At 40.9% G+C, this 61,129-nt stretch overlaps 2 protein-coding genes across 2 annotated transcripts in view; one reads left to right on the top strand and one right to left on the bottom strand.

The window, feature by feature from the left end:
- Window positions 1-9,961, bottom strand: part of LOC311151883 (protein LEG1 homolog) — a gene marked incomplete at both ends in the record, with an annotated part of 12,362 nt that extends 2,401 nt beyond the window's left edge. Inside the window, 5 exons of the mRNA XM_084202590.1 lie at window positions 367-605; window positions 1,053-1,186; window positions 2,278-2,462; window positions 5,632-5,718; window positions 9,640-9,961. Of these exons, the coding sequence (XP_084058716.1) occupies window positions 367-605; window positions 1,053-1,186; window positions 2,278-2,462; window positions 5,632-5,718; window positions 9,640-9,961 (967 nt within the window). The remainder of the gene's footprint in view (window positions 1-366; window positions 606-1,052; window positions 1,187-2,277; window positions 2,463-5,631; window positions 5,719-9,639) is intronic.
- Window positions 9,962-31,584: 21,623 nt separating this feature from the next.
- MTCL3 (MTCL family member 3) lies at window positions 31,585-60,107 on the top strand (the record flags this gene model as incomplete). Its single annotated transcript, XM_084202582.1, has 6 exons — window positions 31,585-32,445; window positions 32,770-32,994; window positions 36,364-36,522; window positions 57,532-57,603; window positions 58,204-59,379; window positions 60,003-60,107. 6 exons carry the CDS (start codon window positions 31,585-31,587, stop codon window positions 60,105-60,107), a joined length of 2,598 nt encoding a protein of 865 aa, XP_084058708.1.
- Between the last annotated feature and the right edge of the window lie 1,022 nt (window positions 60,108-61,129).

Genomic DNA, 61,129 nt, shown 5'->3' with positions numbered 1-61,129 from the left:
TCAACTGGCATAATAATTTCATTTACAGTTATAACGGTGTCAGATTCAACCAGTGAAACACAAAAAAAAGTCTCTGTTTTTAAATTTCCTGTGAAAACCAGGAATAGAAAGATCATCTGCTCCCATAATGTTTTGGGTTTTTTTCTCACTGAAATCCCTCATATTGTCAGTGCTACCCCACTAGCATTTGCTCTCTGGTGTGTTGTTTGCTTATGGTTGTATTTTAATTGTTTTACTGTTAATCTCTAAGATGTGTTTATACTACTTTATATCAAACATTCACTGTATTCATATGGAGAAAGGTATGTAGAGAGAACAAGATATTAATATTTATGGACAACAGACATCTGTAGGTCAGGCTCATACCTGTTATTTTATTTACTTTGTGAAGAGCTCTCAGTGACACCAGGACCTCATTTTGCCCTGGACTGAAGTCACTAATGGATGGGAGGACATCCCCTTCAACAAGCATCCTCTGGGGCAGGAAAGCCTGGAAGGTGTTTGTGGTCAGTAAGTCTGTACTGAAGTGTGTGGCAGCAATGAAATCTACGGCATTAGCCCAGTCTGCACCAAAATTTGCTTCTGGATCAGAGAGATATTTTAAGCTGAAAGAGAAGAAAAAAAAATGCAGCAGATAACTGAATTCTCCTGTAGAACACACCAGTTGATAATTTATCCCAAAGTTTTTTGTTCAGTATGAAATTATGAGTGGCCTCAGTGCCACAGTGACTTGAAGCCTCCTTAAGTACTCTATACCCAATTTCTTCTGGCAACCCTGCCTCTTCCCAGATTAAACACAGCTCCTGAACCAGGCCCTGGTTCCCAGAGGGGAACCAGCATCTCATTTTAAGCCCAGAGCCTGACTGGTCATGGCAGTTTGGGCATCCATCTCTCGCTGGCCATCCCACACTGAGAGAGAGGAAGGAAGAGCAGAGCCTATGGAGTAGATGCCTAAGGTACCCAGGCTCATGCAGACTTTGTTAGGATGCCATCCTTCCAAAGAGGCCTGCAGGTGGAAAGATGCTCCATGGACACCACTTTATTGCCCTTACCTGTCGTGGAATTTGGGGAGTGCATAGGCAATGGAGGAGGTGTGTGCCTTCCACATGAGGCCAAGGGCATCGTCCAGTTTGAAGGAGGAGAGGCTGGCAGAGCTCACAGCTTTGTGTTCTGTGGATAACAGATACTGCAGCAACAGGGAGCAAAAAGGGCAGAGAAGGTGAGAGGAGGTTTAAACCCAATTCTTATTTTTTTATATTAGCACATACCTCACAAAATAATAAGCTAAAGGAAATTGCATTTGAATAGTTAGTAATAGTTGCTGTTCTTTGACTTCAACATTGCAAGGGTTTTATTCACATAATTTTGGTATTTGGTTACAAAAATTCCATGGACTTTTGTATCTGAGTGCCATGGAATATTCAGTATTAAAATAGGCAACTCCTAATTATCTTTAAAAATTATCTATCTTCTTTTAACCACAACTTTCTGAAGATTTTCAGAAAAAGAAGAAAATTATCCTTGTTAACATTATAGTTATCTGAGGAGTAGATATTTTACAATAACTTCTGAAACATGATGCATGGGAAAAATGATCTTATGAAGACAAATCCAGTCTTACTCCTAAACATCTACTTTCACTCAAGGGGGACTTACAGTTTAACATTCCTGCTCATTATCAGTTATTTGACTACCAATAAAAAATATTGACTGCAGTAGTCTAGCTATAAAAAATAGCTATTAAATCTATGAAGTAAGAAATATTGTTGTTTTTGGGACTAGAGAACAGCTGAATGAGGAGGAAAGAGAATATCTCCTTGCATAAATAGGTGTAGTTCTGAATGATGTTTCAGCATTTTCAAGTTTTAGATGTTTAAAGAAATAAACAGACCTTATAAAACCAACCAAAGGCCACTTTTTAAGGGCTGTGTTCCATCTCACAGACTTATTTTGCATTGCTAACATAAGCAGTATTGGAAGAATACAAATATAATTGGAAGAATACAAATATAATACAAAACAGTGTCTTGGAACAGAGGACAAAATACAGAACTGTCTCAAAGGAAGAGAAAAATTCCATAATGTTTAAAAATCCTGTCCTACTTATTTCTGACTCACTGTATGTTATGCTTTCCATTTTTCCTGCTTGTTAGTTTTACATGAAGCTGCTATTGAAAACAAACTGAGCTCCCTGAATTGTAAAAATGACAGTAATAATAGTTTTTAAAGCTAATATTTTGTTATAATTTCTAAACATATTAAAAAAAAAACATTTACTTCAAAAAAGGCCTTCCAGTCATCCATGAGCTTGGGCATGCGAGACCAGCAGTCTTTAACGCTGTAACAGAAATCATCTTTTTGCTCCTCTGGTGGCAATATTTCTATCTCATATGGCAGCTGCCCAAAGAGACCAGCCTCCACTGCCCCCAGAAAGGGTATAATAGACAGATAGTAATTCATACCTGTAACAATAATTAAAAGGCAGCAGCTGTTAATCACAAGCAAATAAGAAATTCCAACACAGGAAAATAAACTCTATCCCACACCAAATACAACTGTTTCAAATTGCCACAAATACAGGTCTGTTCAGCAGTGGAATATATGTACTGAAATGTAATAAAGATGACACTTGTATTGATTTAGATATGATTTGTAGTGTTCATTTATGCATTGTCCTTTAAGAGCCTTGTATGAGCTTCCACTGTGTTTTACTTTGCAGGAAAGGAAAAAAGCTAGTGTTAAAAACTTAGACTTTTGTAGGCTGTCATGGACAGGACAAGAAAAGTCTCTCAAATATTAATTGCAAACTAAGTGTAGAAAGACTAAGAGGTATTCCACGAGTATTGCTATTAAAAATCCCTCTTCTATGTACTCTATACCTATGAGAAAGGAAACTGTGATATTTTACTGAAAAATAATAATTTTGCTTTTAAAAAATATTTCACTCACCGAAAATTACTTGGATATTATCTCAGTTAATCTGTTTAGATTTATTTTATGATGATGGCTTTCTTTGGTCTGATGTGTAAGTTGGAGCAGTCAGACCCAGAATGTAGGAAACTCAGGCTCAGCTCTCACTGGTGCCAAATCTTGTCCCCAGTGAGAGTGCCCACAGGGCTATTTGATATTCCTCTCTTGAAAGGAGAATCTGAAGTTCTCCTCTTTATTGTGTCCCCTCTGTAGAAATGAAGTTTAATAGTTTTGAGTGAAGAAAACCCTGGGGATCTGTTGTTCTCCCTCTTGGGTGGGCACCTCTGGGTTGCTATGCTGAGAAGTCATTTGCCCATGCATGGTTTCAGGGACACAAACTGCACTGATGTTTTGTACAAAATCCCAGCAGTGAGGACCAAAATCATCAAAACCTGAACACGTACCATGTACCCATGTCCTCCTAATGGGAAGCCATTGTTCCACCTTATGGGAAAAGATCACAAAACAAAGTTCAGCAGGGACTGGGTCTGCACACCTTAGGAGCAGGGATACTGGGGGAACTCAGTGTATTGCTCTAAGCATGAGATGATAAAAGAGGACGGAGCAGCACGGAGGTGCTGCGGTCATGGTCTGTCGAAATTGATGCAGATAGGAAACAAAGGATGGAGCAACACAGTGGTGTTGTGGTTATGCTCCACTGAAAACATGCAGCTAGCAGGAACTAAGCCATAGGAATAATCCAGATGGTAACCAGAAGCTGGCCTTTGCTTCATTAGCTCGACAATATGTCTTGCTTTTCACACTGTACATATACTAATGACTCAAGCACCACATCAGCGTGAAATGTCACCAACTGGAACTTAACCTTTTCTCAATAAAATATAAATCTAGCTAAAGTGGGGAGGGAGATCAGAGAAGACTCCATCATAACTTCTGGGATCAGTCAACAGGCTGAACTTGTCTTCTTCCCCCAAAGGGATGCCTATTGGGTAAGAACCTCATTCTGTGCAAGCTGAATTATACTCTCTAGCTAGCTTTAATTGGTGATTAGAATTGGTCAATATATTGCTTCAAATTAATTTTTGCAATCAGTTACTGTCAACAGCAATCTCTGAACCTTAACCTGTCACAGTGTTTGATATCAGTGTGTTTGTTAATAAAGTGTGTTATTCAGTACACTGTTTAGTGTCAGTCCTTCAAAGGCACTAAGGGAGGAGTGGCCAGAAGCAGGTAACATAATTGACAAAAGTGGAAATATCTACCAGCTCCAAGTAGGAACATTGTTGGTGTGTGACCCTAAATGGGTTGGTCAAACCATGCTCCAGTAGAGCAGACTGTTTGGTGGGGTCCCATAATGGGACACTGACAGGCTGGTCAGGCACAAGGGTTTCAACTTCCCTGGGGGTGCTGATGGAACAAATATAAAGGGTTATATATAAAGAGAAACCCCTTGTCTCGTGTGATACAGCTCCTAAATGTAGACCTGGTTGGGAATTCAGGAGAAAATGTCTGGCCAGTAAGAAGAGCAAAGGAAAACTCTCAAGTGATGAGAAAACAGTGATTCACTGAGACTTATTGCTGAACTAGCTCTTGCTTCTTGTTCATTATTTTCATGAGAAGTATTGAAACCTTGATCTCACATCACAAAGTGCTTATGTTCTTTTAAGTGTTCTTGCCTATATTTGCACCTGCTTGGGTGACTTAGAGGGCATAAATCAATGCAGGACAGGACTATACTAAATATTATTCTGGGCAAAGAGACTGATGTTCTTAAGTAGGTAGTATCCCATACAGCTGAGGTATATTAAATGTGAGTTTCTGGTTTAAACTCATTCCTGGTTTCATGTGACTGCTTGTGCCAGAGAGGGCTGCTCTGAAGGTCAGCTGAAAGCTTTCATATCCTCAGAACACTGAGAGACATTTCCAAGCAGTCTCAAAGACTCTTTGCATGTTCTTGCTTCAATAGGGTAAATCAAAGCTGAGTTTATACATTTTCAAGAAGCAACAAAATGGATATCAGGCAACATGCAATACTTAGAGGTAAATGAAGAGCAGGAATTCAAACACTGAGAAAGTAAAAGTGGTAGATTCTATTCCAGGAAGGTCCCCTTCTTGCAAAGGGCTATGCAGTGACTCTTTTTACTTGGCACTCGCAGAGCACTAGTGCTATCCAAACACAGAGAGGGAAAACCAAAGCTGAAGTGAGTACCACAGTCAGTTTTACCCTAGATTTACATTTAAATTTTACCTATGCTTATGTCTTTGCTCACTGAAGATATATGTATTTGAACTGCTGATTCACAGGCAGAAGATTAATCCAAATGTCTGGCAGGAAAGGGACAGAGCTGCTTGCTCAAACCTACTGACAGGTCTGGGGAAAAGGGGAACTTACAACAGGACATCAAGGAGGCTGAGGGAGCAAGGGATAGAAGTGATGGAGGGAAAACATGCTAAGGGAAAAAGAACCAAGGATAGTATAAGAGCCACAAAGATTTCTGCTTGACATTTTCTCACAAAGTTTTAGTTTGAAGTGCAAGCATCTAAACTGAAGAAATCTGCTCTGGACTAATCATAGACTGCAGATATCTACAAATATCTACAAATATATATACCTGTCATAATGCTTCCCACATATTTTCAGATGGCCTTCAAGGGCACTAATTTAGTTTGGAGAAGAACAGTGTGACAGCATATACTTACAGGACCACCAGCTTCTTACAGATTGGCACAGAAGCTCTCCATTTTCATAGCCACAGGAAGTCGCACCAGAAGGATCTGCTAATCTACCTGAATGAATCAAATGAAATAATACAACAAATACTTCTCAAACTTGTCACACAAGAAATCCCACTGAGATGAAAAAAAATATTAAGGAATAAAGCATGCAGAGTTTTGGTTAGAGAAACCAAACAATCACTGTTGCTTTGCTTCATAAACTAATGTCCTAGAGTACTTGAGTTTCCCATTGCATAGCAATTTGATTGTGTTTTACATTTTGAGCTATCCCTCACTGTAAATGTATTCTGTGAATTTATTGAACTGTTTGAAATCAGGAGATCACAGTATTTTTAGTGAGAATTAAATATACATTCACACGCAGACATGAGCTCATGCATAGCTGAAGTATCATTTCTAATAGATGTAGAGCTGCTAGTTCAGGAGAGCTGCTTAACGAGCAAAATAGCACAAACTAAATGTACCAGTAATTGCCTCACCTAATTGGGTTGTGTGATACAGAATCACTTCCAGCTTAATCATGCAGACAAACGTAGCCTTACTGTGAAGCTAAGCATGCAAACATTGCTGTAACTAATTAGCAAAGTTTGCAAGCATCTGTTCTGTAGAAAACATGCAAGACATTTTGCAATTATTCATGAGAGAATATTTTCCTTTGAGTACATGGCATGAAGAAATAGCCTAAGTCCTAAAAGAATTCCCTACCTGTACATTAAGTGTTGTCATGCAGAGTGTCAGGAGGTCTGCTTTAAGTGCATGACATGCAATTACCATGGCCTTGTGCAACAACTTGAGCTATTCCAGAAGCTCCCAAACTGCCCTGCAGAGCACCTGCACTTTGACGAGTCAGCTGAATAATGGCAGTGTCATTTCTGTCAGATTAGAACTAAACCTCATTACCAAACCAAATTTTCTGATACTTACACTCAAGAAGAGGAGATGATCATGAACAATGTGCATACAAATTATCCCAATTATTCTCCCTAGATGACTGGGCAGAGCTTGTGCTTTGGGGCATGCTAGCTACTCAAACCTGCATCTTTCAGTAGCCAAGCACTGAGAACATGAACTTGCAATAATGAGGGTTGCAGTTCAACCCATTTTTTTTAAATTAAGATTATATTTTTTCATATTTACAGAAATATTCAATTTTTCAAGATTTTAGTTCAACAGACTGTCAACAAACAGGCAGCAATAGATCACTGGTGTGAAAAGGGGGTGAATGGGAAGGATAAAAGGCTAAGAAGAAAAAGACAAAACATTGCCTTGGTTAGATTTCCCAGGCAGTATCAGTGATAATTATAAGATATGTAAAAATTGGAGCTGGAAGCATTAACTGCTCTTACAGGTGTCCATACCATTTTTGTTGTCTCTGCTTCCTCCTATTCCTTGTGCTTAACACAATTGTCATTTCAGTCTTCATGTCTATCCAAGCTAATCTGTATTGACAGTGCCTCCCAGCTGGGTTATTGATGACTATGTGAAACCTCATCAGCAAGACTTCTCCACTTGTTTTTGTGGAAGTGTTGTTACTGAAAGTGCTAAATGTAGTTATTCTCATCTTGCTGATGAAGAACTCCTAGCACATCCTCCACTTAGCCATAGACTTCTGTTAGCAGCAGTTATCACTAAATTCTCCTTCAGGTGTTCCTTTACCAGATTTGCAGTTCCCTTGTTCTGTAAAAGGGAGTTAATGCATTTCTGAACTTTGAAAAAAACCCCAACATTTGTATGACGAAAGAAGATTTCAAATTAGCCTGACAGAATTTACCTTTGATTCACATAAACTGTGCTTTATCCCTTTTTCTATCTGGTTCCATGTCATTAACTATTCTTTCCTCTTTACTTATTCTAATGTCTTGTTTACTGCTGATATAAGACAAATAAATATATTTGTTCTTATCTCGTTTTTTCTTCTTAAGTACAGGCACAACCTTTCCTGCTCTTCAGACATACAATACCATGTGATTCTTAAACTTCTTGATCCTGTGTTTATACTTCTGTATGTGAAGTGGGGATAAAGTCTATCCTGTTTCCTCAGTTTCTGTAGGTAGGACTCTCAGTTTAGCTTTGCCTCCCAAGTGACAATTTCTGCTTCCCCAATCTCATTAGCTATGCTGTCTCAAGGTCCCTGTCTCTGCTGTAAATTTAGGCAAAATACTGATTTCATTTTATGTCCCTGAGTGGATTACCACAAATCTTTGTACCACTGTTATTAAGTAACAGCTTCACTTGTTCTTCATGGTTTATACAGAACCGTAACCATAAAAATATTCTCTCAGCAACATAACTTTCAGGACCGGACAGAACTGTTAATTCAACAAATTTTGTAACATTTTCAAAGTTCTGTTGTCTTGCACCATGAACTCAAATCTTGCTTTTGTTTGACCAAGCTTATTATGTTGATATACAAATGCTTCAGTCATTCATCACTAATCTATCCCACTGCCTATCTGGATTAGGTTTAGTCCTTGCTAACCCCACTGCTGTATGCACTAGAATTATGTTATTCTTTGTCCCTTATCCATCTATCCTTCAAATGCTCACAGTTTTTTTACTGCAAAACTACTTCCAGCTATGCAACACTTCTCCTTTTAGTATTTTTTTAACCTTCTGGTGATGTAAATTAAAAAATTTGTCTAAGTGTCAGTCCTATGACTCTTTAGCAGGTGACAGGACATCTTCACCTGTCTATGCAACCAGGGGCAAATCTTCCCCTCACAAACTATGTCCCTTGTCTCTACTTGGAAGTTGTCACTGCAACAAGGCGCATCCTCACTTTGTGGATGAGGCCATATTCCACAACTCCTCCTTTCCAGCAGGTCACCACTCAGCTGTAGCTGCTGCATCCAGTAGTCTTTGCCTCTGACACACATTGGGTCAATTCTCCTGCTGTACCAGCCATTCATTTCATTTGCTCTTCTTTTTGTCAACATAAAGAAGGGAAAGAGGAAAAAGCTTGCTAATCTCCAACCAAACTCTTTTTGTTGCTAGCTGTTTGCCAGCTAGTTGCCTGCTTGGATTTTGCTTACTGTCTTGCTTTCCTCATTTTGACTTAGGAGTAAATTTTGCATTAGGTGTGACTAAATGCTGGCAGCTCCCTTCACCACCAGGTGCAGGACCTCCATCTTCTCTCAAACCTACAGAGTGACCCAAACAACCATGTAACTACAGGCTACATCCAATAAAAAAAACAACAGGCACCCAGATGCATTTGTTTACCCCTGATAAGATATTTCAGGCTTAGCCTTAAAGAACCTTTCACGTGTGTTTCTGTGTCTGCTCCCCTGGCAGGGACAAGAAAACCAGAATGACTGCCCCTAGAAAACAGTGAGCTTTTAGGGGACAAACCCTTAGAATCTGGGCATAATTTAAAACAAAACAAAACAAAATAACAACAACAAAAAAACCCCACAGACAAGCAAACAAATCCCCCCCCAACAAAGAGAAAAAACTTCAATTTTTGTAAAAAACATATTTAGAAAATAAGGAAGCTACTTCTAAGGTAATCATGAAGAATAAATGTAAATAATTTTCTTTATGTAAATAACTTTCAAATATGTCTTAGAACTAAAACTCAAACCACCTCTAGAAGCTTGTAACATTAACAAAAATAAAAGCCTATTAGTTAACAATTTAAGAACATCACTGTAGAATGCACGCCCTGCAATCTGTCTACATAAATTTAAGCAACTGGAAATGCCTTTAGAAAGATTTTTAGTTAGCTGAAATATTGCCCATCTATACCACAAATCTGGATTCTGACCTCTTCCTATAAGGAATTTTAATAGCTATTTCTCAGCAGGGTAAGGGCGTTCACTCAGCATTTCTTTTCCAAATTGGCAGCTGTGTCAAAGTTTACACTGCCTGAGGCCATACTGGGCTTGTGAGGCAGAAACTTTGGAAAGGAAGCCTCTAAGCAGGTCTGGTAAACACTTTGCTAAGCCAGCATCTTAAGGAAATAATTCATACCTGTATGAAATTGCCAGCCATGCTGCAATGGCAATCCCCAGAGAATATTGCCACTGTTTTGGGGTCCAAAGGCATCAAAATATTTGGCTGAAGCACTTAGCAAGCTCTTATACACTCCCAGTCGGTCTTGATAGTTCCAAGCACTGATGACAATTTTGTTGTCTTTTACTGGGAAATCCAGCAGATTTTCAGGGGCCAGGTCCCACAGAGGGGGATAGAGATCTTCCCCAGTGACATCGTTTTCACTCTGTGCCGCGGCAGGCACAGGACTCAGGGTGACAGCCACTACAAGAAGAGCGTGTATGCCAAAGCAGGGCCACATTGTGAAGGCTTGTGACCCAGGGGATTGTGGCTGCAGGGCTTTTATTGGTAAAGGCAGGGCTGGACAAAAAGGCTGACTCAGACACACAAGCCTTTGTCACCTTTCCCTTTCCCAGCCGTGACCCTGAGTTGCCACTAGCAGCAGTGAGCCATGCTCTGTCCTCTCTGTGGGATATAGGGAGCACCAGCAGATGTTTAAGAGGAATCAATCTAATGAGAAAATGTCCAAATCCATGCTGTCCATGACATATGCATACACTTCCAAATGGTTGAGGTGCTGCAATACTGATTGCACAGTTGCAGTGTAAAACTTTCTGTGTCCATGTTTCTTACTGCTTCCCTTTCCCAGCCCAATTCCTTTGGGTAAGGAAGGGACAGCAGGGGCAGAGATCTCACTCAACACACACACAGGCTGTGGGTGAGGTACTCTGAGGAGGACTCCAGGCACTGACAAAAGAGTAGCAGTGACATCCCGCTGCTGCTGCCATTGTCAGCTTTGTCTTTTGGCCTTGGGACAACTGCCTGCAGCCTTCAGGTCATGAGTGTTGGGAGTAGCCAGACCAGCCTGTCTTCAGGCCACATAGCAGCTGGCGAGCTGTACTTTTAGCACTGGTTTGTCTTGTGTGGAAATGGTCATCATTATAAACTTCTAAGGTCTCCTATTAACACTCCACGATGCTGTAGACTCCAAAGGGAACACAAGGGCCATGCCTCCAGTGATAAAATTGGTGTTTAAGTCATATTCCAGCAAAAGTGAAACTGTCCAGCTGCCTTCATCTCACCTACTGTCAGGAATTCTAGGACTTTATCGTCCTCAGCTGCTTTTTCTCAGATAAGCAATGGTTGCAAAAGAACCCTCAGCAAACAGACACGTGGTTTGTTATCTCTGTAGTCTTTTATTTGCATGAGAAAAATTGCAAATGCTGCTTTTCTTTGAAGTAATTCTGTGAGTTTCGGTTGGGCTTTGTGTGCCTGAAGAACCTTCAACCCGTGGGTGGGAGCAAGTCAAAACTGGCTGCAAAAGTCTGATAGTAAATTCAAAAGAAATTTATCTCTTCAAAATTTTTCCATTTACTCTATTTATTAAGGAGACTTCTAATAAATAGCGGAATTTTTCAATGGTCACTTACTTTCAATGATTACTTACATTTTCAATGATCATTAAGTTTCAATAATAACTTTTTTGTCTGCTTGTCCTCAGGTGACTGAGAGAGAAACCCAAGTGATTTTGAAATACAGGGTTCAGCAGAGATTAACACAGATCTGATCATGCTGCCTTGCAGAAATTTTGAAAAATCAAGTTGTTCTTTCATTAACTTCTATGGATGGCATTTATCTAATCCAAATGTGGGCATTTTAACATTAACCTAGCTGTGTAGATTCCCCTGATAACAAAACAGAGAATCAGGCATATGCAGAATGTAACTCATTTAAAGCACGCCACTGAGAGATGTATTGTTCCTGACGGGCTGCAGAGGGAGTAGAAATTACAAGTTTACCTTTAAACATAGAAAAAATATTTTTAGATTAAATAAAATCAATATTCTTTCTACTACTTTTCTGAAATAACTTCTGATCTATATTCTGAAATAATAATTTCAGAAATGTTTTGAAATGTACATTTTTTTTCTTGAAATAAAGTATTCTATTAAATAATTCTGAGGACAAATGACAAAAACTGTGCTGATTTCATATATATACATATATACATATATACATATATACATATATACATATATACATATATACATATATACATATTAGTCTCTAATTGAGGCAATGGGCTGTAAGGCTCATCTAAAAAGGAGGGATGATAAAAGGCATCAGCTAAGGCACAAGATATATGGAGAAAACCTATGAAATAAAAAGCATAAGGCTTGTAATTGCACTAAGGCAATAATTTTATTCAGGAACACGAAGGAGTGAGTAAGAAAGGTTGGCTTTTTTTTTTACCATCACTGAAAGAAGGGTCCCAATTGGGAAGCTAAACTCCTGTTTTTCTTTAGTCAAAGGGGAGAGTTTGAGTTCTTCTAATGAAAGATACCAGACATTTGTATTACATGAGTGATTTTGCTTAAGGTACATAAGAAAAATAGTGGTGAATAAACACCTTCACTTTTTTTTATTTTGTAGAGATATCATATATTTATATCCTCATGGCAGATTACCTGGTGGGGAACTACTGGTTCCATGTTTGTGTGGAACTTTACTGTGCATGAAAAACTGTTCTCCTGCTCTGCCATCTAGAAAGGCAAACCCTACCAACACTAACCTAGACAGGCATGAAAATATTAATCTTTAGTGTAAATGCAAAACAACACTTTCTCAAAAGACTTATAATACAGAATTGGGATAAATTAATGCCATAATGCTTGCCTCTATCAAATAGCTCAATTTTTGAGCTATTTGATAGAAAAAAAATTGTGTTATATACTAAACAGGAAATGAACAAGAATACATCTACTTAGACAGACTGCTGAGTCCCTTCACTTTTTGAAATTTCAGCCTCTCACCTTATTATGGTAATAGAAGGACTTCAATAACCCAGTTAATCTTTAAAGAGCCAACAATAATTATTTATTGATATAATAAAAAATTCTTCCTGAAAAATATTATAATTCAGTTTATAGACCTTACTTCATTTTTTGCACCTATCTGTGTGTGCAAACAAGTTGCTGAAGATTCTGTAAGACCTTTAGGACAGCAGTTTTCCTTTGAGAAATACCTGAGCTGGTGTTTCCAGTTTGGAATCCAGTCCAGTTGGTTTGGCTGTCCTGAGGGGGAAGAGGGGAGGGTACATGTGATGTCAACTTGGCTTGAGTGGTGTTGGTGTTGGGTGTTGAGCCATAGCACCCCTCCAGGGATGCCAGCATTTTAATCAAGGGGGAGATTAAGGAAGATTATTAGTGATGTCAACACCTTTATTCACCACTCTGTTAGCAAGTACCCTACCAGTTACTCAGTAAGGATGTGTTCCCAGAGACATTGCAGCAGAGTCACATGCTGGAAAAGACTGCAGGATATGATGGGTGGTAATTTTAGGCCTGATACATAATTATCAAGTTTCAAGAGAGAATGCTGCAGTTTTCAAGTGGGCTACAGATTTTGCTTCAAGATAACTGCAGAAAAGCTAATAAGCATCAGTTAGATTAGTTGAGGTGACCACAAGAAGAAATGGCAGCCCTAAGCCCCCAAACTATCAAAACATAAGGTTCCTTAGTCCTTTTGGATACACTGAGGAAGGAACTGGAATGCCAGTAAGGAAAGGACATCAGTACTCCCAGGGGAATTAATTAATTCAAAATTGACACAGAGCTTTGCAGGTGAGAAACCTTTAGGTAAACTGGGGATATCATTATCCTTCAGCCACATAAAATAGCACTGAAAGGAAGGGCTTGCCCACTTCATTTTAGGGTTACAGTCCTAAGGGGAAGAATAATGAGATTTCATTTGTATGGGATATTGCTATGAGCCTCCCTATCCCATGGCACCTTGTTTCATGCCCTGACACTTGCACCAGAAATTGTGGGTGCCCCTTGTCTATGATCTGTTTCAGGGAAAAATTACTACACTGTAGCTAAAAGTATTCTTCATGTAATTAACTGAATAAGCTAAAAGCAGTGGATATATTTAAGTTTCTTACTACTCTCTGTTGTTATTGTTCACAGCTATTGCCCTGAACAGGCTTTCTATTTCTTTTGTCACAGGCCTTTAGTATTTGGCAGGGAGGATCTCTCTGACAGCAGTATCCACCAGCAAAACCCCTTAACAGGGCTGTAAAAGGGTTTATAAATTGCTGCTGGTGTTGCTGTGAGTAAAGGTCATCAGCCAAACCCTGTGGTCATGAGTGCAACCACTAATGCAGTAAGACACACTGTGGTAGGAGCATCAGGTGTCTGAGGGGAAATTACACTGTGTGTGTAGTGGATCTAGCAGAAGATGCTGCATCATCATATCCTGGCATCCTTGAAGCTAACATTTCTCACTCTATGGAAAACATCATTCTTGTGTCGTCTATTAATCCCATTCTCCCCTCTGCAAAAGCCTTCCTGTGTTCCTGGCTGATTTTTCCTCACCAAAAAGAGTAACCTGCATTAAAGATCCTGACAGATTCAGACTATAAATTGTAATTAATCAGCACACAGAGAAATGCCAGATTCATATCTGTGGTGGGATTTTACCATATGCAGTTTCTCTTTCCCAGAAAAAGCAGCATCCTTTCCATGAGGCTGGCTGGGTGGAAGTCTGGCTGGACAAATGGCTACAAAGGCAAATGCAAATCCAACATTTCCAGAGCTCCAGCTCATAATAGTAAAAGGAGATTAATTACCACCAAGGTAAAAATATGGATTGAGGAGCAAGCTACACTCAAGATGTGTAATGAGTACCTAGTGGTGTCCTAGGTGTACTTCCCAGATCACAGTGTTCCAGAGGAATCAAGACCATATTCAAATTCCCTGAACAGGCTTGCTTGCAGGACCAATGTTAAGATGTGTGTTTATATATATATATATATATATATATATATATATATATATATAAAAGAAAGAAACCAGACATTAAAAATATATTTATCAGACCCAAACCATAAAAATCTTAATTAACCCATGATCTTAATTTTCATAATGGTATTATGGAGGTATATTTATCTTAGAGGTTAGTTCAGATTATACCATAATCTTCACTGCTTTTTTTTTATCTTCAGCTTGAAGGTGAAGCTGATCATGGAGTCAGCTATCTGTAGAATTTAACACCTACAGCGTGGTCTTCAGCATCACCTCTTCAACACCTACCATAAAATACTGCAGGCTTATTTTCAGAGTGTGATGGAATTCATTCCACTGAGTCAGACTGTACAAAAGCTCCACTCACTGAAACACGTACTTGAAAGTTGATATAGCCAACATAGATACTCCTGAGAGCACCTGAGTTGTAAACACCTGTTTAATGGAGGAAGATGACAGTAAATTTTTAATATGATGTGTCTATTTTTCCGTAGAAATTGTTGTCAAATACAGCCCTAAGACTGCTTATGAAGCCAAGGAAATCTTTTGGCTGTCTGTTTATATATCACCAGGGAAAGAGTAAACTGCAACAAAAATTACTAGAATCACGTTGTGAGTGGGGTTTATTTTTCAATCTGTCTTTAATTATGCATTGATTTATAAGACAAATAAACTGAATCTTCACTTATAATTTTAGCATGACGTTTTAGTTAGATGAAAATGAGAATAACTAATTAGAAAAAAATCAGCATAATGGAAAAGATTCTTTTAAAGAAAGACACAAGTATCCAAAGCAGTAAATCTGTGGCTAGATGCTAGTGCCCAGATTTACTGGTGTGAAGTATGCAAAACGACTGCATCAATTAGAAACTTGGACCAAAACACCTTTTTTTTTTTGCCATTTCGAAGGAGTTAACAATTATTTCAGGGATTAAAATCAGCTCTTGAAGCTCAGAGACTGCAGAGAAAATTTTAAGGAGGCTGTCAACCATCTTCTTCCAGCTGCAGCCATTTTCCTTAGACTGAAAAATAAAAGGGAGGGGGAGGGGAGAAGCTTTCTTGCAAGAAAGGAAAGGAGAGGTAACAAAAAAATTTCTCAAAGAAATAGATTACTCTTCATTGTGTAAGCAGGAAAAATAAATTTTAGTACAAGACAACTGGAAAGAAATGTAGTAAAATAAAACATGAGGTATAAATTAGCCTCACATTTATTGCCTAATTTTGCTTCTGTCACGGGAAAGAATAACACTCTTGTTGTTTCTAATTGATATTCTGTGTTGGTATACAGCACACTATTTTGGTTCTGCTGTTCATTTGCAATGAGAGAAGAAATAAGGGTGATTTTCAAGAAAACCAGATTTCAGTCTCATTTAGAGAAGTCTGAATAACTCATGAAAAACAAATTCCGAACCGGTGTGATTAAACTTAAATGTATGTTCAACATATAATTGCTAAACCAAATAAGTCGTTTTTGAAACATAATTCAGGTACTATAAGCCCAGAAAAGGTGTGTAAGGAGCAAACACATGCATGGATAGGTGTTAAAAGACAGAAATGACTGGGTATTCACAGATGCTTGCACAACAAAGCTAACGTTGAAATGAGACCTAATGAGAGTATATGGAGAGATGTCATGTCACCAAGCTGAGAGATGACAGAAAACAAACATTTTTTCAAACAGAATACTTTTTTCTGGAAAACATGATAAATAATTCCATTGCCCAGTTTTTCATGCTTTTATTTCCCTTTACTTTTATTTCTCATTAGAGCACACCCCAAACTCCAGTACCTGGGTGCTCCTGAGAACTCTGCTTCTGAGATTTCTCACATGGCATGACTTCATACATACCAAGATCAATTCCATAATGCAAGTGTCCAATGCATAAAGAATCATGTGAAATTCATTTCCTGTATCTGACAGCCACCTGCTGATATACAGCAAATATAAATATGACTAAGCTCCACAAAGGCCACCAAGTTTGGGACCACAAAAAAATCCCTGAGACACACAGCTGGGCAGCTATTGCAGGGCAGGAATTTCTAGTCTGTTGTCCCAGGTCATCAAAAAATTAGGCCTTGGATCATCAAAAGGACGCAAGTGAAACACGTGTTTCATCTTAAATAGGTTTGAAAGGAATTCATTTAGCTCCCAGGTGTTCCTGTCAAACAAGAACCTCTGAGGACTCCCTGATTTCACTAGAAAAAATGTTCAGCTTCCCAAATATTCCTGGCCTGTTCTGAAGTGCCATTTCCTCAAATATGTGTGTCCCGTGACCTTACTCATATTGAGTCATACTTAATTGTCCCATTTAATTCTCGTCAAGAGGAGAAGGATAGCTTTCTTTGGTGATAAGGTATGCCTCCCTCAGCCACCCACCCAGCTGGCTGTCCTGCTCCTACATTGTTTTCCAGTATAACCCGTCTTTGTCTCCTCCCTGCCTGCACCAGCACTTGGGCCATGCTCTGTGGTCCTTGCAGGGAGCCACAATATGATGCTTGCTTACAGGGGATGGCATACCATGAGAAACCACCCAGCAGAAGAGCCTAGGGAGATGTGACCTGCATATTTTCTGCTGTTTGAGTGGCAAAGGAAGGTGCTGTGCTCCCTAGAAACAGAGGCTGCCTTTTCCAGAGTGATGAGACCTGTTGGGGATGCTCAGGAGTGTCATTGACACAGATACAAGAAAGTCTTGGGCTGTAGCCTGGATTGAAATGAGAGGCCAGGGGTACTGATGCCTTGTGAAGGCTGACCTAGAACAGAGGCTAGACAGAGTTAAAGAATAAAGTAGGGTTTTTTTAGGAGGCCTCAATGGATACACCTTGGCAGCACAAGAGAGCAGCCAGGGCTACACCCAGGATGAACCAAAAGGGTCACAAAAAGTGGACAATTGGTCACAGGGTCTCACACTTTTATAACTTCTGGTCCATTACCATATTGGAGTTAATTATCCAATTATAGCTTTAGCCCATGAAGTCCCATCCTTCTTTTTCTTTCTTCAGTCCACTATTTTTTATGCTCTTGGGCCTGAGATTTGGATCATTTGTCCTTGGTCCTCAGCTAGAGAAGGAATTGTTTTGTCTACCTACTCTGTGAAGAGAGCTTACTATCCTCTATTATAAAGCTCAGAAATACACATTAAAGCAGCACAGAATCTGAAAAATATAAAAGCTAAAACCTGAGGCATCAGTACTTTTTTCCCCTCTTTTTTTCTTTTTTTTTTTTTTTTTTAATATTAGATCTCTCTGCTGGATATTCTACACATAAAAACACAGTACACAGTTAATAAAAATCAATTTAAAATTTTGAAATATTAAGCTTTTAAGAAGGATAAGACAACTCACCTCCAGAAAAGTGAACCTAAACAGAGATGCTTTATAGAAGGCAGATTTCTGAAGTCTGTGATGTCCTCCTGGATTTCTATTGCATTTCCTTCAAAGTAATTTAATTAAAAATGCTTAGCCTTGGAGACAGCATATTTGGATTCCTGTTCAGATTGTCTTTTTTTGAACAAGTGCTTAAAAAATAAAGCATTCTAATTTATTTTGTCAAATTAGAGTGGGTACAGCAGGCTCTGATCCCGGGTTTTATATTAAATCCTTATATTAAAATCACACACCAAAATTCCATGGCTTAGCCTTATCTGCAAAAATACTTGCAAGAAAATACTTGATATTCTTGTCCCATTCCTGTGAATGCTAACAGTATGGGCATAGCACAGCTCTTTTTTTATTGTTTTTTTTTTCTTTCCTTAGAGTTCACTGGCCAACAGCTGGAAATAAGGAATTTATCTCACATTTTCCTTTGGAGTGAACACTGGTGCCAGTTAATCTGAATAACTGAGGGTGGTGAAACTGCAGGCTCCTGTAAATTTGTATATGAACACTAGATGATGCTACATATCTTCAATCTCCCTATCACTTTCATATGTAACTGAAAGGAAAATTATATAGAATCAGAAGACTGGACTAGAACATGTTTTTAATATGTTGGCAATTATGCACATAAGCCAAATAATATCACTAAAGTAAAAAAATATATATTTCTCTCCCAGTCAGCTGTCTCCACCTCAACTGACAGGTGGAGAGAGAGAGTACATCTAATTTAGGGCTTCTTGTGCCAGTCCTTGTGGCAATGTGCTACAGAAGAATTTCAAACAAACACTTAATAGCAACAATGCTTTCCAAATGCTTTGGCAAAAAAACCTCTTTGCCCAGCAGTTTTTATACTGGACCAGGTATCAACTCTTTTGCTGCAGTCAGGATAATTCCTTAATCTGGCATGAAGATCACATGCTGTACTTGGACTAAGTTAGCTTGGTTTTGGTCTAGATGAAACTTGTGCTACCAGGTAACGTGTAGTGTACAAAAAAGGGCTTTGGCTCAGAGGAAAGGCTTTGAAGCCATTGTGGCTTCTGTCTTCCCTGCAAGAAACAGCTCCTCTGATCCCTATGACCCTCGTGTGTATGATGTCCTTGTGACACAGCTCAAATACCAACCAAGTGGTGAATCCAGGTCTCAGGGTGGATATAGTTACAGACACAAACAGGTTCCTGTCCAGACATGGTGAGTCTTTCATAATTTGCAGAAATATTGAATGGGAGAATCTCAAATGTTTCTGTCTGGGAAGTGGACTAGAGCTGCTTTTGCCCCAGAGAGGTTTTGATCTGTGCTGTTTCCAGAATGTCTGGGCCGGCTGTTGTTTGTCTCTGCCCAGACAAGGGTGAGATGGGTTCGCTCCTATCGGGCTTCAAAGGACGAGGCTGGACTCTCAGGTTTGGCCTTTAAGGTTGTTTATTATTTCTTATCTACAAAGTTTTCTCTCTGCCCAGCCGGGGTCTGACCACCAAGGCAGCCAAAAGCACTCTGACTGCCCACAGGGCAGTCATGTCTTTTTATAACAAAAACTACATAAATCTTATTTACCTTTTGTCCCCAATACTTATAATTTTTATTACCAAGTGTACCTTCACTAAGAACCTATCAAAAAATATCTGCGTCACACAGAAAATGGAAGGCATGAAGAAGGAAGAAGAACCACGAGGCAGGCCCAATTTCCTTCATCTTGTCTCCATAACCCCCCTGTACCAAAATCTTAAAATCTGTGCTTTGACCTGTAATTGTGGTATTTCTATACCCTTTAAACCCTAGTGATTCTCATATCCCCATATACAGGTGGTACATCTCGAAGAAGGGTCAAAATCAAGCCACCAGGTACTTTTGGCAACATTCCAAGGCTCCTGAGTCCCCCAAGGGCTCTCTCGGTAGCTCTGGACATCAGGAGCGATGTGCTGAGTTCCCACACCAGAACTCCTTGGTCAGGGGGCAGTGACTGTGCACTAATGTGCTCACCAGGCAGACAGGGAAATAGCTCTGTGTCGTGCTCATTTCACATCAGTGTTGCAGTCACCATTACCTCAATGGCTTGAATCAGGCTGTTTGAAAGGGTAGTTGATGAGAGCACATGGGCTTGAGCTACACTTTAAAACCGCTTGAAGAAATACTTTGACCCTTTGCCAAAGCTTTGATAGTCATTACAAGATGCACACAGACTCCCAATGGCTCAGAAGACATCCTGCTATGAGAGAGAGTGTCACCACAACAGTCATTGAAGAAGACATTTATTCTTTAAAGAGGGCTCAAGGAAGGTTTTCTCATGTGTCTTTTTGTGGGCTTTAATGGTAGTGAAACCTACAGAACTAGAGTTTCTGGTATTCAAGCTATTAAAAGTACAGTAAACAAAATGAAAGCTGATTTTTTTGCTTCAACTCAGTTAAGCATCTTTAAAGTTTTGATGGATTAATGAAAAGTGCATGCAAATGAAAAGTGGATGAAAACATTTTAGGATTTTTTTCCTTAAAAGAAATTAACACAGTCATCTTTGAGAAAAAGGACTTAATTTCCCTGAGTTAGTTTGTTACTCATGTCTCATTCCAGAACTAGATCTGAAGGGTAGGTGAGGAAGACATGGCAGAAAATATTATCATGGCTTTGGGGGACTGTAACTGGAAGTCATAAGGTATATGGTCAGCATCAAACAGGAGATGGGATGCACTGCTTGGCTCTGTGCCTGAGCATCAGCAGCTCCAGCTCGGAAGAGAGAGCCTTCCTTTCCAGTAACTACAGATTTCCTTTTGAAAGAAAAACTTTATTATAAAACTGAGAACATTTACTTTGCTCCATTAAATGATTTTTATTTTCCTTATAATTTTAAGTCATACAAAAATTTTCTAAATGCAAAGACAATTGATGTTTTAATAAAATCCATTACTACAATTCATTATTATTATTCACAGAAGTTCTCAGGTTATATGAAGTATTTTAAGTGAACAGAACATTGTTTTTTTCTAGTCATGGCAGAAACAATCAGTGATTTGAAAATATATGTTTACTTTATAGCAACTGGTTTAGTAAAGCTTCTAAATTAAATCTGTCAGTACTTAAATCAGCATGAAGAATCCTGTGCCAGCTCAGAGGAGACAATGACCAAAACGTCAGAGAAATCCTAACATTGGGGATGGTCATTTTGACAGGAGTGTGAGATTAGCTATTGATCTCAATGGAGCCAAGATTCAACCCCAGAAGATTTAAAGGAATATCTCTGTATATTAAAGATTTGTTCCTTCCTACACATGCCTCTTCTACAATAACAAGACAACTTGAATTGTGGAAAAAGTGGGTGGGTTTGAAAAGAGTGGATCACAGCTCTTTTAAGCAACTATGACTACATGGCAGGGTAAGTTTATGTGCCTTCCTTGGGCTTCCTTCCTCAATAATGAATGAAACCTGGAGGGCATCCTTTCCTGTATATATATCTCATTAATAACTGATTAACTTGGCCAAATAGAAACACTTGGATTTAGTGCTGACTTTGTTGGGATAGGTACCAAGTTAACCTCACATTCAGACTCAGAACAGGGGAAGCAGAAAGACTCATTCTGAAGCACCCTTTTCAACACAAAGGCATCGCCTTAAGCTTAAGGGTCAATTATGCTTCAATTATGGTCTTTTGCACCTCAGATCAATAAAGGATTATCTCAGATCTGCCCTGCAACATCCTGATTCTCTGTAGGCAGCAGCATCAGCTGTTCAGGGTTTACATATTGCCATGGCAATGTGACCCAGAGCCTTTTTGCAGGACTGCAGTGTCGCTGGGACTGTCCTTACTCCACAAAGCTCGATTGCTGTTTTGCCCCTAATAGAATTACACCAGGGTAGGTGTGTTGTGCTGAAAAGCATTTCTCTACAGGGACTCCAAACAAGGTCAGGCCATCACCCTTATGTCTCTGCCGTGCTTTCTGTGAGATGTAAGGAGTGCAGGAGGGGGTTAGCAGGGAGGAGCCCTGGATGCATGTCCCTGGAAATCACCCATCGGGGATTGCCTCTGTCCATTCCCTGACACTCGGACACTACAACACACCAACACTGATTTCTCAGGCTCGTCTTTGGAAATACTCCATTCTTGCCTCCCTCTCCTCTCCCTGCCCTGCACCAGCTCCACGGAATGGAAGAGGGGCTGCTTGGTGAGGTGACAGCAGGTAAAGTCACCATAGAAACCGGGGCTCTGGCCTCATCCGCACAGCGAGCGGGGAGAGCGCGGAGGCTGCTGTGCTGCAGCCTCGACTGATCCACTGTCGGTCATTTAAACCCCTCTAAAGCAATATCCGCGTACACAAGGCAGCAGATTTGGAGAAAATAATTTTCTCACTTGCTCTTTAAATCAGAATCAAAATTCGGTCCCTGAGTCAAAAGCCTTGCAACAAATCTGCCATGTGTACTTCTCAATACACCTACAGAGCTTTTTCTGTGCACATGCACCAGCTGGAAAACCTGATATCCTGATTTTATTGTCTTGATGTGTGCCAGAGTCCTCTAATTTCTCTGAAAGTACTAGGGCATTATGTAAGAAGCTTGGATATGATCCAGGATGTAGATAACAGCATAACAGGCCTGATAAAAAGCCCAGCAAATTGTTGAACAAAGGATCTCATTCACTGTTGATTTATTAATCAGAAGCTTGCCTAAATACAGTGAATTTTATAGGATTTGTAAGTGTGAATTAACAACTAAAATGTCCAGTCATCCTACACAAAACCCAGTGAGACATAGAAATTAAAAAAAACTTATTTTCAGGATTACTTATGTTGAGGTCCCACAGTTGTTTAGGACAAAGAAGGAACAGAGATAAATTTGACAGCATTTTCAAAAGCTTGTAGTCCAAGAGTTACCTCTGAAAATTGCATTAAACTTAGAAATTATATATACAAAAATCCACTGATCCTAAAATGCAGGTTATAGTGAGAAAATAACAAAGAAACCAAAGACAAAATAAAGAGAGAGATTACCCATAAGAAGAGGGCAAAAAGGCAGAGAATAATTCAGGAGATATCACAGGTGGAAAAGAAAATAATTATCTAACATCAGGTCTTGGAAAATCTAGGTGGAATTTTCATCTGGAAGCTTATGTATATGGTAATGTGATGCCACCTGGAAGTCAGAGTAGGAAGATACAGTCCCAGCCTAAACAATTATACACATCCATAAGTTATCAAAACAAGCACAACAAATTAACAGGGAGGAAATAAAAATTTAATTAACATTAAATGAGGAATAAATAAAAACATAAAACACTCTCAAGCCTCTCAGCTAACAAAATGCAGACTGTTTATTCACCTGTTTCCTCACATCTTCCCTGCCTTTCCAAGAGAAGAACCTAAGTCCCCTGGTATTCAAAGGGAATTGGGCATTCTAGTGCCTCCAAATAAATGAAGAAAAATCACCTACTGTGGAGAACCCTGAAAAGTACTGTGTTTTCTTGACCACCAGATGTGTGAGACTAGGATGGCCCTGCTTCTCCCAAACTCTCTTTAGGCACACAGGAAGAGGTCTGCAACCCCCCTGGCATGCTAGAACCACTGTTTTCACTTGCTTCAAGCTGCGGTGGAACACCATGGGGTAAGAAGCTCTGCAGCCTACTCAGGAAAGTCACAATGAGAATTTTAAGATTAAGATATACAATAAGGCCTTCATACTGGTTGTGGGCCACCTCTCAGTGTGATGCACAGGTTGTGGTACAGCCTCCCTGTCAGAAGGAAGCATGCAATACAGCCTGCTTGTGACCAATTTCTTTTAAGACCAGTAATTTTAAGTCTGAGATCACCTGCAATTGATCATCTGCAACAAAAATGCTTTATATTTGAAATCTCTTCCTGGAAAAGGTGTTTGGACATACTGGTGCTGGGTTAGTGTCCAAGGGAATATTGTTTACCTTCAGCAGCCAGTGAGCATGCTATACAGAATGCAATGAGACAGGGCATGAGACTGATTAATCTAGAGGAATTCTATATTTTGGCTTTCATTCCCACAGTCTTAGCTATAAAATTTTCTCTACTGCCATTAGGCTCATTAAATAATCAATGAGGTTTAGATACTAATGCAATATATAGACTATTCAGATATACGCATGCATGATTGCATTTATGTAAGTCTGCTGTAATCTTATCCTCTGAAAAGAGTAGGAGAAAGTAGAATGTCAGCAAACATGGCAATACAGAGACCTTTTTCAGTGTTTTAAATTCAAAATTGACACTTTTTTTTAATCATTCTAGTAACATAAGGCGTAGTAATTCCAGAAGAGACAGAGAGAGATTGATAGAATTTTTTTTATCATTAGGAATGGTTGAGGAGAACTGGCCTGTTTCAGGGCATGTTCAGTTCTGTTATTATCTCTGAACAATAAGTAGAATTGATTGCTGTAGGAAAAAAAACAGGATTATGAAACTTCCTGAAGCCTTTGGAAAGGCCGAAGTGTGTGACAACAAAATTAGAACTAAGCCTTTATTTTAAAATAATTTAGTTATTAAAAGCAACAGACCTAATTTCATCTAGTTTGATTCTCCATTGGTAGAACAAAAGATGCCTCCAATTTTCATTACAATTTAAATTTTTTGTGCCTTGTCACAATCTTGTGAGTCTGAGAATCCAGGGAGGTGCTTGAACGCAAGGGTTAAGCCAAGAGAGGTCTGACAGAGTGCATGAGATCCAGCCTCCCTGAACTGGGATACAGGTGATCCCTTACAGGTATGGTAGCTGAAGCTGCTTCCTTTACATGGCAGTAAAAGGCAACATGACCTACTTCTCCCATGGGAATGACTTGCCAGGGAGGGTGCAGATGGCATTGCTGTACCTTTGGTGGGGCATCCTGTCCCCTTGGTAGGTAGGGTCTGCTGATGAACAGAAGGTGCAGCCTCAGTGTGCCATGCTATAGCTGTCTCTGGCTGAGAAGCAGCTGTTAAGGAGGAGGAGGGGAAGGAAAAAGGAGGAAGAAATGGCAATCAGACCACCATGATTTTATACAATGATCTGGCTAAACAGGTATGCCAAACCACGTGTCTTTTAACAAATTGTTTGGTGCTGTTATTTCTGTTCTACTGAGTTGTATGAACTTAAAATATTTGGGGTTTAACTTTGTTTTGTCAGCCAAGTATTATTCCTATCTAACATCAAGGTTTCTTCTTTTTGAAGTGTGATGATTTGGTGCTGTACGATTCTGTTATGCAGTACCTCTGGAAATCTTTTCATTTACAAGTATATAAGAAAATAGAAAAGTTGCAATGTATTCATTGTTTATTCTGAAATTAGCTCTTGAGGTGCTTAGTCAACATATCAGAAATAGGTGAATTAAAGTCTCAAATGTATCTTTTTTTTCTTTTTTTTTTTTAATATGGACAGAAAAAACAGGCCTTGGCCTGGGGTAGAATGAGTTGAGTCCGGCACATCCTCCTGGGCAGGGAGATAAACTGCAGCCTCTGCCAGCTGGGGCAGTGCCAGTACCATGAATTAGCACAGCATGCTCCAGAAGCTTCTCTTTCTGAACAAGCACAACCCAGCATAGTCCCAAGAGGGCAGAGGAGGTGAGTAAGCAAGTGGAGAAAGTACAGCAATTGTGAACCACCCAGGCATTTTCCTGGAAAAGCATCCTCTCCAAGCCACTCCTGAAATCTGTTATTAAATTATTCTCTACTGAAAGCTAGGAGGTCATGCTTCGGTCACACTTTTAGGGAGTTATGTAAAGGGATTCTCTTCTTAACTTAGGAAAAGAAACTTATATAACTTAAACTAAACTCTGCTTGGAGGAGAAATTCTTTCTCTCCTTTTTCTTCCTCTACTTTCATCTGCAGCCTCTTAACTGCATACAACTTAATGCAGTTGTAGGCTGAAAAATGTGTCTCTACATGAGCAAGCAATAATGGGGACTAGAAAACAAGGTATTCACAGCTCTAATTTGAGTCAAAACAATTCTAGCTATTGAAGGCAGAAAAGTAATGAAAAAGTCATAGGTATGCTCTACCAGGATGCAGCAGGTTGCCAACGCTCTGCAGAAAAATAAATCTAAGGTGGAAGAATGAAATAGAAATGAAGAAAACAAAATAAGGTGGAAAAGAGAAATGGGGTGAAGCTAGAGTGTGATACTAACTGGATAAGAATTGTCATACAGAGCCAGATCCAAGAGTTTTTATCTTCCTGATAGGTGTCTAACTGTGGTCAATAGTAGATGTTGGAAGAGAATGCAAAAACACATATTAATACCTTTCCCAGACCATCTCTCAGATCAAAAAAATAGTCAAAGGAGAGGCGGGTTTTGAGCATGTTTGTCCTTTTTTGTCTCCAACTGATTTTTCTTCCATTACTTTCTTCAATCAATTTTAAACACATGCAGACCCTTATATTCACAACACTCCGTGTCAGGGAGTTCAATAGCTTAACCACAAGGACTGTTTTCTAGGTTTTTGGAATGCATCCCCTGTTTGTTTCTTTCCTTCACGTCTGCATCTCGGCACCATTTGTGTGGGTAGACACTGTGAGTAACGGTGAACCTTTTACACTTGTTTACCTTCCTTACTAAAGATTGTAGGGGCTTGCATCACATTTGTCCTCAGCCACCCTGTCTCCAGTCTGAAGACTCCTACCATACCTCATCATTCCTTGAGCAGAGACACTTCAGGCCCTGGCCACCCTCCTCTGAACCTTACCCCTTTCCACCATGCCTGGTTTGGGACGAAGAACCAGAATTGCTCTCAGTAATCAAAATTGCTCTGCACCATGGAGTTATAGGGGACCAGTAATTATATTTCCTGGTTTGTTCTCTACTTCTCACTAAATAGTTTCTAGTATTCTATTTCCATTATTTTCCCATTTGAGCCAGTGTATTTGTACAACTGTTCTGCACCATGTCAGTGTTTCCTTTCTGAATGACAATAGTCAGCTGAGATCCCCTTGTTTTCTGTGTGAAGTTAAGATCTTTCCTTCTGTGTACTATTTCGATCCACAGGTTTTTAGAGACTCTACAATAAAATCTACTCATAAATGGAATGTTTTACTGTATTAATTTGTATATATGAGTCTCTTCATACTGCACTTACTCAAGGGTAGATATAATTATTGTACCTTTATATAATGATCTGTTAGTAATAGAAAATGCCCACAGAGATCTGGCAGAATTTTTTCTAGTGGAAATACACCTTATATTAGAAAAAGAGTACTTTAACTTGTATTGATTTTCTCCATTTTCCCCAGAAAAGTAAATTATATGAGTAGAATAGTTTTGTGCCATGTCAATTTTTATAGCTCTGTCAGCACTGATGCTTAGACAGAATGGAAATTTTTGACAATTAAGTCAACCATACCAAACCACACTGAGAAACTGGCATTTTTTTACCACCATAAGATTGATTTTTACTATCAGACATATGGCCTGACAATGTAGGTGAAGATAATCTGATGACCTGGTTTTCATTTGGGCACCACTGCGACAAAAGACGAATCTGTACCTTTCCAAAGGTGTGATCAAACTTGTCGTAGGTGGTATGAGATGCCATCACATTGCATAATTGTTTTCTGTAGAAAGTTCATCCAAGCAACTCACCCACCAAGGGAGCAGAAAGGACGGTAAATAATGTCCAGTGCTTAAAAGTAGGGACTGTTTTGCTTGTCCTTCTGAATGATACTGTGTAAATGAAATGTTATGTTGTTGTGATGTCCTTAATACTCCTATTCTGTATATTCACTGAGATCAGGATCTAGGTGTTCTAGCAGAATCTATCTTGTGTTTTCATAGGAAATTTTCCCAACTCCTACTCCAGAAATATTTTTTATTTTCATTCCTCATGTTTTCAACCAATTATGCTCTTTACTTGGTATGATTGCAGTTGTTTTTTATGAGTTCCAAAGACCAAAAAAACCCATTAAATATTAATAATTTTAAAAGTAGCTTTTCATCATCCCAGTGATTTTCTTATTCAGCATTAATGTTCCATTTCTTATTTTCTGATTACCCTCCACTCATCCCATCTATATATATCCTGTTCATGCAATCCCAGGGCTCGAGTCTGGAGGACATGAGCCTGCATGGGGGGAGTACCTTTCTGCACGCCAGATATGCTGGTTTAGATGTGTTGAGTCCTCCTTGGCATATCAGGAGAGGTGGAGATGACTGTCAGGAGAGGGGGAGCTGGAAAGGGGGCAGCCTGTCTCCCCTGAGCTTGCCGTCGCCCAAGAACTGCACAAGAACCTCAGAGATAAGTATACATGTACATGCAATGTACCAACCCGTGCATATGTTTGTATATTTTGTAGGCGTGCTAGCTGATGTGTATGCACGCACATTTGTGTACATATTTATGCACAGTGTATACGTGTACATACAGCTTATATATAGATGTCTGCATGCATGTATATGCTGGTATACCTATGGGCACGAAACCTTCACTTAATTATCCTTCGGGAGGAGTTTCCAGCCCGGTCTCCCCACGGCTGGAGGGAAGCGTCCGCCGCCCCTCCCGCTGCCAAGGCGCTGCCAGGGCTGAGGCACAGCCCGGAGCTCCCCCGACCTCCGGGGAGCGGGGAGAGGGACCCCAAATGGAGCGTCGCTGCCCCTGAGGCTATTCTTGCTGGGCGTTCGCACAGACACAGGTGGGTCCGGGACACTCCCACACACAGCCATCACATGGCAAGGGTCCCTCCCCGGAGGGAGGGGAACGAAAGCAAGCCTTTCCCTCGTTTTTCTTTGTTTGTAATTGAGAAAGACTTCAAGCGCAAAGTCTTAAAAGCCTCCTGAGGTGCTTCGGAGCAAAGGTAAATTCACCTCACGATAGAACAGAGAGGTAAAACAGATTTGCCCGCGACACGAGTAAAGAAAGGGTCAGTGACCCGTTGGTCCCCGTGTTGAGGCGCGTGAATAAGCCCAGGGAATGAGCTCCACCAGCCCAGAGACGGGGCTGCCTTTGTCTCTGCCCCTCCGGGCGGCTGCGGGCTCTTGCCGAAAGGGCGCAGCCAAGGGCGGCGAACAAAGGAAAAAAGCCCTGTCGCCGCAGCCCTGCCCGTAGAGGAGATGCCCGGCACCCCTGCCCGGCCCGAGCAGGCTCCCCTGAAGGGGACGCTAAATAATTGATCATCATCGATTGCCTGCATGCACTGGGAAGCGAAAGCGGGCGCATTCCTTGCTTGCAGCCCGCTACTTCCCCCATTTGCGCTGTAATCCTATTCCACCATGTGCAGATAGATGAAGGGACGTAATTCAGCCTTCAGGCCTGGGCGGGGTTCTCGGCGTTTAATCTTTTCCTTTCTCTTCCCTTCGGTGCTTTCTTCCCTTCCCCCCCCCCCCCGTTCCCCCCACCCCTTCCGTCTCCCAGGCCCAGTGAGGTCAGCTCATGAATATCGCTTCATTTTCCTGAGAGGCTCTGGCAGCGGCGGGTACCTCGTGTGCGGTGCCCGGCTCTCCGTGCATGCATTTCTCCAGCCGGGCAGCGGACAAAGTGGTGGTGAGTAATGCAGATGCTTTAGATCCAAGCCTTTTTTTTTCCTTCTACTTTTTCTTTTTTTCCTTCTCCCCAAAAAGGAAATATTAGTCCTAATGCAGATGTAACAAACCCGACAGGTATGGGGGGGGGAACCTTCAAAAATCCTCTCTGCTCCTTTAAACCAGGACAAAAGGCAGAAGCGCTCCCAAATCTTAATCCGCGTTTGCGAATTCTCGGCGGGGCAGAGGCGGATGCCCGGTAGGACTAAAGGGCCAGGACCAGGGCCAGGGGGATGCCCTTCCCGAAGTTCGGGGCACAGCAGAGTGCCGCGCTGGCCCGTGGAGCCACCGGACTGCTCCCTTTGTTGCTTCCATTTATTTACCCCTTTTTCCGCCTGGACAGCTGTTCCCGGCAGGAAAACCTGCGGAGACGCCGCGTCCCGGCGCCACGTGGGTTTGTCTCTGGGGAGAAGGTCGAGAAGGAGTTTTGTGAGGACAGAGATTTAGGACTTGATCTCAAACAGGGCTTTCGGTGTGCCAGATAAAAATGTATATAAATATATATATATATATATATATATATATATATATATATATATATATATATATATATATATATATATATATATGTATGTATGTATGTATGTATGTATATATGTAATCAGCCAATTTAACCCTAGGCGGTAGCAGATCTTGGATTTTGGGGCATGCAGGGTAAGGGGCTGTGTTCTGGCAGGTCGCATTTGGGTCCAGTGTCTTAGTTGCAGTGAAAGTTCCCTAAAAGATTCAGGTATAGCATAGGGTTCCCGATGATTAATTTGAATTACATTTCTTATATTTCATACCTGTATAGCTCCGAACAATGGTAGGGTGGGAATTCTGTTTGTGGTGGCTAATAGAAATGCAAGGAAATATTTTATAAAGTGTTGTCATACAAGTTTTATAGCTCTATACGCCCATGCTTTTTTTGTTGTTTTTTTTTTTTCCAATTAATGCTTGGGAAGTGTCTGCCAAATTGTGTCATTTTGAGCATTAATTTCCAGAATATTGGTTTAAATCAGGTTATTAATGACAGTGCATTTGAGAGGAAATGATGTCCTCCTGCCAGTGACAGCAGAGCAAACACAGCCTCATTGTCTAGTATGTTCGAGGGAGTAAACCAATTGTCAGGGCACAGTATAGTCTCTACATTGATTTTGCCCAGTCGTGCTTCTTTCTTTATTCCCTGTTCTAGCAGGGAATAGTTAAGCCATGTTCTAGGAGGGAGTAGGCAGGCCATGGTAGGAATGCTGTCATTTCTGCTGTTGCCCATGCTTTCTCCCTAAGGAGAGTTGAATAAAGGCTGTGTGAAAACAGTTTGTGGATCATAGCCATTATTTTCAGAATACACTGGGGACATTAGCAGCATGATATGGCTTTAACAGCCCTTTTTCATAATCTGCTGTGGTCATGAAAACTCTGGCTGTGTCATTATAGGGGCAAATTGGCAAATGAGCATCCTTCAGAGAATGCCACATAACATTTTGTTCTGGGTGTATTCCTTGCTTCCTCTCTTTTGAAAATCTGCTGGAGTGATTATGTCTGAGTCCTATATAACCTATTGATATGCATAACTGGTAACAAACACGAATCGGTCTTAAGTCCTGACAGCACCTCTGGATAAAAAACTGGGGCAAATGTGTGTTTAGAAGCTGACTGCAAAACCCCTTTCCTTTATGACCCTCGATTCCCGAGTCAACTTGCCCCGGAAGAGTCGCTGTCAGAGCTGTAGTTGCTTCCACGTGTGCAGCCCTTTGTACAGTAGCTTTCCCCGACTCGGCTGTCATAGACACTGGGACGAGGCCTTTTAGCCGGCAGACAGGTGCATTAGCAACGCAGGCTTGGTGTGAGGACAAGGGAGGGGGAAGTTTGTGTGTGGGAGGAAATTCATCCCTGGTGTGGCGGTCCGGTGGGGGAAGGTTCAACATCGGGGCTGGGGAAACGCCCCTAGGTGCAGGCGGAGTGGGAACAGGTCTCAGCCTCAGCCGAGCCCTTCGGGCCCTTCTATGAGCCGCTCCGGTTGGCTCTGGGCTACGGCCTCGGCCGGATTCTCCCCGGCCGCTCCGGGGAACCGCTCTGCCCGCAGGTGGGCGCGGGTCAGGGCTGGGGGCCGGCGGGGAGCGGGCAGGCTGGCCGCCGCCGTGGCCGGAAAGCCCGTCTCCCCGTCCTGCCCGTCCCCACCCCGACGGCCTCTCCGGTTCTCCTCCCCCAGCTCTCGGGGCGGCGGCGGCGGAGGAGGCGGAGGACACGGCCGGTGATGGACGTGTCCCCGAGATAGCCGCCGCCATGAGCCAGCCGCCTGCAGGGGGCGCCGCCGCCGAGCCGCGCCTGCATCCCGAGGGCAGCAGCGGCAGGAAGCAGCCGCGGGCATCCTCGCCGGCCCGGGCCCGCGACGCCGCCCCGCGCCCGCCGCCCAACGCCGCCAAAGCCGCGCCCAACGCCGCCAAAGCCGCCTCGGCGCGGCCGCCGCCCGGCCAGGTCCCCCGAGCCGCCCGCGGCCGCGCCACCGAGAAGCCGGCTCGGGGAGCTGTCCAGCCCGGCGCCGGTGCTGAACCGCCGCCCGCCGCCGCCGCCGGGAGAGGAGGAGCCGCCGCCGCCGAGGAGCCGCCGCCGGGCGCCGCCGAGGAGGCGCCCCCTGCAGGGGGCGGTGGGGGCGAGCGGGAGGGGGCGGCGGCGCCGCCGCCCAAGCAGTGGCGGGGGAAAGCGGGGCGGTCCCCGCTGAAGGGCGCGGGGGAGGCGGCCCCGGCGCCTCCATCTTCCTCGGGCGCGGGGAAGGGCCGCGGTGCGGCGGCGGCGGGCGGCGGGTACTGGAAGGAGGGATGCCTGCAAAGTGAGCTCATCCAGTTCCACCTCAGGAAAGGGCTGGCGGCGGCCGCCCAGATGCAGACCAAGGGCAGCAACCACAGCAGCAGCAGCGGTAGCGCTGCCTCCGCCGCCTCCGCGGCCGCCGCCCCGGCCGAGCCTCCCCCGACCGCCTCCGCCTCATCACCCGCTGCCATGGCGGCGGCCGGGGCGGAGGGGCTGCGGCAGGGCGAGGCGGAAGGCGACGGCAGGAGCTGCGGCCCCGAAGTCGCCCTGAGCCCCCACCTGCAGGAGGAGATGCAGGAAGAGATGGAGAAACTGCGGGAGGAGAACGAGAGCCTCAAGGTGAGGGGCCGAGGCGGTGATGGGGATGGGTGGGGGAGAACCAGGGCCGGGCGGGGACCGGGCTGCCTCCCGACGGGAGAACCTTCCCGGCCTCCCTCTCTTGCGGCAGAAGCGCTGGAAACAGCGTTAAGATGGCTCTGTTGTGGGGTGTGCGGGCAGTGCCACTTCCCCGCTTCGTTGCGGTGCTTATAATGAGCTGGATTGTATTTACCTGCCCTCCCTGCGGGGTGGAGCTCCATTTTGTCTGCCTTCACCTATATGTGCTGACATTTGTGCTTTTGACCCACCTGTTGCGTCCCTGTCCCCTTCTTGCCCCCATGCCAGAACGAAATAGATGAGCTGAGGACAGAGATGGACGAGATGAGGGACAGTTTCTTTGAGGAGGATGCTTGTCAGCTTCAAGAAATGCGCCATGAACTGGAGCGAGCCAACAAGAACTGCCGGATCCTTCAGTACCGGCTGCGCAAGGCTGAGCGCAAGAGGCTCCGCTACGCCCAGACTGGCGAGATCGACAACGAGCTCATACGCAGCATGGAGCAGGACCTCAAGGTACAGACATGCAGGTGTCAAGGGGAAGGGAGCATCTCAGATGGAAGCACCACCATGCTCTTGGTCCTCATGACTCAGGCGTTTCCGTCTGTTCCACTGTGCAGCCAGTGTAGCTCGTGGAATAGCAATGGCCAAGCTCTTCCTGGTAATAGGAGCCCTTGCTGTAGGTAGCCCTTACTATCATTTTTTATAAAGGTAATGTGCAAGGAGTTACTCAAAAGCAAATTAGAAGCTAAAGATTTTGGGCTCTTTAGGATGCGTGCAAAACATACCCTTCCACTGCAGAATTAAACCAACCTCACCAAACAGCCCCATTGACTTTGAGGGGATTTTGTTACTCTTTAGTGAAAGATTTTAGGAGGTAAGCAGATTGAATACTTGCAGTGACAACACCAAATCCTTACTCTGTTTCCATCAGTAAAAAAACTGCTGTCATATCCAATGAATCCAGGGTTTTTCACATCCACCTGAAACCGTAGACAAAACCCATCAAATTTCAGTGTGTCATCAACTGCATTTCATCCATAAGATCTGAATGAACCACAGCCTCTTGCTAAGGAAAAGTTTCAGTCTTTGTTTAAAGATTGTCATTAGTAAAATACCCATCATCTCCATTCTAGATTGGTCCAATTACAGAGAAAAAAACCTTTCTTGACACAGTTGGAAGTTTAATTTCTGCTTCCATTGACTAGATAGTGAAGGACTCCTGCTGAATCAGGACACCTAAATATTTTTCAGTTGACTGGACTGGTCTCCCAGTCAACAGACCTTTTCTCATAGAAGCGCAGACCTCTGTATAGCAAATGTGAGCTTGTTGGCCACACTTCTGCCCAGGCCTCTAGTTGCCCATGGCACATGGGCTCTGTGGGCTGCAGTTTAAAATGTGAATTTAATACATGATTATGAACAAGGTTATTTTTTAACTTCTTTCTGATAAATATGATGGATGGATATGATGGATAAATATGTTATTCTCAGACCTGGTTTGGATCATCTTTTCTGAAAGTTTTCAAGCTCGTCATCACTATTATTAAAATTTCTATTTGATATTCCTTTTCTCTGCAAATTCAAAACCCACGTTTTTGCTGTGGCTGTGACAGTTCTATAAATACAGCTGCCCATGTGGTTCTTGGCAAAATAGAGTCTTCCTGATCAGAAGAAAAATCACCCCCTTCTCATGGGGATTTCTGTTTGAAGCAAGGGATGTTTTGCATGCTCAGAATGATGCTTAGGTGATCATTGAGACACACACATTTGCAGGCAGAATTTGAAGGTGGGTTTTCATGTCCCGTGTGAGTTGTGATTATAGTTGGCTTCTTTGTTGGCTCAGTGTTACTTTTATTAGCAAGTCATACACATGCAGGCTGGGGAGGGAATTGTTGAGGGCACCTCTGCTGAGGTGCTTGTCTGCCAATATAGGAGATAGAAGCTAAGGCCTTGGATTTAGCTGGACAAAGAGCTTGCTTTAATTAGCATTTCTCCCATGTGTTTCCCAGTGTGACTGACTCATTGGAAGGGAGCAGTGTTCTTGCAGAGTGTTCTCACTGTTCATGAATGTATTCTGCTTTGGAGTAGGGATGAATGTCTAATGCCAAATTTCTGCCTAATAGAGTTCTGGGTGCTGGCTAACTATAATTATAACTCATGTGGTTTCATGTAGTGTTTTCAAGTCCTCTTCTGAAGAGGAAAGACTATCCATTGTTCATTTTGCAATATATTAGGGAACTTGATCCTTCAGAGATACATATTAATACAGCTATCTGCAAGACTGTATCTTACATACGCCTGGATTAAAATGTATCTTGCATAAGTGAGTCCCATTTCTCATGTGATCTAGAATGCTCTGTATTTTTTCCAACATTAATAGCTATTCCACCAATTTTTGTGTCAAAAAATTGGCTACCGGTAATTACATTATGATTTGGTTTTATTTACTGATCCAGACTGTATCTATAGACTATAGGTTCCACTGGGGTGCTGTTTTAAATATCCCCCATGATTTTCCATTTACTTTGGTTGGACAACCAGATAAGGACTTTAATACTAAGTGTAGGAAAAGACATCAAGCTAAAGCCCTGTGGTGTGTTTCTCAGCTCATTCTGCAGTCTCTTTGGACCACGGTTATAATTGAAATTCCCCTCCACTCACTCTTTCTGTTGGGCATTATGTGTCTTGAGTGCGTGTGCAGTGGGGGAGGTTATTGAACGATCTTGTGCTACACTGCAGTGTTGTATCTGTAATTCACACACACTGGGTTTCTTGTCAAGGGAGGCTGAGTCACTAGCTGCTGCTGATTTCTGATACATTGGATCTTTCTAGATGCTTGCTTACAGTTAGAATTTTTTCTCTGGAGTTTTAGTATGTGAAAGAACTTCTGACATACTAACATAAAGATGGTAGGAGTGAAAGCCATGAAGGACAGCTCACTGAACTCCCCTAGCTAATGCTAAGTTGGATTAATTATGCTTTCCAGTGTTCTAAAAAAAGCAGGAAATTAGGCTTTTCATACTATGTGTCTGTGCGTCTAAATCACCATCAACACAGTGATTAGTGTATATTTAAATATTTTTGATGTGTGATTATAATTTCTGGTGCTTTCACAAAATATGGTGCAAATGGCTTGCAGGGCAAGATTCTCATTACTTTTCCTGAGGAGGAGGAATTAGATCTTGTCATATGCCTTTTGACTCTATTCCTATGAAAATGCATAAAAAATCCCCCAAACAACCAAAAACCTTAGTGTTCATTTCCATTGAAAATATCAGATATCATTTGTGTGAATAGAATGTCAGTAAAAACGTTGTTTGTTTGTATTTTGATCTTAAAATGAGCCCATGGTAGTAAATATTTTCATTAATTGTCCACCAAGGAGAGAGAAACTAGCATAGTCAAAATAAACACGTGTCCATTTGTGGACACAGGGAGACACAGGTAGTGAAGGCCTGGAGAAGATGGGCCCTGCTTTTAGATGCAGTTGCGTGTCAGGTATTTGAAGGGTGTGTGTTTTGGGACGCTGAAAAGCATAAGCTAGCTGTGGTTGAGAGAAAATAGATGATGCACTGTCTCCAGAAATAGTGAAGGTCCTGTTTAACTGTTGATGTGACAGAATCTAAGAAGGAGTTGGGGTTTAATGTCTGATGTGGTTTCCAGTGAAGTCCATAGGGATAATATATAATTTTTTGGAAGGAATTGGCTTGAATTTGGAATTATTTAGAATTCTGTCTGTGGGTATCCTTGTCGACCTGTTTCCTTACATACCTCTTCCATCAAAACACCCAGAATTAACTTTAAAATGGTTGCTTAGGCACTAAGCACTGCAGCAGTCAATTTTTTTTTTTAACCCTTCTTTTGATATAACATTTCATTTAGGTTGCAAAAGATGTATCGGTGAGACTTCATCACGAGTTAGAAAATGTGGAAGAAAAACGTACTATAACAGAAGATGAAAATGAAAAATTAAGACAGCAGCTTATAGAAGTTGAAATTGCCAAACAAGCACTACAGAATGAGCTGGAGAAAATGAAAGAGGTTAGTATTGCTATTTACTTCTGCTCCAATTATTTGAAGATCTTAGGTTCTTACTGATGAACTGTTTTTCTTCTACAATTTGGTTTGGGGGCAAACAATATGGCAGTCAAAAGTTGAAAGTTGCAAGGAGTGCTAAAGTACAACTTAATGGTTGTGAAGCTGAGAAGAAACTAAAATATTTGGGGTTTTCTAGGAAAAACAGGAACCAAGTGGTGCCTTTTTTTCTCTCTGCTAGGAGGGAAATGTGAAATTAGTGGTAACAAGAGTTCAGTGGTTTTGATACGTTGTACCTACATAAATATTCATATAGGAAGTGTGCTCAAGTGTGCCAGAGGCATCTATCCTTACAGATTATGTTTCCTGCAGGTTTTTAGAAAGCCCAGTAGTTCTTCCCTTTCTAACCACTGCTAGGGACTAGCAGGCACACTGAGACTGGGGATCTAGCCACCTCCCCATCTTGTTGTCATGCTCTTTGGAGTACTGGGAAGTGAGAGACTCTACCTGGCTTTTCAATCTAAGCATAATTTTTCATTGTATCTAATTAATCTTCAAAATTACTCCAGATGCCATTATATAGATGCAAGATACTGTGCCATTAAGTAAGCAGAAAATTGCATTACAGCAGTATTAGCCAGGCTGACAGAGATAACAAAGCAGCAGTAAAAGGAGAAACTGTTGACTGACTTCTCAGAAGAGATTTTTAAAACAGCTCTCCTGTTTCCTCTTCAAGATTTAAAATTCAATTAATGCCCCCAATTTTCACATTTAGGAATATACCATGGTAGGAACACCAGTGTCTTCTTTGATCTTGTATGAAGCAGAAGAGACATATTTAGTTGTCAAAAAGGGCAGGAAATTTTGAGTTGTATTATGTTAGGGCATTTTTAGGAACTGCAAATGAGTCCTTTAAGTGATGTAGTATTAAAAATACTATAATTTTTTTCTTTACAGAAGCTGAATTTCAAGCAGGTTAGTAGAGATTAAACAGGTGGTTTGTTCCACCTTCTGCTGCTTTCCCAGATAACTGCTGATTTTAAAAGGGCATGAAAAAAATCTGAGCTTTAGTCACGTTTCCCCTCATCTCCCTGAAACTTCCCCCTCCTGCTTTCTCTGGTTACTGCCATTAAATAGAGCTTGGTTTCCTGGACTAGCCTCTTGATAAGAGCATGTAATTTCTGTAATTCTCCTTATACCTTGTCTTAAAGATTGGCTTTACTCCAAAGTTTTTGTTATTCTTGTCCATTCACACTCTACTTTCTTTTAGGTTCTCATCTCTGGTTCCTCCCTCTCTCTAATAGGTTATACTGCTGTAAAATCCTTTTGCCTTGCTTTTTTGAAGCATCTTCAGATTACAGTGATGTTTGGGGGCAGTTTAATAGTTTCTGTTCTTTGATATTAAGCCAGTTAATGGACTTCTTCATCCCTGTCTTCATCACTAGTCACTTTCTCCTTATCATGGTTCTTCCCTGCTATGCAGAGCTATGATTCTGCTGCTCCCACACTGTGCTCCACTCCTTTCTTTGGTTTTAGTGTTTAGTCCTTTCTGGTTTTGCTGTTGGTATCAATGAAGGGGTGCTGGAGGCTCCAGAAGAGATGTGTGTCATGTTTAGGGTCTCTGTTAGACAATAATGGTTTTCATGAAGCTGAAGCAGATGGATGTTTCCCAGTGGCACAGAATGGGGGCACTGAGCCAGAATGAGAACGTGAAGTAAAGCTTGACACCATAGTAGGGGTGGAGTGGACAAAGAGGCAGAAATACATCCTTATACTGAAGAAGGGAGAACTGCCTTATCTGTCATCATAATTGACAGATTTATTTATTTATTTATTTATTTATTTATTTATTTATTTATTTATTTATTACATGATTTATGTATCTCAAATAGGCTGCTGAGTTGCTTTCAGCAGGTGAGTGCTGATTTTCAGGCCAGGACTTTCAGTGCAGCGTGGGGGAAGTTGGAGGATAGGCGAGGAGGTGCAAGTCAGAGGAAAAACAAGTTTGAAGCAAAACCAAATTACTATGCACTTTGCAAATATACCATGACTTGGGAGACCCATGGAAACATGCTTGTAAAGAATAGTAAATCTTAAAGAATTGAAATTGAGGAAGCTATGAAATGTGAGGAAGCTATTCAAATGTTAATACAAAAAAAAACATGAAAGCAACTGAAAGCAGTCTGCATTAGAATTTTTCCGTGACAAATAATTTTTCTTCTTCTCTGGCAGTTGAAGTTTTCATGCATTTTAAATGTCATTGTCAGGTAGTCGTAATGTTAATTTTCTGTTTGTTTGTGAGTTATTTTCCTCTAATTTCATGGATTTACAACCCTTTCTCATTTCAATACAGTCATTATAACCAATGGAACCCCCTGCTTAAGGGAGTTCTATTCAGCTTAAATTGAAATACAGGGAAAACCTTTTGTCTGGATTGTGATCTTTGCTTTATTGAGCTTAGAATTAATGGGAAAGTATCTCTAAAGACAAAGAAACATTTTTGTTTCACAACATAGTAAAAATGCTTGGAGATGTAATGATTGATTTTTGTACTTTTGTCATCAGATATACTGAAGAAACCCAAACCTTTCCATTCTTAAAATCTATTTATGTACCATTGCCATGTGAAATTTCTTGTTCTTTAATAATGAACAGTGTGAGATATCAGAGAATTAAAATATGACTTAATAGAAAATGTAAGAAAGAAAGCATAATGTTTTGATAGGTAGTCTCTAGGGCAGGATCAAAGCCAAAGTTCTCTCTTTGTGGATTCTCTGTTGTTTCAGAAAGCATGGAGACTTGACTGAAAACGTGTAGAAAAGATAAAAGCTAGCAGATGTGTTGGTTTAGAGTCAAATCTGGAGTTCTCCAGTAAACATTTGGGTGAATATAGACATGTGAATGTGTTTGTCCATTTATATAAAGATGTAATTGCAGTTTGCCTTCTTGATTTGGAGCTTTTGGAAAAAACAAATTATGATAAATTCCACAACAAGTTTGAAATTGTTGTTGATTGCAGCAGAAGCTTGCAAGCATCTAGGAATTGGAAGGTATTCCAACAATGCATAGATTTTCTATCAGTTACTTTTGCTTTCAGTCCCCCAAACTGCAGCTATTTGATGGAAAGTTATTCCTGCATATATCCACACGGACACACAAGATTTTTAATCTGTGTTGGTTTCATTTGTAGCAACTGCTGCTGATTTCTTCTTTAATATTTGTTGCTATCAACTGTAATCCTTTTTGGGAAGCCAAAAACAAAGTAGAGGAATTGTTTCCTAGCAGGAAAGAGAAACCAACAGTAGCTAGATGTAATTTTCCAGATATTAAAAAAATTAACATGTTAATAATAATGGACATGTTGTTCATTGATTAATTAATTAATTAACTTTCATTAGTTTGTTGTTAACAAGTAAAGACTAGCTAACACTTGTAGATCTTTCTGTTATCATGAACTGAAAATTAATTTATTTGCTGTAGCTATGTAGCAAACACCTGGTTAGCTGAAGTTCAGTGGTTTGTTGTGAGACAAATGAAATAGGGAGAAAATATGCTAGTTGTACTGGACCCTGGGCTTTATAAATCCTTGATGCAATGCATACATGCAATGGCAAGAAGCACCGTGTTTTTTGGGGGCATGTGTTGTGGAAACCCAGAGTACTGGGAATATTTCTCTGTCTGCTCTGGGATGTCCTGACCCCCAGGGAGCACTGTCTTTGACCCTCTTTCATGGAGGAAGTTTCCTAGACTTCAAGATAGACTAGAATCCACAAAAGTGTGAAATAGATTATAGCGAGTAGTGTAGGTGAATCACTTTGTGAGAAATTTAGGTTTTGGGGTTTTTAGTATGTTGTGGATGGAAGCAAGATGGAGAGCAGAGAGTGTCATCCTGGGTTTCTTCTCCATGCTTCTTCCTTCTTCTTCATGGATTTGGGTTGCATTTTGTAATTGGGCAGAAGAGTTCACATTGTGGGCTCTTTGAGATCAGTTATTGGGTTAAAAGGGAAAATAATCTAGGTGTCAGTTCTTAATTGGATAGTTTAGTCTTAGAAGACCATGTAACAAGAGATTGTTAGCCACTTTGTGCCTTCTAATGAAAAGCTGCCAAACTCACATTAGTGAGACTGTTTTACTGATAAGAAATAATAAACACTTGAGTCCAAACATGAAATACTGTCTCAATTGCCTTCAACCCAGACCCAGAGAAACTGACAGCTGGTGCTGCCCCAGTGTGTCTCTCTGGATGGGGATGGGTTGCTCTGCTGCTGCTCCAAGCTGGGCAGATGCAAGGCAGCTCAGTTCTTACAGCTGCTTTAGGCTGATGCTGTCGAGCCACCATTTTCTTCTTCTGAGCACAGACTTTTAGTTCAGATACAGAGCCTGTGATAACCATGGCACATGGACCAGAGATGTCTTTGTCCCTCCAGTTCAGACTGCAGGCAGAGGAGTCTATGCCTCCCTACATGGGTCTATGTTTTGCTGTAGTGGTGCCTGTCTTGTCAATCTGGTTCATACACTGCATGGAAATGGAAGAAGGCAGGGGGATCTGGGGAACTGGGCACTGGAGCTGGGAAGAAAAATCTGAATTCTGTTCCTTTTTTTGACATTAGCCTGCTGTGAGACCACAGGAACATAATTACACTTTTCTGCTTACTCTTGCAACCTTTGCCTGCCCTGTTTGAGCACAGATTAGCTCTTTATACATCTCTGAATATTCAGGCTGCATAGACATCAGAAGGATAGCTGGAAATTTAACTACAAAAGCTGCTACAAAAAAACCCCAAACAGCTCCAAATTCGACCTCCCCCCACCCTCACAAAAGAAAAAAACAAACCCAAAAAACCAAAAACACAAAAAGAAAACAAAAAAACCAAACCAAACAAAAAAAAACCCCAAAACAAAACAAGAAAAAACAACCAAAAAACACCTCAAACCAACAAGCCCACACTGAAAGATCTGGTAAGATGCTGTCCCAGTCCCCTTGATCACCAATACCAGCTTGCTTCACTTTTCTAGGATGAAAATCCAGTATCTCTTCTTTCTCCTAACCTTTTCTTTCTTCAAGCCCCTTCTCCTGCCATTTAACTTCAATCACTTATTTCAAGTTTTTCTTCTATAACTCAAAAAGTCTCACATTCTCCAGATTCTTTCACGCAGTCTTGATCTTGTGTCTTTCTCTTTTCTTTCTCTTCTCTCTTTTTATTTTTTCTCTTTCACTTTCTCCTTTTCTTTCTTTTTCTCTTTTTCTTTTATGTCTGAGAGTAGTTAGCTGTTTTGCTGTCTTCTGATTTCTAAATCCCAGTCTTGTCCTTCTCTCCCACCATTCCTTCCTTCCCTGCATCCTTCCAATTCTTCATGAGTGTTCAATCTCCTCTCTGGATTTCAAGATTTTCTAGTTAATTTTACTTTTATTCTGCTTCAAATATATTATCCTCATTTCTTAGCTGCAATTTCTATCTGCTGTGAAATTTTTACTCTTTCCTTGGTTCCTCCGCCCCCTCATGCAAATCTGTCAGCTTCCTTGGTTTGTTCTGTTCCTTTCCTTGTTTCCAAGCCTTAGCTTGTCATTTTTGCATCTGGACTGAGAGCAGTGGAGGATCACTCCCTGTGCTAGGAAACAGCAACTGTATCACTGTGAGCACCTGAAAGAAGGTTTCTGGTTCTAATGCCTGGCTTCACCTTTATCCAGGCCCTCTTGGAACAGCAATTGCAGGACTAGTTGGCTTTGCCTTCTGGCCCTGGAGTTGGAACATAATCTGTCAGCTGGAGAAAACGTGCAGATTGATAGCTGGCAGTGGGAGAGGGTGAGATAATTTATAAATACTGAATTTTCAGCAATTCAAACTGGTAAGCTCCAATGAATAATTACCTGGTAATATATAGGAATGGAAAATTTCTAGAAGGTTATGTCATCCTTTTGATGAGTTAGGAAAGTATGAGGTATACATTGTATGTAAACACAAAAATGGTCTGAAGCACAGACATATTGGGATGTCTCAAGAGAACAGTTGCTAGAATAATTTACTGTGAGCAAACAAGAATATTATCATCTTAAAAATAGCTGAATAATTTGCTTAAATTTCCCAAAATATTCAGCGTGTTGGTAACTTATCCCAGGACAGATGCTTGGTGTGGAAAATCTGCAACACTTAAAATGTAATGAGGTTGCAAGAAACTGGAAACAATTCTCATAAAGAGTGGTGGTTTGCAGCATTTCCAACAGGCAAGGCAGCCATATCCACCAGTAACATTACATATTTGGAAGCTTTCAGAACTTCCTCACTTGGTACTCCTCTTGATCCCTTCTCTCAGCACCTTAAACTTCACCATCTCACAGTCAGTGCTGCCATTGACCATCAAACCTCTGACCAGTGATTCCTTGTTTGCAAGAGGTCCAGCAAAGTAATTGCTACAGCTGACTTATCCATCACCTGTGCCAAAAATGGTCTTCAATCCATTGCAAAAATGTGACTGCCAGTTGTCTGAAAAATGCCTCATCTATTTCCCCTCGTGCCTCAGATGATCAGGAGGAGACACTTCAGAGGGTGCTCCTCTGTCCTCTGATCGTTGTCCGTAGCTCACAGCTGGGCCATCATCACCTGTCACAGGGCAGCACCAAATGCAATTGAGCTGCTCTTTTGTGTAGAGCCAAACCCTTCTTCCTCACCTTTGGAGTTTTCATCAATCCATTGCTGCACTCCATGCATGTGAACTATCCTGACAGGTCTCTGTGATTCCAGCAAGGTCATAACTATGTGGATGTCCATGGGTTTCTAGCTTCTGTTTGTTGCCTGTGCTGCATGCATATGAATCACTGGAGATGATGTTCTGGTTTGAAAGAGAAAGTTTAAGTCTCCTCCATCATGCTGTCTCCCAGGCACTCATATTTTCATTTTTCTTCAGAGTTAGAGCCTCATTTCAAACAGCTAGTAATGGAGGGAGCAGGGTTAAGCAGAGTGAGATGAGAGGCTGCTGTAGCTGCTCATCCTCACAGGCTCAGTGCAGTAAGTGAACTCTTTGGAGAGTTACAGTAATTTACTTGCTCCTGGCACCAGATGGCAGCAGGGGAGGATTTAATAGGGCTCTCACAAGACCAGTTCCTTCCTGTGTCTTTTGGAATATCCAGTACTAAGTCTATCAGCAACACTTGCACCAACAGTACCTTTAAGCAGAGGGTTTCTGTCATCTGGAATTTTGGTTTGTTGTCTCAAAAAAAGGCAACTTGTTTTGATGGAGAGAACAACAGGATAATTATAAGACTTTTCAAAAAGAGATGAGAAACAAATGTCTGCCTGGGTTTGTACAGGAAAAAGAGATAAAATCCTCTATCTTCAGCTCAGTGATTTCTGAGCACCACATCCCAGCAGATGTGTAACCCACAGTCAGACTTGCATGTGTGGTGTTCTATTACCTTTGGTGTCTTGCCCAAGTATTTTGTTCCTTTAAAAACAGCACTCAGCAGGGATGCTATTCATAACCTGTGAGGGTGTCATTCTGACATGCTTGCTCAGAGCACACTGCCATTTCACAGGGACTGGGATAAGCAGGGTTTGCTTCGGTTTTGTTCTTTGAATATGAGAAAAGCATCTTAATGGAGAAAGAAATTATAATCTGTGTAACAGAATCTGTTGTAATAATTCTCTGAAAATGTCATGCCATAAGCAGGGGAAAAAAAAGTGCATTTGAGAAGCAACTGATGCTTAAACTTTGTAAACTTAGATTCAATTATCTATCAGCCATCAGCAATTCTCATGACCCATTTGATTCAAGAGAGTTACTCAAAACTGAATATAAACAGCCTAAAGGTCAATAATAATGTGCTCCAAAACATAGGTAATAAATAGGGAATGATTTCAAAGGAATAAAGATCCATAAAAATCTTACTGTGAAGAGATTTTGTGAGTAAAGATACCTGGAAGGGATATTTTTCAGTCATTGAAGTTAGTGTGCTGCTTTGTAAATTTCTACGGAATGGTCTGAAATTGACAAGGGTGTGTAAAAGAAGTGGCAAGATTGATGGCTGATTAAGAAGTAATAATGAAGGAGTGGCAGCTGTAGTAGAAAAGAAGGTTTAGGTTTAAAACAGAAACTAATTTAGCCATCACAAAATAAAGACTAATCAGCTCTTTTGAATCTGTAAACATAATGCTGCTACTCTTATTTCATGGGGATGTGAGAGTTCCTTCCTTGCATCAGAATCTTATTTTAGTTTCCTTCATCTCTGTGGTAGGTAGCCTTAGATTTGCATGCTCTCTTGTCAAAGGAGTTACTGATTTTATATACAGTTTCCAAGTAAAATTAGAGTCTCTTTGCAGTAAGAGACTCTTACTTTCTGTATTCTAAAGAAAAAAAAAAAAAGAAATGACCATCTTTAAAAAAACCCAAAAAACCTAACTAGAATGGAAGCATAGAATAAAACCTGAGCTTCCAAACACATAGAAACTATGTTTTACAGAAAGGATATCAGTCCCAACATTCTGGTCTCAAGTGGCTGAAACCTTTTTTTTTTTGCTTGGATCATTCTTTTCAAAGTTGTTTTTTTGCTACAGGATCGCTTCCAGCAGTCAAAAACTATATATGTAAAGCAAATCAGGCTAAGGAAGGGCCCCCACACTGAACAAGCAGTTGCTAACATGTCCCTTAGATGGTTTTGACCTGGGTCAGCTGCCACTGCTTCAGTGCTTGGGCATGATTTGGGATCTAGCCTGGGTCAGAGCTTGTTACTGATTGACAATTTGGATGTGTTCCTGTTTGTTTGAAAGGAAGCTGTAGGGAAGTTCGGCTGTATTGTCATCACAGCTGAAAGGAGACTGAATTGCGAAGAGCCAGTTGGCATTGGGTCCTGAGAACACTCTCTGACCATTTCATTTACGAGTGCAAACACTAGGCAAAGGTTCTCTGACTTGGTGTGGAGCCAGATGAGATGGCAAACGAGGTGCAGAACAGCAGGTCCAGTCTGTTGCTGCCATGTGATTTGCTGCTGCTGGGAATTACTTGGCAAGGGGCAATCGCTTGGCATGCCCGGTTGTCCATGGAAGTAATGGACAGAGTGGGAACTGTGGATCAGGTGGTAGATGGTAACTGGTTATCACAGAAAATGGTCTGTGAGCATCAACTCACCATAGAGCAGGCAGTAAAAGATGTATTTCTCTTAATACAGACTTTTAGAGTATGACTTCCTCAAGATATAACAGAGAAAGAAAGGCTTTTTTATCTCTGCTGAGTAGACAGCCTCACTGCTGACTTCACTAAGGCTGCCAAAATACAATAGCACATTAACAAATGGAGGAAAGTCTGGGAAATACAATATTAGAGGGCTCCTTAATGGTCCTCAGTCACAGAAAAAAGTTTTTATTTTTGTACTTCCCAATTGCTTTACTCAAATGGACATTCAAGCGTCCCTATATGCACTTTAGACATAAGAGTACCAACTTGACTGCTCAATTGAAACAACAAGTTACCAGGTCACTTAAAAGTGTAAAAATGAGCTCCCTTGTTTAGGTGATTCTTAAATAGCTCTATTATGTTGCTTTTCACAGTATCAGAGACAGCATATAATCCACCCTGGTTCTTTTGTTGTGGTTTCACCTAAGTTGGTTTTGTTGTTTTATTTTTATTTTTTTTTTAATAATACATTTTACTTTTGAAGTTCCAGCTCACATTTTATTTTTGCTGTTTTTTCATTTTTTGGCATGTGGAAAATTTATTTTTTGTTGTAAGACACTATGTGTGATTACTTTAGATCTTAAAGAAAGAGATTGCACAATAGGGAGGGCAAATTCAGTATCTTTGTACTGGTACAAAAACATGAATGGGAAAATAGATGTAGGCTAGGATTATCTAGATTTAGAGGAAATCCATATGACTTGTCAAAATTTCTTTCTATTACTTGGAAGGCTTTACAGAGGCAGAACAGAGTCATTTTCTAGGTGCTGAACCAAAGGTCTAGATACATGTTTCTGTATGGAATCAATGTACACCAAATGTATTACTGGAAGTCCCACCAAGGCTTTGATGAATAATAGTTATACATGCTTTCTGTCTCTTATACCACTGTATTTAGTTCTGCTTCAGTGCACCTGTCCCTTAGAAGAAACAGCTGAATAACAGAGCATTTGCAATGTGCTGATACAGGTCAAAAATGAGCCTGTTTTAGATTGAAAAAAAAGTTGCCATCGCTCTGTTATTGTTTAGTGTGTGTGGTCATTTCTGGTTTCAGGGCTCTTTCTCATAGTATTAAACTGAGCTTTTCAGAAACCCCACATGAAAGAATTTTCTGTCTACATTCTCTGGATGTTCTAGCAAATCTACAGTTTCAAAAACCTCCAGAGAACTCTGCAGCCTGATAGATTTTTCAGTTATTCTGCACATGGAATTTCCCACTGCATCCTTCAGATGCTCCTGACAGGAGTTTGGCAGAGCCTCACAGCTGTAGGTAGTTTGTCCTGGCTTTAGGAGAGTAAATAGGAAGTAGCACCATGGAGGTACGTGCTGCTCTGCATTTTGGCTGAACTCAGCTGTCGGTGCAAGGAAGGGAACCTTGTCCTGTCACAGTACAGATGGCTGTTCTGGAACATGTCATGGGCCCTCAGGGTGTGACCTCAGTGCAGTTTCCAGTGTAAAAACAGGTGAAACAAATTGGCACGGCCTCAAATGGAACATGGACAGCAGAGATATGTACAATAAAGTTATCACAAGAATTTCTAAATTTACTATTCAGTAGTAATTATTAATCACTTTTTTCAGAATAATGGTTCTGAGAATTTAGGTGGCTGGCATAAATTATCCAGTAGGTACAGAATCAGAAAAGCCTAGTGAAGCAAGCATAGCTTCCTTGTGTGCTGCTCTGACTAGTATGCAGGGCCTGGAGGAGAAGTGATAACTAGTTAACTCCTTGTTAGCTAGTATCCTAATGGCACATAGCAGGATGCAAAAGAGGTAGTATGGTACTCCAGCCTTTTGGTGGAGTTTGGTCCTTCTCCTTTAAAGCTATCTTCCCATGTCCTGCTCCCTGCTCTCAGCCCCACTCAATCCCCCCAAAAATCAACCCAACTTAATGTTTTGCTGCCAGTTCTTTATAATGTCACTTGTGTTTGCCTGCAGTTCACTTTGAAGGGAAAGGTTATGAAGTCCAGATTATCAGTCAGGTTCAAGGTGATGAATCAGGTCTAAGGTTCAGCTGGAAAACCAGTGCACAGGTGTATCAACAAAGTCCGTGACTGGTTACGGGAGCAACTGTGGGGAGCTAATGACAGACTCGCTGCATCTCACACAGCTCAAGCAGGAGCTGAAGCATGGGCTTAGCTGGAATGGGGCTCCTGGGCCTGGGGGCAGAGTGTCTGGGGAGGCCCCAGATCTGTGTTTCTATGAAATAACTGATAGGATGGAAAGAAGAAGGAGGCAGACTCTTTTCAGTGGTGTTCAGTGGCAGGACAAGAACAAACTTTAGTGTGAAGGTGCTCAACAGTGAACTCATTGCCTAGAGAGGAAGGAGATTCCACCTCTGGAGAAATTCAAGACCTCACAGGGGCCCTGAGATGCCTGCTTCAGCTGTCTGTGCTCTGAGCAGGGGGAACTGGACTAGATCTTCAGAGGTCGTGAGAGACTGGACTATTAATTGATTAATGACTCAAAACATTTGTCCATTTGTGGAGGTGCCAGGGTGCTTTGCTGACGCCAGTTGTGGGGGCTGGTCATAACAGAGGTCTCTTTCAGCCCCAACTGTTCTGATCTGTTCTTGTTAGTAACAAGCAGAATCTATTTTCCTATTTTGCAGGGGAGGATATGAGGGGTAGAAAAAGGTCACTTCTGGATAGGGAGAAAGGAAATGGTTTCCAGGTTACTTCCGCTAAACAGGAGAGCTCAGCGTTTGTCCAAGCAGACTTTTTTCCCAAAAAGGAGCAGGAGATCTGAGGCAGGTACATGCTACCGAGGAGGGCATGTTCCCAGTGCCACTGAGATTGCCCAGAGGTTTGTGCCTCTGCTGGTGTTCTGTGTCATACAGCTGTGCAGTGTGTGTCTGTGTGCGCCGCGCTGAGCTCTCCATCCGGCACACACCTCACGGGCAGGGCGGGAGCGGGGCAGGAGGAACAAAGTGAGACAAGGGAAGTATTGTACACATCCAGGGGTGGGGAACACTGCCCAGCAAATGGCTTCTGTGGGCTATTGTTCAAGGCAGCCAGCTGATTCTTCATAAACTGGCAGTGTGCTGGCTGTGCTTTACCTCTGCACTGCCCTGGAAGAATATGACACTTTAGGGGCCAGAATGGTATGTTCTCACCCTCTTCTTTTAGACCCTCTCATCTTTTAGACCCTCTCATTCACACACATTTATAGCTATGTGCTGTAATATGTGTCACTTGACAGGAGAATACCCAGCTATAGGTGTGCTGGGTTCTGGGATCAGCTCAGCCGCTCTTCTGCATCATGTGGAATCAATGTTAGCCAGGAACAAGAGCACCAGGCTTTTGATGTTTTGGGTTGTTTGTTGTTTTGGGTTTTTTTCACTTACTTCAGTGTTCTTAGTATCAAGAAATGCAACCTCCTGGCATTAGAGAAATTCAGATTTTGAAAATGTTCCGTGGCTAAGAGTTCCAAGTATTGCATTTCTTATTTTGAAGTTAAAGGGAATAGATTAACCTCTTAGCTGTGCAGGTGTACTTTTTTGAAGTGCTTGTTTCTGCTTAGATTTTTTGACATATGATGTGATTTCCCCCCTTCCCCCCTCACTGCTAGTATTAACAACTGCATATATCAAGATGTGTAGAATAAAACCTGCAGGTATCAAGTCTGTTTTGCTTTGCTTGATCCTGGTTGCATGATTGTTTTAATTGACTTTGGCTAGCTTAGCAGTGAATCCAGGTTAGGATAACAGCAAAGCCCTTTGCTTAGGTCACAGATGAGTACTTGCACTTAGAAGGTCTTTGCCATACATCTGTTTCCATCTGTTCCCAGTGTTGTCTGTAATGAGAGGACTCTACCTCCCTGCAAAGCATGACTGATGATGACATCCAACTGCCCTGATTATCAGCAGTCTTTTAAATTACAGGCTGGTCTAAATTATTTTAAATGTACAGATGCTAGCAGTTTAAATCTTTGATTAAATGATTAATTAGAAGCACCAGTAACAGTCCTCCAGAACGACTTTTGAAATAGAATATTGCCTTGCTGATACATATAAATACATGCAGAGGTTTATTTTTTTTGTGTTGGGCTTCTAGGAGTATTGTTGCTCAGTTTCCAAATTTTGGTCAAGTTTCATGTGTTCAGAAATTATGAGGACAGAGCTATCTTATACAGTAAACCAGTCTGGTCTTCTGAATAACACAGGTCATAAAATACCCCAGCTATTTTATTCAAGTTGGTGCCTACTTTTAAGAAAGGGTGCTGGTCTGTGCTAAAAATTAACAGCTGAGAACAGTCTACCACAGTCTTCATGAACTGTCCCTGGAACAGGTAAAAATTTGCATCTCCCTTCTCATCTGAATTTGCTGACAGTTGCTACCAGGCAGGAAACACTTTCTTTCTGTCTCACTAAATTCAAGAGTCCGGCATCGATGTTTTGGTGTTTGTTTTTTCCTTTGTTTAAAATCTTCATGCGTAGGGTTGATATCATTTACCCATGTGAAAACTCAGGATTTAATCTAGGTTAGGAATCTGACCTCTCTCAAAGGAGAAAGGCAGACACTGCTTGGAAGTGAAATTTTCCAGTTGCCCGAGGCAGGTTTGATTCTGTGGATAAGCACACCCTCTCTAGTTACTGCACACCGAGCCTCAGTTTTGAAATCGGCATCCCATATTAATAAACATTTTGGTCACAAAATTGCACCTTGATATAGTGTCAGCTGATTATTGTCTATGACCCTGCAGGATTTTTTTTGAGGTGTGGCTTTTTCAAGAGACCTTCTCTTTTCTCTAGGCAGTTCTCCTGTTGTCTTAGCATAGCTTTTATTCCTTGATACGTATGTATCTTCATATTTAGTAATATTAAAACCGATTTTATTAGATAGCACTGAGGTTTGTATCAGTGACCTTCCTTTTCAATATTTAGTGTTTCTCCAACCTTTACCCTGCAATCTTTATCCAATGTTATTTCATGGGTCTTCTTTCCAGTTAGTAAGAAAAAATGTTAATTAGAGTAGGACCTAGAATTGATTCTTGCATAACCCCATTAGGGCTGCTGTGGTATTAATTTGCAGGTGATTTGCTGGTTCAGTGACATTTATGATAAATGCTGAAGAGTCAAATATTTGTTCATGATAGCTAATTAAAAATACGTTCCAGTGATCAAATATTTATAATGAGTGGAAGACTGTCAAGCTTCTTTTCAGAATGAGATTTTCACATTTCTAGCAAAGGGAACATAATAGTTTTAGGTCAACCTCTACATTAAGGTTTTAAGTCAGCCTAAGAGTCACAGCCCATCTCCTTGCTGGGAGTAAGCATTTCCCATAAGAACCTGTGCAAGTTTCAGTTAGGGGGAAGAGTCATTATTTAGGAGGACAGGACATGGGGATCAAGTGTCAGATCTTATGACCTTCTTGAAGTTAGTGAAGCAGCTGGACACTCTGCTCTAGCCAGGGCTGCAGTGTCTTCCTCTCCCTCATCTCCATCCATTGTTGAAATAACAGGAAAAGTATTGGATGCAAGCTTAGGTTATGTCAAATCAGACATAATCAGAGTGAGAAAAGTAGGTGTGGGGCTGTCCCAACTTAGAATACACCTTCCTTCCATTTCACTCTTAGTCTCTGTGGTTTATTTTTTCTAGAGCACCTACTTTACATGAGCTGCTCATCAAAATGTGTTTAGTTTGTGGCTGGATCGCAGTGGCGTAACTTCAGAGCACTGCAGTCTGATCCTCTGTATTCAATGAACAAACTTTCCTTACCTCTGAAACTTCCCCATATGTTATATTACAGAAAATGCTTTTCAGCCAATTTAAAAAGAGTTAGCTTTACAAAAGCACTTCCCCAAGTAAACACAGACAAAAGGAGAGACCAATAGTAACAGAAGAATTCATCTTCAATTTTTGCATCCTTTCAAATGAACTCCAAGATCTGTTTTTTTGGTGAGATGTTCCTGTAAGTGGAAGTTGTCAGAAGGGCACAGTCTCAGAGGGTGAGCTTCAAAGCTCCTTTCTCTGCTGTGCACCGACAGATGCACCTGGATGTGCCCCTGTTGGATGCTGTCCCACCCTGTGAATCCAGGCGAGGGATTGTAAGTGCTGTCTGTGCACTTAATGCAACTCTTGAGTATCAAATGAGCATGGACACCAATGGACATGTGTGGTCAGCCCACAGCTTTGCAGAACTGCCTTCTCTGTACATTTGCAATGAGCAGTGTAGAGGTACGCACTACATACAGAATCATTCTTATTTTCCTTCTCACTGCTGTTCATTTTTGACACAAACCTTTTTTGTTGGGATATTGTAACTACCCTTTGATTAATATATATGTATTTGTGCAACCAAGGCAATGAACCTCATCTGGTTGCTGGCACTTTCCCGTCCTCATGAAAATCAATTTGGAATCTCTTCTGAGATATCCTTCTAAGAAGACTAAAAAACTATGCATGTGGTACTAGGTGTGAGAAAAAACTCTTTATATTTGATGAAATGTCTTATGTATTTAATCTATAATTGCTATATACATATCTGTGCCTGTGAATATTGCTACTGTTATGTGGTAGTGGTTTTAACTATGTTGACGTGCTTTCTGTCATGCTGTCAGTCCCAGATAAAGGCTGGAGCAGTGCATTATACTAGGCTTTGTGCAAACCCTGTCAAAAAGACTGAATCTCTTCTCTCAGAATAGACAAATAGCAGACATGGCAAATAAACACCAACTTAGGAAGCCCTAGAAAAAGTTTAACTAGCATCAGTATGCAGTACAATAATTTATTCCTGCACTTGACCTTCAAAATATTCGTGATGTTCTGAGATCTTCTTTTGCATTTCAGGATTAGGGAGCCAAGCATAAGATGGTTGTGATTTCTGCACCTATAACAAAGTCTAGCTGGATAGCATTGGGGAAATAACCATGTCTAGCTCTTCCATGTTTTGAAAGGTTCAAATGGCAGAAGACATCTTCCTCTTCAGAGAAATTGCTTTCACTGTTTTGTGATAGCCTGGCGGTTGAAGGAGTGTGTAATCACAGAAAGCAAAGTATCAGTTTGGATGGCTATTTGACCAGGATGTTGTGAGAGCTTTGAAAAGGCAGTTTTAATCTACTGTCATTTTTTTTGAATAAGGAAAAGAAGGAAGCAAATGTCATGGAAGCATAAATATGCTGCTTCAGTTATGCACTGCAAAGAATGCTTTTACCTAGTTATACCATAATAGTTACTATCATATGCTCTAACAATGTGGCTTTAGTTGAAACTGCAAAACATTTCTCTAAATAAAGTGCAAATATTGCATATATTTTTCCCTTCTTTTGTATTTTTTCTTATTTAATTGATAAATACATAATAATAAAGGATCTTAAAGTGATAACTGAGATAACTCCTAAAAACACGCAAATGAAATAATACAAATATTGGAGGTCAGCTCCTCTTTTCTATAATATGAAGTCATTCAATTACATCAGAACTATTTTTCTTTCTCTAATGAAGCAGTAAACATTGTTTTCATTTTGTATTGCTCCTCAGCAGTGTTTTTGAAATAAGCCAGTTTAAATATGAAGAGAGTGTTGGTACAGCTAATAGGGATATGCTTAGTGTTTCCTTTGTGAACAGGTAGGCTGTGCTTTTTGCATCTCAGTTATCCTCTGGTTTTTCATTTGTGGTTTAATTTTGCAAGCAAGTAGCATACAAAAATATTCAAGACTCCTGCTTTTGAATGGTGTTGGAAGGAATAAAATATTGTATCATTCTGTGTGCTTGTGCTAATAACAGACAAAACCAGGGTCTTGAGCAGGCAAATTGCTGGCAAATTGCACTAAGACTTGCAGAATAAACAACACATTTTAAAAACAAAGATTTTTTTTGTTTTGTTGTTGGAGAATATAAATTTTCAATTTGCCAACACAGATAGTGTCAATTTAGTTTTTATTACATTAGACCCAGTGGCAGAAAACCAAAAACTCTGTGTTATGTCTGATTTCATCCAGTTCCATAAGTTATACAGCCATATTGATTAAAGGGAAAATGCAGAGAGAGGCTTAGGGCAAATTTACATTTCCCTGCTCATAGTCACCATGTGCCACAAAGAGGCAAGTTTGTCCAGCCCAAAAAATGTTCAGTGTTATCAGCTTTTCAAGATTGTAAAGTGTTGGGTTTACTCTGATTTTCAAAAGCACTGCAGATGTGTCACAGAAGTTGGGAGTCAACTTACCATAGCCAAGTACAGCACAGTTTTGTGCAGATGAGGTTTGTGGTAGCTGTGGAGATTCAAGGAGCTGCACACCTTTTGCCCCTTTCTGTGATGAGGGATAAAGGCTGTTATGGGGTCTCTGCAGGCATAAATCCCTTGATGTGTCAGGAATTCCTCCCATGGTTGCCTACCGTGACTTAGATACCCCTAGATCAGGCTTGAAATAATCAAATCTAAGTATCTTGAAAAATCTTGGTAGGTTTGGCTTAAGGATTCTTTATTAATTGCTGAGATATTTATGTAACTTAGAATAAGGCAGGAAGAATCTGAGTTCATTTTATAGTTTTACTACTCAGTAGAGCGTGATGAAATTATCTCTGTATTGTGTTATTCTCTGAGTCAATTTCAGGTCTCTTTCCACCTGAGAAGCACTGAGCATGACAGGTGATGTTAGGGCTGCACATTTGGCTTGCAGTTTAGGGCTGGCAAGAGAAGGATTATGGCTTCTTGAGAAGCACTTAGCATCTCCAGCAAGACATTGGATAAACTCCAGTGAAGGTCACTGGAGAATTGATGCTGCTGAGCACCTCAGCAGAATTGCCCTTTGCGCGTGATCTGGTTAGCATCTAATACAAACCTCATCTGCAGTCTTATCCTACCTGTGGACAATTCTGAATAGGATGGGTTTTAATTATATGGAAAAAAAATTATCAGAGCCTACAAACTCTCCTTCACAACAACAATTCTAGCATATGAAGGGCAGATTTTTTGCTACGGTCAAGAAAGCAGCGGAGGTGGCTTTTAGTGACAAACAATGTGCAGACAAATGTCCAGTCTCAGTTTAGTATGAAGATTTGCATGCAGGAGTTGTAGTTGCTATTTTTTCATTCTGCCATATGTTAGTTTGAACATTTTTTTCTTTTTTCCATTTTGCTGTGATGAATTTCATTGCTTATTTCATTAGCAGCAATAATTTTTTCATGTTGAAAATTGAACGGGAAGACTGCAGTAGTACAAGGCTTGAGAGAACTGATAGAGTAGTCACTGTAAATTGTGAAATGCACATGTGGAAGAAGGTCTCAAAAATTTAGTATTTATAGCAAAAATGTAATTTTTACTATAAATATTTATAGCAGAATATACTTCTTGATGTGTGGCATTCTTTGTTTAGTGTGATATTTCCATTGCCTCAGTACCCTGACGTGACGTTGTAGGACACTGAGGATATTTTCTGTCAGCTGAGATGTGTGAGATCTTAACCTCTAGTGATCAGAAATGGTCTCATGGTGTTTTTCATATGAAAAGAGATCATACCAATTCCAGCTGGGCCTAATCTGCTTACCCACATCATCCTGCTAATTGAATTGTGCATGTTCTTCATTGCTTTCTGCTATAAAATATTTGCTAAATGCTGGGATTTTGTTGGTGAACAATACAAGCTCTGGAGAACTGGTTGTAATTCAAGTAGAGCAGAATAAAAAGTAGTGCCTAATCATTACATAGCCACACCACAACTGTTGTAATTAGAATGTTGCTATCCTGACTACTAAAAGGAACACAAACAAAAAAAAAAAAAAAAAAAGAGCAAGAAAGGAGAAAAACAGGGGAGGTTTGTTTCACATCAAACCTAGAAAAATACTTTATCCCTTATCTTCTGAATAGTCATAGAATGCAAAAGAAGTTTCAGCTCAGCATTCCAGAACTTCATTATTTCTGGAGAGATGCTGAGTTGAACAAGGTGAACGAAAGGCACTTAGGTAATAAAGCAGAAATATAGTTTAGATATAGCTTATTTATTTATTTATTTATTTATTTATTTATTTATTTATTTATTTATTTATTCAATACTATTATTATCAGTGGGTGGTATTGGCATAAATTCAGGGCAAGGAAAAGTTTGCAGTGTAAACTGATTTGAAAAGGATTTTTTCAAAGTGACGATACATAGTAGTATGATTAATGGTAACAGAGAAGAGGAACCTGCTCCTTTGGAAGTTTAGGGCTTTATAAACTTGCCAATTCTAAAAGAAAACAACAAAGCAACCCTTTCAAAAATCCATGTACCATTTCTATAACAGGATAACTTGTGGGTGACTCTGGAAAAGAACCATTTTGTTTGTAGACTGGATTCCAAAGTTGCTGGGTTTATACTGAAAGGGATAAATGAGTTAATTGAACTATTTTCATGTCTTTTCTGGATTCCATTAGAAGCCTGTGTTTTACAGCTATCTAGCTATGATCTTTGATTTGTTTTATTGTTTGGTCTACTGAGAGCATTCAATGTTTCCGCAAGAGACGTAAAAATTTGATTTACGTGTGAGTTTTTCTATGGCATCAACTTTTCCTTTTTAGTGAGCAGTCCATGAGTGTAGGAATTTTTAATAGGTTTGATCTGCAGAAGAAAGAGGATGATTAGTACCAGAAGGCAAATGGTGCACAGGATTTTTTTGTGCAGCATACCCACCCACTGTACTCTGTTTCTTGAGGATTATGAACATATTTTAATTCCCAGTCTGTGGAACTGGACAACTTTTAGATGGAGATGGATTCTCCCCTGGCTGGTGCAGGGAAGACAGTTTCTCACAGGATGTTTCTACCAACCTCACAGTCTCAGAAGGAGATGGTGTTGGTTATCACTGTCCTGCCTTGGGGCCTACAGTTTACCTGGGGAACACAAAACTGAACAGCTGCAAGTGGGGTGTTATGTATTAACATATTCTCTCATTCGTGTGCCTTTCTCCTGCTGCTGTTTTCTTGATGATCAGTATTGAGTGTTGCCAGTGGGATGGTGGCACTTGTTTTCCACTGCGGCTGCTTTTCCATAACAAAGCTTTAGAATGTCAGCAGCTTCAAGATTTTTGCTGGATACACTAGCTGGCTTCAATCCCAGTGCATCCTGCATCCTGAAAGCAGGAGTTTCATTTCTACTCTCTTGGTCTACATAGCAGATGAGAGGACACCAAAGAATCTCACTCATATGGTGGTGCAGACCTGTGTTTGTGTGTTTGGTGTGTTTCTGTTCTTGAGCCGGTATGATTTGTTTCTCTTTAGAATTTTGTGGTCCAAGCAGTTTTAAATGGCATTTACTTGAATATGATCTGAAAACAGAACAAACCTAGTGAGCAGAGCTATGTGTGAGTTTGTCCCTAGTGTACACTTAGGGAAGTGTGACTGCAGTGCACTGCAAGCTTGAAGCCTGAGGGTGGGACAGAGAGAAAGGTGTGCTGGAGTCAGCTACAGATCTCAGTGACACTGTCTTGTGTAGCTGTCCTGCCACGAAGTCTAAGACTTTCTTTTGGCTTTTTTAAAGTGCCCTGGCCCCACCAGGGTTAATATGAAATGGGGGAGCTGGGTTTCACTGCTTGTCTCAGCTTTCCCATCTGTAAGTTGCCACTAGGGATGCCCGTTTTCTTACCATTCTTGTCGTGTGTTAAGCATTCCTAATGCACTAGTCTCAAAATGTGTTGAATAAAAAAGGTGACAGACTGATTAAACTAAAACCTTATTTGTGTGCTATTGCTGTTTTATTTTTTGGGTTATGGCATCTTTCCTCTGTATTTAGTATCTCAAAAATTACAAGAAATTAATTCCTTTATAGTTGCATTTGATTTGCTCTCTTTTAAAATTAATGATATACAAATTATGTACATCTTTAGTATACCTTTAGAAAAATGCAGTCCATGTCCTTTTGTTGTAATTGCAGCAATCACTGAAGAGGAGAGGAAGTAAAGACCTACCAAAATCAGAAAAAAAGTCACAGCAGACACCAACAGAGGTATGTTGCAAGTAACTGTAGCCTTTATTCCTATGTGGAGATTCAGGGAACTGTGGAAATGGGGTACATGGTTTACATATTTGCCCTTGGCTTGCTTTATGCTTTGCCCTTTGTTTTCCTGTATGCTGTGAAATGGAAGAGCTCTTACACCAGATCTGCAGGCAGACACCACTAATCTCAAGGACTACCTGAACAAACTTGGTGCTGCAACAGAACCCACCAGCTTTTACCTACTCTGTAGTTTAGGCAAAGTAAATGGCAGCAGCAGTGAAACAAGATTTATAGGCTCTATTTGTGCTGACTTCAGGATTTTTGAACACTGTAAAGTCTGATAATGTTGCAAGCATAGAAAATATAAGGTTTCTTACAAGCCCCCCTTTTCCCACCCCCAAGGTACTTCTGGGGACTGTGCAAATTTTAGTCACAAGTAAAATAGTATTTTCCCCTCTTTTTAATTTATTGATCAGTGAAAAAATATTGCAGGAAGATATCTTAGTATCTAAAGCCATGTACCTGTGATAATCTTGTAAATTAAGACAATCCCACTGGAGGTCTCCTGTTTGATTTCAAGTTTCTTCAAATACTGCTTTTTTTCCTAAGGATGACAATGAAGACCTGAAATGCCAGCTACAGTTTGTCAAAGAAGAAGCAGCCTTGATGCGGAAGAAAATGGCTAAAATTGATAAAGAGAAAGACAGATTTGAACATGAGCTGCAAAAATACAGATCATTTTATGGGGATTTGGACAGTCCCTTGCCAAAAGGTGAAGCAGGTGGGCCACCTACCACAAGAGAAGCCGAACTCAAGCTTCGATTGAGGCTTGTGGAGGAGGAAGCTAACATTCTTGGAAGGAAAATAGTGGAACTAGAAGTAGAAAATAGAGGACTGAAAGCAGAACTTGATGATTTAAGAGGAGATGATTTCTCAGGGACCACTAACCCACTCCTGGGAGAGCAGAATGAATCCCTGTCAGAATTACGACAGCATTTGCAGCTAGTAGAAGATGAAACAGAATTGCTGAGGAGAAATGTAGCTGATTTAGAAGAACAAAACAAACGCATAACAGCTGAGCTGAACAAATACAAGTACAAGTCTGGGGCCCATGAGAGTTCTAGGCACCATGACAATGCCAAGACTGAAGCGTTACAGGAGGAGCTAAAAGCGGCACGAATGCAGATCAACGAGCTGAGTGGCAAAGTCATGCAGCTCCAGTACGAGAACAGAGTCCTGATGTCCAACATGCAGCGCTACGACTTGGCCTCTCACCTGGGCATCCGCGGCAGCCCCAGAGACAGCGATGCAGAAAGCGATGCGGGAAAAAAGGAGAGCGATGACGATTCCCGCCCCCCGCACCGCAAAAGGGAAGGGCCCATCGGCGGGGAAAGCGACTCCGAAGAGGTGCGCAACATTCGGTGCCTGACGCCCACCAGGTCTTTTTATCCGACGCCGTCGGGGTGGCAGAAAAGCTTCACCGACAGGCAGCAGATGAAGGACATTCGCTCTGAAGCCGAGCGGCTGGGCAAGACAATAGATCGCCTAATTTCCGACACGAGCACCATCATCACGGAGGCAAGAATTTATGTGGCCAACGGGGACCTCTTTGGACTGATGGACGAGGAGGACGATGGCAGCAGAATACGTGAGCACGAGCTGCTGTACCGGATCAATGCGCAGATGAAGGCCTTCAGGAAAGAGCTCCAGGCTTTCATCGACAGACTTGAAGTTCCAAAGTCTTCGGACGATCGAAGTGCAGATGAACCTTTGTCAGTGAGTCAGGTAGACTTTTACTTATTACGGCCTCCAGGTAAAAAGGCTCTGCCAAGCAAATTAAACCTCAAATCTGACCTATGGCACAAAAAGAAAATTCTTTACTCCAGGCAGTGGTCAAAAATCACTGTTTCTTATATTACTTGAAATTCTCATTTGGCCATATGAAAACATACTCTACCGATTGGGTTGTTTGTGAACAGTGAATAAATCTGGTCTCCTGAAAATTAAAATTATGCTCTAGGAGACAGAACATTTTACTCCTTTTTGGCTTTGCGATTGCATTTGACAGAGTTGGGCCTTCATTGCCACTAAAGGCAGTGCAAATGGTATTTTTGGTACATATGAACATGACTGTTTTCGTAGTGGATGGGTTGCTATTAAATAAATGAAGAAAAGGAAAATTTTATTAATTTTAAACAGGAGGAAATACCTAATTTCAAAAACTGTAGAGAATATGGCAAACCACAGATTAAAAGAAACCATGCAAATCTACTTTATAGAGTCACAGAGCCACACAGTAATGTGAATATTGTAATTGCTGTAATAGATTGCATCTTGTTGAAGGCCTGTTAATCACTGCTTGCATGCAGAAGTAACAAGTCTCTTTGTTGTGGTTTGTTTTTGTGCAGAATTGTTTCAGAGAGGTTTTGGGGAGCAAACTCCTTGCTGACTCAAGATCTTTTGCCATGAAAAATGAAAATTACCTACCCTTATCTTATCATGCAATCCTATAGTTGGCATATCTTGTTATTGCTAATGAAGTTATCCAATGTTTTGTAAGTCTCTTGCTGTGTTAATTTACTTTGTGCTGTCTTGCTAGTTTACAGTCGAAATAGTTGCCAGGTGAAGCTGAAAGCTATTCTTATTCCTATGCTGACTAATTAGTCTTTTGTTTCCTTGTATCAGAAAGTCACAGACGCAGTGAGTTTAAAGCTAATCAATTACTATACATGTATTGCATGAAATCAAACAGAGGCGGCATTTAGCATGCTCACTTTCTGATCTAGCAGTAGTTCTGAGCTTGTAGAGCTCCCATTAGCTTAAAGGCAGAGCACTGCATGGACCTACACATATTTAAAACAAACTAATTAGTCTTTTCTCTTAAAAAATAACAACAATTGAACATTTAACAATTGGATGTTTTAGGGCTTGACCATGCAGAGCTCCTACTGAAGTAAATGGGAGATGGGCACCTGGTCCCTCCACAAGCATATTCTGATCACTATTTATTTTGTTGAAACTTTGGACTTGCTATTCCATTAATTGACTGTTCTCTTTGTCTTTGTATTTACTTTCCCAGATGTTCCAGCCTATCATTTTACTTATTCTCATCCTTGTATTATTTTCATCCCTTTCATACACAACAATATTTAAACTTGTCTTCCTTTTTACACTGTTTTTTGTACTGTAAGTCATTCATCATTTACTGTTCATTGTAGTGTTATTTTCAGTTTGTTTATTTTGTCCACCCTCCAAGATAAGAAGTGCAAGAGACATAGTTTCTGTAATAGCCACTGCTGTAAAAACACTGAAGACTACTTGTTTGCCAAAACCAAAGCCGAACAAAAGAACTGCAAAAAAACATACCAAAAAGTCACCCAGTTGAATAGGAAACCTGCTCATTGTGGTATTCCAGGTAAGCAAACAGAAAATGGAGTTTTTCACTTTGTCTGGTTTTATAATTTTTGAATTAAAATTTCCTGAGGACTGGAACCAATTTAATATTTCTTAATTTGCACCAAATCAGAAACAGAAC

Source organism: Fringilla coelebs (genome assembly GCF_963513975.1).
Source record: "Fringilla coelebs genome assembly, chromosome: 3".
Taxonomy (NCBI): Eukaryota; Metazoa; Chordata; class Aves; order Passeriformes; family Fringillidae; genus Fringilla; species Fringilla coelebs.
Note: the sequence above shows the minus strand (reverse complement) of the source record. Positions and strands in the feature narration are given on the sequence as shown.